The sequence below is a fragment of the Podarcis liolepis genome, assembly GCF_965112155.1.
Source record: "Podarcis liolepis genome assembly, chromosome: 10".
Classification (NCBI taxonomy): Eukaryota; Metazoa; Chordata; class Lepidosauria; order Squamata; family Lacertidae; genus Podarcis; species Podarcis liolepis.
The window spans coordinates 16412006-16483814 of NC_139562.1; the positions used below are offsets into that span (position 1 = coordinate 16412006).

Below are 71809 nucleotides of genomic sequence, written 5' to 3' on the forward strand. Positions count from 1 at the left end.
CATTTCTTACTTCCACTATTACCTTTAAATCTCATAACTAATTTCTCTTCTTTCTCTGTTTGCAATATTTCATATATTTCTCCTTACAAAACTTCTTGTAGTCCTACTAGCGCAATTTGTTGATTACAATTGCTCTTCAAATAGTTCACATATTTCTTTCAATCTTCTGCAAATCTCTCAACTGCAAATCCTTCCAGTCATTTTGTCTAATTCTATGTAGTCCATTAATTTTGTCTGCCATTCTTCTTTCATCGGAGTTTCCTACTCTTAGATTTTCATTTCTGTCAGCAGCAGATCTTTTTACAGACGTTTTCCTGCATCTTTTACTTCTTCGCAGCAGTAGCAGCAGCAGCATTCCAGCTATCTCTTAGTGAAATTCCCATTACTGGAATAAACACCATTTTCTTCGGTTTCTCGGAGTCTTTATTATTTACAGAATTTTACATTGGTCATTAATAAAGGGAGGGGAAAGCAAATAAAGAAACACCATCTTTTTCTCTTTTTAGCCATCCAGCCAGAGACTCATTCACATACAGTGGTACCTTGGGTTAAGTACTTAATTCATTCCGGAGCTCCGTACTTAACCTGAAACTGTTCTTAACCCGAAGCACCACTTTAGCTAATGGGGCCTCCCGCTGCTGCCGCGCCGCCGGAGCACAATTTCTGTTCTCATCCTGAAGCAAAGTTCTTAACCTGAAGCACTATTTCTGAGTTAGTGGAGTCTGTAACCTGAAGCGTCTATAGCCTGAAGCATATGTAACCCGAGGTACCACTGTACTCATTTACACTGACCCAGACTTGGTTGGTTGCATGCCCTGATAAGGACGCCTGTTGCTGGGGAAAATTTCTGTTGCCTAGCATCTTGTCCAAGGCCATTTACAAGTTTCTTCTAGAATAGTCCAACACTAGCTAGGTTTGATGGGAGTTGTAGTCCAACAATACCTGGAGACCCAAGTTTTGAGAAACACTGTTCTAGGCAGTACTGAAATCCTGCACCCCTCTTTTTAAAAAAGCAAGCCAAACATTTCTTTTTGAGTTGGCAGTTCCATTCAATGGTGGCAGCGGGAACTGGAAGTCTAAGAGAGAAAATGGAAAAAATCTGAAATCTGCCCAGCGCCTGAGCCTCACTTCCTTCCCCAGCAGAAGGCAGCAACAAAATAAGGCACAAAGCTCGTGGTGGCCTGATCTTTAGAAAGGTAGCGATTATTTTTAGTTAAATCGCGTGCGCACGGTAATTAATCTCAAGCGAAACGGGAGAACAATCCCTGCACAGAATATTTTTTTTTTATTTAAACATATGTTCTTAAAATGTCAAGCAATTTATTTCTGCAAAGTTAGAAGTTGAGACAAGATTTCATAAAGTATAATCCCATCCTTTAAAAAAAACAAAACCCACCAGAGGCTCAGATTTAAGGCATGTGTAACCATTTTTTACAGTATTTGTACACGATTCCTCCCTCCGTCAGCCTACAAAGAATTAAAAGGACTTTAAAAGCAAATGGGAAATTTGTGGACAGGTCTGTGTACTGCATTTCTGAGTTCTGTTGAGTTCCTGTATGTGCAACGCTCTCTGCGAAAGCAGGAGAGGTTTCCAGCGCAAGAGCAGGTTGTGTCGCTTGAATGCCTGTCAGGATCGCTCATTCAGAAAAATCCCCCAAATATCTCAATGAATGGGGAAGCTGCAGTCCTTTACCTGTGCTCCAGAATCACTGGGCTCAGCTCCAAGGCATGTGCTTGTAGACTCTTGCATAAAGGTGAGGCTGAGGTTTAGTTATGGTTTTAGCAGGCTGCAAATGCCATGCACCCTGCTGGATCTCAAAAAAGTAGTGTATCCTGTACAATGTGCAGCACAGTAGGTTGCAATCCAGACAGACAGACAGACACAGAGAGAGAGAGAGAGAGAGAGAGAGAGAGAGAGAGAGAGGAAGGAAGGAAGGAAGGAAGGAAGGAAGGAAGGAAGGAAGGAAGGAAGGAAGGAAGGAAGGAAGGTAGAACACATTGCAAGATGCATGTCTGTGTCTGTGTAGGGGGGCGAGGCAAATTGTTTGAAGCCCTAACAAGCTCAAGATGAGAATAATTCAACCATCCATGGCTCTTGTTTTTGAGCACATCATGGGATACAGCAGCCTTCCCCAACCCAGTACTCTCCAGGTGTTCTAAGACTCCAACTCCCATCATTCCCAGCATGCATGGCCAATGGTGAAGGATGATGGGAGTTGTAGTCCAAAGCACTTGGAGGACCTGAGGCTGATTTAGATCCGTATAAACCAATCTCTTTTGGTTCTTGTTTAGACTAACAACACCTCCCCGGCTCCCACTGAATACATCAAAAGTTGCTTCTGAGACTCTGGAGACTTTCAGATATCACTTGCAATTCAGTTGAGGTGGCAGGTGGGCGTAAATAAGAGCTTCTTCTTTTTAATGCCCGTTGTTTGCATTATTTTGTGAACAGACCTGAAGCCTGCAGCCCATCTTTAGAGAAGTGGCAGGCAGTCTGAGACATCTGACTCTCAAAAGAGCCTGCAACAGTGTCCATCCTGATACTGGAGGCCATGCTATAGTTTATTTCGGTGCCACCTTAAGGCAGCCTATGCCATGGAGAAGGGGGGTTGGGTGGGAAACACCAGTACAAAAAAACAAACCCATTAACACAAAATTCGCACTAAATCAATCATTTGATCATCTCTTTGCCCCACTCCCCTCCCGCTGGTATTAATGTTGCAGTGAATGAGGCACAGCAAAATTGACCTGGAAAAACCTTCAAAATCCAGAATTTCTCTTATAATCATGAGCACTTGTCCAGCTTGGTGGAAAAAGTGAGTCAGAAGCCCCTTGCCCTTTAATCCTTTCCCAAGCACATATTGGACTTGTTTGCAGGAAAGGATTCGAGGACGTCGCTTGCTTACGCCTCTTCTGTGTATCCCCTTTTCCTTCTTTTTCCTTCTCTCTCTTTCATATCATGAATTAGTCACTGGTCTAAGCCATAGGCAGGTCATAGGAAGCTGCATATCTGCCGGTCACATGGTGGTAAATCTGCAGAGTGGGAGGAGGGCAGTCGGGGAGGAAACGAGTTTACCGGAGCAGCAATGGAAAAGATTAAATTAAACAGGTGTAACAAAGCCGACAAATTAAGGGCAGGTTAACAAGAAGGCGGATACCATTTATAAACTTTTAATTACTCGCGCCGATAAAAATAGCACAAGTTTTCTGAAGACATCTCCTTTGAGCACCAAATACACAAGATGATTTTTGCTGTTTTTTGCGCCGTATTTTATTTAGTTGGCAAATTTTGTGTGCCGCTCCTCTCCAAGAAACAGAAGCACACATGGGGCTCATTTAACATTGACCTGCAAGGCAGGCCAAGCCAAGAGTGTGTGGCTTGCCTGAAACCACATAGGAGGGCTTTGTGGCCAAGTGGGTCCAGCCACTCCACCTCACTGGCTCTTTCCAGGGAGAAAGATGTGGAAAGTGCCCTTTGTGTTTGGGTCCTGCCAAATTGGGGGGGTGAATCACCTTTCATTGGGCCCAATGCATTTTGGAATAAGCACAATTTTTCCAAGCTTCCTCTGAAACCACTGCTCCACCTTGATTTATTCCAAAAACTGCATTGGGCCTAATACATCTGTGTCCCAAGAAATTCTCTCCTTTCCCCTTTATGTGACTGTTGCCTTCCTGTTTACATTTTTTGCACATCCGAATCCATCTCCCAGAGCACCAGAGCAACTCTCGTGAATGTGCCATCAATATGATAAGCCTCAGCGGTTGCAAAGTTACTTGGGGCTGATGCACTTACTCAAAACCGAAACCACGCAAAGCATGTGGGGTGTGAAGGATCAGCCCTTGCAGTCTGTCCTGGGGCTTACCCCCCCTCAAGGTCTTCCGCTTTGCACATTACATGCTTCCAGTGGTGGTTGCAAAAAAACAACACCTATTCCTCTCAGAGAGCTACAATCCCCAGAATGGTTTAGCAAATCAATCCTTCTCTTCCCAGGGAACACTGGGAATAGTAGCTTTGGGAGGGGAAATAGGGGTCTCCTAACAACACACTTAAGGGATGCGGGTGGCGCTGTGGGTTAAACCACAGAGCCTAGGACTTGCCGATCAGAAGGTTGGCGGTTCGAATCCCCGTGACAGGGTAACCTCCCGTTGCTCGGTCCCTGCTCCTGCCAACCTAGCAGTTTGAAAGCCCATCAAAGTGCAAGTAGATAAATAGGTACCACTCCGACGGGAAGGTAAACGGCGTTTCCGTGCGCTGCTCTGGTTCGCCAGAAGCAGCTTAGACATGCTGGCCACATGACCCGGGAGCTGTACGCCGGCTCCCTCGGCCAGTAAAGCGAGATGAGCGCCGCAACCCCAGAGTCGGCCACGACTGGACCTAATGGTCAGGGGTCCCTTTACCCTTTAACAACACACTTAACAAAATAATACTTCCTGGGATTGTTTGGGGGAAATTGTGGCTGTTAAAAGTGGGACGATACTGCTTAAAATGTGTAGTGCAGATGGCGGCCCTAGTTGGGTAGAGTTTGGTGCTGATAGAGCCCAAGGTTGTAGTTTTGATCCCCATATGGATCAGCTGCATATTTCTGCATTCCAGGAAGGTGTCCTTGGGGTCTCTTCCAACTCTACAATTCTATGATACACACACACATTTGGCAACAGATTTTTATTTTTTTGAAAAGGAAAATAGGAAAGGCTGCTTGTCCATCAAGCCTAGAGCTGTCAACTTTGACTGGCAGTGGCTCTCCAGGATGCTGAGCCTTTCCCATTGCTCAGCTGGATAGTGTGTGGGGCTTCGTATGCAGAAAAGTTCAGGTTCCATCCCCCCTATTGCCATTTAAAAAGATCAGGTGGTGGTTGGTGGGGAATAGACCTAATAATAATATTATAATAATTTATTATTTATACCCCAGCCACTCTGGGCAGCTTCCAACACAGTATTAAAATACAGCCAGAGTCGACAATATTGGGTTTTACGGCTTCCGCTATTTCATCGTCCGCTACCTGGTTTTTTTTTTAATGGAGATGTCAGGGATTAAACCTGGGACCTTCTGCATGCAATCCAAGTGCTCTCCCTTCGAGCTCTCGGCCTTCTCCATTAAAAGCCTTCCAGCACTTGAAATAAATTAATAAAGCTGTGGATAGAGGGAAGGGGGGTGGGGGTGGCAAGAAGAGCCAAGACTGATGCTGCTTGTCTGGGGTCTCTTGAAAAGCAGATGGTGGGAACTGAACCTGTGGCATCACAAATGCACAGCGTAAGAGCTACCCATGGGTTATTCCTATACGGTGGGTAACATGGTACAAAATGGACATATTACTACTGTGCAGAATGACCTTGCCTCCCCAAATGAGGTGGATCAGAACTAATTGGTAAACACCGCCAATTAAAAAGCGAGGCTCCGTTATAAGCAGCAGTGTAAGAAAATGAAACCTCTCAAAAGGCAATTTTTAAAGTCTGTACAGTCATACCTCTTGTTGCGTTTGCTTCAGGTTAAACCTTTTCAGACTGAATCCCGTGGCGACCCTGACGTACCGGAAAGGGTTACTTCCGGGTTTCGCCACTCGCACATGCACTCAAAATGACGCCACGCGCATGGCCAGAAGCGGCAAATTGCGACCTGAGCATGCGCAGACGCGGGTTGCATTCTGCTCATGTTGCGAACAGGGCTCTGGAATGGATACCGTTCGCAACTAGAGGTACCACTATACTACAAAAGTCAAAACCACATGGTTTTTTATTGGAGGGGGGGGGAAATACACCATTAGGAGGAATAACAACCTTAAAAATGTAGTATAAACACCAACAACTGGGAAACACTGGCCTGTGAGCTCTCCAATTGGAGAACAGCCTTTACCAAAGGTGTCATGGGCTTTGAAGACGCTCAAACTCAGGAAGCAAGGGAGAAACATGCTAAGAGGAAGACATGCTGGACAAGCCCTCTTCATGATCAACTCCCGCCCAGAAACCTATGTCCCCACTGTGGAAGGACATGTGAATCCAGAATTGGCCTCCACAGTCACTTACAGACTTACTGTTAAAACTGTGCTCATGGAAGACAATCTTACTCAGCTACAAGTGATCGCCAAAGAAGAAGAAGTAGGAATACTAACCTGTCTCTCAATATCTCCCAGCAAAGTGCTGGCCCCCAGGCGAAAGAGTTCTGGCTTTAGCCACTCATCTCCTAGTTCTTCCTTCATCAGCGAGAGCCAGATCAGGGCATCTTTGGCTGTGCGAATGCCTCCCGCAGGCTTAAAGCCAACCTTGATTTAAGAAAGAAGAACGGGGAACAGGGAATTTAAAAATACAGAAAGTTGGCCTAGATAGGAATCTGCAAAGCTGTATACTGTATACTATATCCGTATGATGCTATCCTGCCCCCATTGGAGACTCTGTCTACATGCGCCCCAGTAAGATTTAGAAGGCTGTCAAGCTCAAGAGAAGAGGCCTTATCTGTGGTGGCCTCTCATTTATGGAACTCGCTTCTATATTAATTCCCTACTTAGCCCTTTTGGTTCAGGCATTTATATCCTATGATTTTTATTCAGCTCTGTAAAAGCGTAACACATACAGTCGTACCTTGGAAGTCGAACGGAAACCGTTCTGGAAGTCCGTTCGACTTCCAAAACGTTCAAGAACCAAGGCGCGGCTTCCGATTGGCTGCAGGAAGCTCCTGCAGCCAATCAGAAGACACGGCAGATGTATGGGTTCCAAAGAATGTTTGCAAACCAGAACAATCACTTCCGGGTTTGCGGCATTCAGGAGCCAAAACTTTCATCCCGCAAGGCGTTTGGGATCCAAGGTACGACTGTATTTAAAAAGAAACAGAAAATTGATAGTACCGCATTCATAATTTGGTATTTCAGTATCTGGGGGAATCACAAACTCCCTGTCTCTGCTGTACACAGGGCCGCAACAGCTCTCTAGCTTGTCCACCTTACTTTTCCCCAAAGACAGTTCCTCTCCATGACTTTTCCTCAAGGGGAGGGCCATAGGCTCAGTGGGCAAACAACTGTTTTACAAGCACAAGGTTCCAGGTTCAATCCCCTACATGAAACCCCAGAGTTCCTGCAAATCAGTGTATGCACTGAGCTAGATGGACCAATGGTCTGACTCTGTGTCAGACAGTTTCATATAATGCACAGGAGACTCCTCCTCATGTTCCCACAACTTTCAGGAATGCACAGAGAAGTGGGCCTCAGAAGCACTGATATACAAACAGTAGATAGGTAGCCGTGTTGGTCTGCCATAGTCAAAATAAAAAAATTTCTTCCAGTAGCACCTTAAAGACCAACTAAGTTAGTTCTTGGTATGAGCTTTCGTGTGCATGCACACTTCTTCAGATACACAGTGTGTATCTGAAGAAGTGTGCATGCACACGAAAGCTCATACCAAGGGAAGAAATTTTTTTATTTTGATATACAAACAGTAGCTCTGTCTGCGACCCTCTGGATTCTGGCTGCCATCTTGGGTTTGGTTTCTTTTAGTTAAAACATTCATGTTCCCCCCCAATAATTACATTTATTTTCACCCAAAGCTACCTATTACTATCCTGTCTCTCATTCTGTTTGCCGACTTTCTACAGAATCCATCTGACTGCCAGAATGCACCACACACATATATCTATATATAATAAATGTTTCATTCAAGAGCTGAAAAAGTCGAGCTACTTTCCCCCTGCTGTTTCACAGCATTTCATTATTTTGTTTAATAAGTTCATCTCCTTGAGAATTTTTTCTCGTCACCTTATATTATTAAAAGTAATAAGTTTCTCTGGACTGGGGGATTTCCCAACAGAAAAACCAATTTGTGTGTGTCCTTCAATAATGACAGGAAAAGATTATTTCCCATTATGCTGCACACTTTTCATATCACCGCCGCAGCTTATCATTCAATAAATGTTACCCTGCAACCCGCTTCTGTCCTCGGAAGAAGTTTAATTTCTACATTAACCTGTTTTTATTGGCCAACGCCTTGTTGGAAAAGCATCTGTACGGCAGCCAAATTGGTTTGTTAAGGAAACCATTTAGAAATCTCTCGTCAGTGATAAAATTGTCTTCGTTTAATAAAAAGGATATAAACTCAGTTTACATCTAATTTTTTTATTATTATTTCCCGAGCAGGTGCACGCACCACACACTTTTGGTTAATAGAACTTTAAGCACACACACACACACACATCATAAAGTCTGCTTAAATGAACGATAAATTAAACAGTTATTTTAATGACATGCAAAACCTCCACGGAGGCAAGGCGAAGGACCAAATTACATGTGCTACCACCACCAAATTACCACAGAGCCTTGAGACAATACACAATAGCTGCCACAGCAGCACAGAAAAAGAGATGGCGCCTTCTATGAGGTGCCCAAGTATCTGTCAAAGGAGCCAGGTGCGTGTTTATATGCCAATGCTGGCAGCAGCAGGAGCTGGCATTATTGGCACGTGATGAGGTCCATCCCCAAGCGGAAGGGCTGGGTCATGACCCTGGGGTCACATTTCCCATCTTCAGGGGAGGAGACCAAGGATTTGACTGAGGCAGAGCTGCTCCTCTTATTTGAGGTTCGGTCGGACAGTGACTGCTGCTGAAACAACATTCCTGCTCTGCTCATTACTGAGCCCTGCATGGAGCTGTCCAGGGTACCAACGAAGCCTCGCTTCTGCACTGCTGAGCCCATTGCTCAAGGAGGAAGAACAGCCCCAAAGCAGACATCTGGAGCCCCCTGCCCCTTCTGCTCCACCTCTTGGCTGCCCCAGCCTGTTCACCTGCTATTTCTCCAAGTAAGAGCACAGCAACAGGAGCAAAGAGGAGCCTGCCACACCCTCTCCCTCAGCAGCACTGAGGAGGACGCACGCCTGTTCCAAGAGCAGGGCATACCGAGGACGTCTTGCACAGAGATTCCCTCAAACCCAGTGCCAACATTGCCAGATATCAAGGCGGCGGTGCTCTCATCATGCTGACTGAAGAATTGAGCAGACATTTCTCCACCACCACCCCAAAACATGTTTCAAGTGAAACTCAGAGCAGTGACCATTGAATAAAAGGCTGAAGGAATGATGTGTGATGTCCCTAGTGAAGAGGTGGTTCTCTTGCAGGAATCAGAGAGGAAGTACAAGATGACACAGCCAGGTTATACCCACTGCCAAACTCTATGCCTTCCACATAAACATGACCAGAAAACAAGCCGCACCAGCAACAAAATGTTGCTGCATAGAATGCTCTTCTACAAACTCTGCAATCATGCTATTTCCCATTCTATCCCTGTTCCTGCCCCACTTTTCCACCCCATCAGTCAGTCAGCGTTCAGTGGCCACCAAGCACGCGCAGTCCTCACTGGCGTGTTTTCAGGGTTCGCAACCTTCGTTGCTGTAGTATTTTTCCTCCAAATGTATTTGTACTTCTGCAAGCCTCTGGGTTCTCCCAAAGCTATTAATACCACCCCCTTGTGGCCAAATGGTGCTGCTTTGGCTACGTAAGTCAAGAGAATGAGTTTTCTATTAGAATACCAGATTGGAGATATTTGCTTCTCATTCTTCTGAGATAAAAAGTCTTCAAACAAACTAAGTTTCCTATTCCTTATGAACCCTCTGTCTGTCTCTGGGCTTCTGTTCAAAGAGAAAGTACTACAGCTCTGTGTCACAGCCGGTCAGTGTGGTGTGGTGTATAACTTAGAGGAGCGTAGCTCAAACTTGGGTCCTGAGCTGTTGTTGGACTACAACTCTCATCATCCCTAGCTAGCACAACCAGTGGTCTGGGATGATGGGAGTTGTAGTACAACAACAGCTGGGGACCCAAGTTTGAGAAACACTGGGTTAGAGTATCAGGCTAGGAAGAAGAAGAAGAAGAAGAAAAAGAAGAAGAAGAGGAGGAGTTTGGATTTGATATCCCGCTTTATCACTACCTGAAGGAGTCTCAAAGGGACTAACAATCTCCTTTCCCTTCCTCCCCCACAACAAACATCCTGTGAGGTGAGTGAGGCTGAGAGACTTCAGAGAAGTGTGACTAGCCCAAGGTCACCCAGCAGCTGCATGTGGAGGAGCGGGGAAGCGAACCTGGTTCACCAGATTACGAGACCACCGCTCTTAACCACACCACCACACTGGCTCTGAGGGGACACCACTTCAAATCCCCCACTCTTCCAGGAAGCTCACTTGGGTGACCTGGGTCTAGTCACCATCTTTCAGTCTAACCTTGCTTACAGGGTTGTCATAAGGAAAACAATGGGGGGAGAAACGGTTTATGCCGCCCATGGCAGCTTGGTGGAGCGGCAGGATAAAAATGTAGTTAATAAATAAGTCTGGCAGTTCAGCAACCCTAAAGCACGGATAGAGGAACCTGTAGCCTTCTAAATGTTGCTAGATCACAACTCTCATAATTCCCGACCGCTAGCCATGCTGGTTTGGGCTCATGGGACTTGGAGTCCAACAAAGTCTGGAGGGCCACAGGGAAGCTTTTAATGTTTGATGTTTTGCTGTGCTTATTGTTGGAAGCCACCCAGAGTGGCTGGGGCAACCCAGTCAGATGGGTGGCAACAATAATAATTATAATAATTAATTATAATAATTACAATAATTCCCCACCCATGGTCCAAAGCCTACGCATCACACCAACATTGCTTTCGAGAACACAGTCTACAATAAAAAGATGGAGATGGTATGAAGTTACCTTATAGCCAGTTTTCCAGAAGAAGTCTCTAATAGCTCTCACCATGACGAGCCCAACGGGAAAGGTAGCATTAACGGTTTCTTTTCCTGTGGAAGTCTTGATAAAATCAGAACCTGCAAGGGTGAGAATAAAAAAAAGAAAAAGTAATAAACAGATGTGTCAGCAAAATTATCATTCTGGTTCTTAGTATGTGGCAGATCCCGCTATTAGAATGTTTGTTAGCTGAAAATTCAGTTATCCAAACACAAAGAATTACGCCCAAACCTCGCTGTGCACACAGATGATTCGGGTATCTGAACAGCCGGAGTTTGCCCACTTCCTTGCTTGTTAGCTGGTTGAAAGCAGACATTTTCAGGCAGGAACCACGGAGAGAGGGAACAGGGAGATCAGACAAATCAGAGAGCAGGAGAGATTGGACAAATCCATTTTCTCTCTTTTGCTGGTTGGCTGCAGCCATTTTTCAGATGAAACCATGGAGGGAGACCACAGATTAGAAATGTCCCCATAGGAAATGGTGGAAATCGAGGGCTCTTTGTGCAAACGCTGACCTAACAAACAATTTTCTCGGGACGCACTGTGTTCAGAAAGCGAGAACTCTGTGTATAATAAGCTTTACATTTGTCATATGAATGTAACACCTGAACAAACTAGGAAAAGAAAGAAGTAGGAATTGGGAGGGGAGTATGTTCCTGTTTGTGGATTTCCCACAGGCCTCTAGTTGGCCAATGTGAGAACAGAATGCTGGACTAGATAGGCCATTGGTCTCATCCAGCAGAATTGTCTTATATCCTTAAATGTACACTGTGGAGTGCTCCTGTTCAGGCTCCCTGCCAGCCAGCCACACCTTTCCAGGATACTCCATGCCACCCAGGCACCTGGCAAGCCAGGCACCCAGGACTGTTTTTGGGTTCCCAATCCCAATTTCAGTATATTTCCCTAAACACTTTTTTATTTTTAATTCTGAAAACCTTTGGGTTCCTTCAAATTTTTCCAGTATTTCCTTCTTGGGTAGCATAATGACACAGTGTCAGAAATGAGTTTCAAAAGAACATAGGAGGCTGCCTTATTACTAGGTCAACCTATTCCAAAGGTCCGGATGAGACTCTGGCTCAGTGGCAAAGGACACCTTCTGCATGCAGAAGGCCTGAGATTCAGTATTTGGCGTCTCCACTTAAAACAAGCATTCCCCAAGCGGGGGCCCTCCAGATGTTTTGGGCTACCATCATCCCTGGCCACTGGCCATGCTGGCTGGAACTGAATGAAGGGAAGGTCAAACTAACAGCCTTCAGTTGGGTGCTAGATCTACCACCAAACTACTGCCTCTCACTAAGCTCTCTCTTTAGTTGATGACCTCTTCTTCAGACAAGCAAGCCAAACTTCCTCACACCAACTACTTTTCCCTGTATTTCATTTAATTGTGGCATTTAAGCCCTTTAGCACAATACTTCCACCACCACCACCACCACCACCACCACCACCACCCCTCCTCCTCTTTGCAGGGTAAGGTAAGTCAAAGCTTTTATAAGTCTGGTAATTAGAAACCTCTATGGTACAGTTTCATTAAAAACTTTCATTAAACAACATCTGCCCTTGTATAGGGTCCCCTAATCAATTTGGTCAAACAGAAGGCCTTCTAATCGGCTGTTGATAAAAATAGAAGATGAAATTTTAATTCTAATAGATTAACCACAAACTCAAAGATAGTCTTCAAAATCCATCTCGCTCCATTCTCCAGTGGATTTAACGACTATTCAGCAACTCATTACTAAATAGAACAAGATGAACATTTTCCAGTTCATTAAAGAAATGTACTATGTATTTTTGCATTGTCCTCATGATTCGTTACAGGGAGTCTTAATTACAAGATAATGGATAATGGTTATTAAACGGAGGCTCCAGTAATGAAGCTCTATTCATTTGCGAGCCTTGGAGACTGCAAAGAAGGGAAAATAAAATTACTAGCTTCAAAAGATTAACGGATCAAATTATTATTCAATTCTGAAAATCTCATTCAGACTTTGCAGAAACAAGAAGGGATTTTTTTTCAAAAAAATAATAATACTAGTATTAGGACTATAGTGGTGCACTTATTTTTTATTTTTTTTAAAAAAAAATAATATCTTAAGGCTATTAGCAGAATAATCAGCTTGAGATGTGATTATCAAACATACAGCCAATTTAGCAGCATCTTCTAACAAAGAAAACAATACATTTTTTTATTTCGTGGAACAAATTCTATTTATGATACGAGTGAGAGCTTGCTAGCAGGATTCCATAAAGAACATGGAAGATAAATGTTGCTCCTGAGCACTACAGTATAAAGGTATTATTAACATTTTATATTCCACTAATGAAAACAGAGACTTTGGAAAAAGGCGGGGGGGGGGGAAGGAGGGAGAGAAGCAAATGGCTTGCTTTAAAATGGAGGCCATTAAACATAATTCACACTAGCTTTATAAATAACGTATTTCTGGTCATATTGTTCAGCTGTCAGTGCCTTTTCTTTTTTTTAAGAGTGGTAATATAAAGGGCAAAGTTTAGGAAAAGAGAAAAGGTTGAGAATCTGATTCCATGGCAGTATGGAAGGACTGTTCTTCTGTGATACAGCACCTTCTCCCTTGCATGTAGAAGGTCCCAAGTTGAATGCCTGGCATCTGCAGGTAGGGCTAGTGGAGAACCTTGCGTGAAATCCCAGACAGCCTCTGCTGGCCACTGTCATCTTCTTCTTCTTTGGCAATCACTCATAGCCAAGTAAGACTATCTTCCATAAACATGGCTTTAAAAGTGAGTCCATAAGTGGCTGTGGAGGCCAATTCCGGATCCACACGTCCTTCCACAGTTGGGACATAAATTTCTGGGTAGGAGTTGATCCCGGTGAGGGTTTGCCAAATGTGCCTTCCTCTTAGCGCATTTCTTCCTCTTGTCCTGAGTTTGAATGTCTTCAAAGCCCATGGCACCTTAGGGAAAGGCTGTTCTCCAACTGGAGCGCTTGCAGGCCAGTGTTTCCCAGTTGTCCATGTTTCAGAAGCATACAGCAAGGTTGGTAGTACAACAGCTTTGTAAACAAGCGTTTTGGTTTCCCCATGAATGTCCCGGTCCTGAAACACACTGCACTTCAATCAGGAGAGCCACTGTAGAGGTGGATGAACCAATGGATTTGACTCAGCATCAGGCAATTTCCAGTGTTCTACTCGATTCCCATCAAATGGTATTCAGAGGCATGTTGCATCCAACAGCTGGTGGAGAACATAGTCATCAGGGTTAGCAGCCATTACTAATCCTCTTCTGAAGACATCCAAGTTGGTGACCATCACTACCTCCTAGAGAAGATCCTATAGTTGAGTCACTCTGTCCTTCTGAACATTTTGGTTGCACATTTCTGAACCTTTCCCAACTCCACGATATCATTTCCGAGGTGAGGCATCCGGAACTGCACACAGTATTCCAAACATAGCCGCCCCATAGATTTGTATAATGCCATTACGGTTATCAGCAGTTTTCCTTTCGTAGTGATCCCAAGCATAGACTTTTATCTTTTTTGCAGCTGCAACACACACTGGGTCAACATGTGAGTGCACAAATTGGAGCAAGAAATGAAGGAGAAGCAGGCCAGGCCAAAGAATGTCAGGACCGCAGTTTAAGGATGCAGTTTTGGAAGACTTTAAGTATTTAAGTTCCAGCTGGTGAATCCTACCACCTTGGGTGAGAAAATATAAATTCCCCCAGGGTGGGTTTGATATAAGAGAAATTGGGGAGCAAGCAGAAGGAAAATGCACACAACCTTTTGGAAAAGTCATTTTGGTCCACGTGTTTTTGTGGTTTCTTTTAAATCCTTCCTGGCCTATGTCTAGAACAGGGGTCTGCAACCTTTAAGACAAAAAGAGCCACTTGGCGCCTGTTTCCGAAGGAAAAAAAACCCTGGGAGACGCAAAACCACTGCGACATTTAAAACAAATATAACATGCCTTTATCTGTGGCTGGCTTACCGGGGGTCCAAAACAGGGACGTCATCTTCCTCCTCGCAGTTGTAGACCTGCATGCGCACCGCTGCCCTCCGATCTGACAGCGGGCGGGAAGGTGACGTCGGGACGGTGCGTGACTGATGCACGCACCGCCCCCATGCAACGTCACAGCCAGTACAGCGCCCACCACAGTGGGGAGTGTCGGGGCGCACAAATCACATCCTCCCCTCGCTAGTATCCGCCCCGGAGCCGCGGCAAAGGTGTAAAAGAGCCACATGCGGCTCCGGAGCCGCGGGTTGCAGACCCCTGGTCTAGAAAGAGAAGGAAGACTACAATGTGAACTCACCATTATGCCACTCAGTTCAAACAATGGCCCCTTTTGCATTTGTAAAAACGGTAACCATTTACATGATTAAAACTGGGAGAGTGGTTTTCAGCTAGCTATATCCCAAAACAATATTATGGTCCCATTATTAAGCAGTAAAGAATAATAAGCAGCATAGCAATCACAGAGTAATCACAATCTTTACGTTTCAAAGTGCCATAAAGACCCTGGGGACGTGATTATCTCCTGATAACCTCAGACTGCTTAAAGTTACTTTACTCTTAATAAAGAATAAGGACACAGTCTGCAATTTAAAATAATGCAGAGCAATCTGGCTGATGCATAATCTTTTGTATCACAGTTTTCACTGCAATCCTTTCAACCGCACTAATGAAAGTCCAAATTGGATGGCCCCGCGACGGAGTGTTAACCAAAAGCAACACGCTCCTCCCTCCACCCGTGAGTGTAAGGGGTGGGGATCCTGCTGGGGATCTTATATCCCCCAACTTATGTGAATCAAGTCTCGCAAGAAAGCCTGCAGAGGGCACAAGGGCTGCTGAACTTACATCCTGCTTGCAGACTTTCCGCAGGCCTCTGGTTGGCCACTGTGGGGATGGTGGACTAAATGAATCCATCAGGGTCCTTCTTATGGCTGCTTGTGGTTTCAAAGCCCCTTGCACAGCACTTCGCAGGCTCCGCTGACCAGCAGGGCCTGCAAACCTCCACCCTTTCAGCCCAACTGTATTTTTAACTGCCCCACACCTGAGATCATATACGATGCCAAGTGTAGGGGCAGGCTGCCCTGGCTTGGCTGAAATAGCCTCTTGGGTCCAGTGGGGTAGTCTGGCATGGCCCTGAGGTACGCAAGTTGGAGATTCCTCAATGCTGTTTCAACCCAACCAAGGCCGGCCCGATACATTTTGTTGGCTGACCTGGAACAGCAAACCCCAATGCATAGACACACCCTCATGAGTCAATGTACATGGTACTCCTGAGCTTGCACAGAACTGGCATTGACTATTTTAATTCGGATCATTTTTTTTATAAAAAAAAAAATTAGTCACATTGCTATCTGCCTTGTATTCCCAAAAGGCCAAAGATATGGGGCCTTTAAACCCAAGGAACCAGTGGTAAGCATTTGCTATAAGGTGTTGATCCTACTGAGTTAATGCATTTTCCTCTCTCCCTTTCATTAAATTGATCCGGCGGGGAGGATGCATAAACATGTATATCACACACAGAAACACACACACACACACACACACACACACACACACATTCTCCTAAAGGGAGCTCAGGGCAGCTAACTAAAATATAGTATATGCAACAACAGAGCAAGAAATTTGACTTAAAATATTAATAAAACGACACAAAACACCCATAACGAAACAGAATAACACAACAGCAGTATCAGCAGGGAGTGGCGGGCGGGAATCTTACACTGGGGGAAGAGACATTTTCATTTGTTGGCATCCGTCTGTCTCAAGAGACAATGGAAGAGTGTGGCATCAGGGGTGAAGTCATACAGTTGGAGAGTTTCAACGCCTGCTGTGGCTGTAGAGACAGATACGGGAGAGACATGTGTTGTTGCAGCTGGGGCAGATGAAGGCGTCTGGTTGCGCTGCTGCGGTTGCACCAGGGTATTTCTTCTCTCCGTGCTCCTCCCAGCCGTCATTCCTCCTCTGGTCACTGCTGTGGATACACAACCTTGACCGTCTGTCTCCAGGCAGTCTGAGGTCATCTGCAAGGGATTCCCACATGGCAGAGTTACTGTCGCCAGTCTTCATGTCAATTCTGAAGAAATCTTTATTACGCAATTGGTCTGCCAATGGGCCTGGTACCTGCTCCCCATAGAGCACATTCTTGCCCTCATCCATTCTGTGGACATGACAAAGCCAGCGTAGACGTCACTGAGACAGCATTGTGATCATGCTGGGAACATTCACTTTGGGAGAGCACATCTTTGTTTGAGATTCTGTCCTGCCATGTGGTGCTCAAAATCTTCCTGACATATAGCCAGGGTCAGATTACTTGTACAGTCTTACCCTAAGATGGACACTTTGTTTAACCTCATGAGAGGGCCAACACTGACTACCCACCATGGCAGGGGCAGTCGTGGAAAGGGCTGTAGCTCATTGACAGTGCATCTGCTTTGAACCCAAAAGGTTCTAGGTTCAATCCCTGGCATTTCCAGGTGGGACCAGGAATGTCCTGGCTGAAAATCCTAATTAGGAGCCACTCCTAATCCACATAGGTGCCGACAATGCTAAACTAGATGGATCAGTGATCTGACAAGGTAGCTTGTTATGTTTCTGAGATTTGATGTACCGTATTTTTTGCACCATAACACTCACTTTTTTCCTCTTAGAAAGTAAGGGGAAATGTCTGTGCGTGTTATGGAGGAAATGCCTATGGGTGGCATGCCTACGGATTTTCCTCCTCTAAAAACTATGTGCGTGTTATGGTCGGGTGCGTGTTATAGAGCGAAAAATACGGTATATGATACACTGCATTGCACAACTTTTTATTTTTAAGCCCATCTTCCAAATGTCTTCATTTGCTTGTAACCTAGCCTTCCTTGAATAGCTCTGAGATATGGGGCTCTCTTGAAGTCTCTCCCAATCGAGTCCATACCAGCTAAGCCTCAACAAAGCAACAATGCCGGATGTTCCCAGACGATTCCCTTCAACTTATTTTGCACGGAGCCACGGAACATTTCCAGCAACTCGATTTAACTTTGATGCTTTCCAGTGTCAGCAGTAAGTTGTTAACTAATTTTATTAATAAAAGCCTATTGTCTACCAAACTTGGAGGAAAGTTGCTGAAATGGAAAAATGAGCTTCTTGAAATGGATTTAGAAAAAATATATTACACTGAACAAAGCAAGCCGGGAAATTAGGCTCCTTTATCAGGCTCTGAAAGTGCTATGAATTTTAAACATAACTTTTTTTTTAAAGGCAGATATATTTAAAAAAAAACACACACACACGCAACCAAGATCACCACACTTCAATGTCAACTTGAGTGTATTTTTCAATGGTTTCTGATAAAAGCACTCGACTTGCAATAAAAGTTCATGCCTAGAAGGAAGGCAGAAGTTATCTCTGCTTTGAAACCTTTAGGCTTTAAGTATAAATGCCTCGACTGTGTCAACCCTTCCTCCCACACACACACAAAGTCTGCGCCAAAGACATTAAAAAAATTATCTGCAAGGGAGATAAGTGATGAAACTTACAAAAGCAAATGTTTGTCCTTGTTAGCTATCCATTTCCACAGCGCCACGAGCATACATGGCATTCTACAGAATCGGATATCGTGGGACAAGTGCCTGCCCCAAGGAGCTTACAGGCTGTCTTTCCATAATGAGGGAGGGGGAGCATGGAAAGGTGGGTGGGAGAGGCTGTGTCCATGCCACAGTTGTCAACTTTTCCCTTTTCTTGTGAGGAATCCTATTCGGAATAAGGGAATTTCCCTGAAAAAAGGGAAACGTTGACAGCTATGGTCCATGCACATTTCAGTATCTACCCCCAATATTTATAAGGAATAGATTTCAGTGGTTCTTAAGGAGATCTAATGCAATTAGCACTTTATCAACAGAAAATAACAACACTCTGGTTCGCCATACTCCAGCTAAGATGCCGCTGAAAAGGTAAAAGGTAATGGGCCCCTGGATGGTTAAGTTCAGTCAAAGGTGGCTATGGGGTTGTGGCGCTCATCTCGCAGGAGGGAGCCGGCGTTTGTCCACAGACAGCTTTCCAGGTCCTGTGGCCAGCAGGACTAAACCACTTCTGGTGCAACGGAACACTGTGACGGAAACCAGAGTGCATTGAAACACTGTTTACCTTCCTGCCACAGTGGTACCTATTTATTTACTTGCACTGGTGTGCTTTCAAACTGCTAGGTTGGCAGGAGCTGGGACAGAGCAATGGGAGCTCACCCTGTTGTGGGGATCCGGACCTCCAACCTTCCGATCGGCAAGTCTCAGTGGTTTAGACCACAGCACCACTCGCATCCCTTTACCTTTTTTATGCTGCTGAAACTGACTACTAGCTCGACCCTCCTCCTCTAGCTTATTACTCTGGATTCCTCCCAAGCAGACGAAGGCTGAATCGAGCGGGCGAGCTCCTCCTCTGAGCCTGTCTGGCCTATTGCTCTGCAATGTGCAGGACTCTCCTCGATTGAGGTGTCAGAGGGAGAGGTGAGCCAGCAGGACTGGGACTGTTTTGCTGCTGCTGCTGTGTAGCTGGGCCAATCTGACTTCTCTCTATATAAGTCTGCGCTCGCACTGTGACTCTCAGCCTTTGACCCTGTCCTGTACGGTCCTCCTTCTCCTGACCCCCCTTGATCACTCAAACCCCCTGCTTCCAGCACCTCCCAGCTCCTTCCTTCTACAGACTGCCCTTTGGTGTCCCACCACCAGGACCCAGGACCTAAGTCTTCTTCTTCTGTGCCCTCCTTGGGGGGCTTTTGGGCAGGCGGCTCCCACCACTCTTCCTCATCCAGTCCGTCCCGGACACTCTGCACTAGAACTTCTACCGATTCCTCCTTCTGTGTCTGTGTTGCATATACAGGAAACTACCATATGCAGTTCTGCTGAAGCACAATCGCCACACACAAAATCAGAGCACTGCTGAGTGATCGCTGTAAACACAGGAGGGAAGCTGCATTTAGCATTCCTGGCTGCAAGTTTATTTAAAATAATTTTATGCCAGCCCTTCGCTAAAACAACAGACAACTCCCAGGGTGGTTTACTACAAGGCAATAAAAACAATGAAACATAAAAACCCAACAAATATGGACAAACAAACAATAAATCAAAATCGGGAAAACGGCAGCGGAGAAGACACAACCCAACAATTCAGTGTGAAAAACAGAACTTCACAGCCAGCATGTATGAGATCAGGGATGGGGAGCCAGGAGCACTCCAGACATGGTTGGACTACAATTCCCATCATCCCAGACTCTTGGCCATGCTGGCTGGGGCTGGAGCCCCAGCAGTGACAGGAAGGTCACAAGACTCTCACTCCTGGATGACACGGTATTGAGACTAAGAGGTGAATGGTAAGTATAATTCTATGCTAGAAGACAGAGGGCCTGGAAAGGGGGGAAGCCAAAATGACTTCAGAGGGCAGTTTGCAGGCAGGGGGCCATGACCAAGAAGGCTCTGTCTTTGGGGAAAAGGGATGCAGCTCAGTAGAAGAGCATCTGGTATGGTCCCAAATTCAACCCCACAGCATCTCCAGGGAGGGCTGAGGAGAGACTCCTTCCTGAAACCCTGGACAGCTGTTTTCGGCCAACTGTATACACTATTCAACTACATGGACCAATGGCCTAACAAGGCAAGTTCCTATGTTCTCTTCATCACCATTTGCTTGCCTAACTTATCAATCTTATCATCAAAGTTTTAAATGTTCATAGATGTTTCTAATGTGGCTTCTTTATGTCTTTTTTTAATTTTTTAAACAGCACCGCTTGGCTGCTTTGCTGTTTGCGAGCCTGGGCTCCTTTGGGAGGGAAGGCGTGGGGAAAACTCCCCTTGGGTTTTCGAGCATGGAGACTCACGCCAAGTTCCCAGAAGGCCAGGCTTTATTCAGCAATGCATTGCAGGACAGAGTCCAAGGAGCCTGAGAGAACCTTCCATCGCGACACAGGAAAAATAAACGTCACGTCGGCTGTTCGTCCTCACTATTGTCTTCATCCAACCGCAGTCCTTGAAAACGTACACTCAGCCCATTTTCTTTCACTGAACATGCAGACACCTCCTCGTGCCTTATCTGGAGTTGTTCTTCACTCTAACAGTCAGCGTTCGATTCCTCCTAAACTGGTTCTTACTGGTTTTATATGGTCAGGCTGCCCTCTTGCATACGTGATGCCGATAATGGGTTTTCCATTCAACGTCAGTGGCCAGCAAAGAGATCCAGCAAGCAAGATGGCAGCGAGGGCGTCCAGGTCACCGAAGTGTTCCGCCGGGTAGCTGACATTTCTTGAGGAAACTTGGGTCCCAAGTTCTCAAAGTATTTAAAAAGCAACTCTCTTCAAACCTGCCCACCCCCGCCAGCAGCTTTGTAGCATGAGGGAACTGAAGAAACAGCATTCGCTTGAGAACTTCAGAGAATCCACACCCTGCCTTTCTCAAGGCATTTGAAGTGCCCTGGGAGATCCTTGGCTCTTGCGCCTCACCTGCTTCTTCTTCTTCTTGCCCTTGTTCTTTGAAAGGCAGGAGCCGTTTGATCAACGAGTGGCCCAGATCAAGTCTTTTGCGACTTCAAAACACGGCTCTCATTTGTACCTTTTCCCGCCTCCTAACATCCAGCTGACTTCGTCCGGGAGAGTTTGGGCTCCGGAGGACAAATGAAACTTATTTAAATAGCTTTATATTAAAATAGTCCATCATAAGCATTAACATGCAACCCCTGTCCCTCAAAAGAAAGGAAAATAAAACAGCCCACTCAAAAAAGAAAAAAGAAATTAGCACAAGGGAATTAAATATTTATATCAAATACAACTCTTATATATCTCTCTGGAGATAGGGGGCAGGTGGGAATCTTGTTGGAAAATAAAATGTAAAAGAATGGGTGGGAGTGATAATTTTTTTTCAAAAGGGGGGGAGGCTTGTTCTTCTCTCCTGCAACTGACTGCGGACTAAAATATCCATTTGGAAACGCCAAGCATCTGTTCGGTGGCAGCTGTAAGTAACATTACCCACACTCAAGACAATTTATATCTTTCCCTTTTATTAAAAAAAATAAACAGGCCCCTTTAAATTATTCACCAGCAAATTAAAACAGACACAAGCGCATCCGCAGCAGCAGCAGCAGCGAGGGGGGTGGCTCAGGAACCCAAGAAAGGAAGAGAACCCAAAACTACCTCTGGAGGGGAGACAAGCCAAGACCTCTTCCATTGGACTGAGCAGCCCGCAATTCATGCACTGACCCAACCAATTTTCAATACAAGAGAAGCTCTGAAAGCTCAGACACTAAATCAAAAGCTGCATCTATAAATAATTAAAAAAACCACACACAGAGAGGTGCCAACTCTGCAAGTCTTTTCCTCCCTTCACAAAGCAGGCTGCGTGATCTCTGACTTTGGTTTTCATTGCACCTTTTCAACGGTTTTGGGACTTCCTCTCCCTCTGCCCGTCTTGCTAGTTTCCCTATTCACCACAAGCAATGTCTGCTTGCTTTCTGAATGGGTTTCAAGTGTTTTGTATAACTGTGCTTTAAATTCAGCTCCAGTGTCTAAATACAGAGATGTGTGAGTTTTCCTTCTAAAGAGAGTTGGACCTCAGTAGCTGCCAAAGCACCGTCCTTTTAATCCCCTTTAAAATGTGGGGATTTTGGGGTGGGGAGGAGTTATTGGGTTGTTTTTATTTTGGTTATGTATTTTGTATATTTATATTCTGTCGTTTCATCTTGTGAACTGCCCTGAAACCTGCAGGTATAGGGTGGCATACAAATACTAACAACAACAACAACAACAACAACAACAACAACAACAACAACAACAACAACAGACCTCCTTCCTGGAAACTGCACAGCAATCCAGGGCGAAACAGCCTTCCCAGCCCAACCTCAGTTACTTGGGAAGCCTGGCATGGGACTGTAGGCCTTATTCAAGGCTGAATAAAAATGAGGCATGGAATTGATTAAAGTGGATTGGGAGAGGTTTTCATCCTCTCTTGTGCTACTAGAACCTGGGGACTTCCAATGAAGCTGAATAGAGTGGTTCAGGACAGAGGCAAAATCTGTACCACACATCTAAAGCACTATTATACCACTTTAAACAGTTAAGGCTTCCCCCCAAAGCATCCTGGGAACTGAAGTTTGTCAATGGAGCGGAGAGTTGTTACCTATTCCACACACAGAGCTACAACTCTCAGAGTTCCTGGGGCAACTCAGTCAGCAGAGCATGAGACTATTAACCTAAGGATCTTGGGTCCGAGCCCCATGTAAAAGATTCCTGCACTGCCGAGGGTTGGGCTAGATGACTCTTGTGGTCCCTTCAAACTCTACGATTCCCGGGAAGAGGGCTTGCTAGTCAAACCACTCTGGGAATGCTACCCCTGTGAGAGAAATAAAGGTCTCCTGGCAACTCTCTCAGGACCCTTAAAAAAACCCAACACAGTTCCCAGGATGCTTTGAGAGAAGCCATGAGGTGGTTTAACAGGGCTTTAAATTTATGGTGCAGATGTAGCCAGAAAAGAAAGAAGTAGTTATTCTTCTCACAGCACATGATCTATTGCATGGGTAGGCAAACTAAAGCCCGGGGACCGGATCCGGCCCAATCGCCTTCTAAATCCAGCCCGCGGACGGTCCAGGAATCAGCGTGTTTTTACATGAGTAGAATGCGTCTTTTTATTTAAAATTGAATCTCTGGGTTATTTGTGGGGCCTGCTTGGTGTTTTTACATGAGTAGAATGTGTGCTTTTATTTAAAATGCATCTCTGGGTTATTTGTGAGGCCTAGGAATTTGTTCATTCCCCCCCCCCCCAAAAAAAAATATAGTCCGGACCCCCCACAAGGTCTGAGGGACAGTGGACTGGCCCCCTGCTGAAAAGGTTTGCTGACCCCTGATAGACTTCACCTCCACAAGAGGCTTTCCTTGTCCAGGGTGCTGGTTTAGCAGCCAGCCTCTTTTTAATGTCCTTCCAATTAGCGCTGGCTTATTATTATTATTTATTGCATTTATACACTACTTTTATCTTCCAAGGACCTTGTGGTTGTGGTTCTCTTCCTCCCCATTCCATTCCAATCCTCGCAACAAGCCCATGAAGTAGGTTAAGGCTAAGACACGACGACAGGCCCAAGTCACCCAGCGAGCTTCATGGCTGAGTGGGGATTCGAACCCTGGTCTCCCGGGTCCTATTCCAACACTCTAACCATTACGCCATACCGGCTTCCAACGGAGGGCTCGTTTCTCAGAATTTCTGAGGAGAAGGAAACGCTCCGCTTTCACAGTGCGGTCTGATGCGTTTGGCCGCTGCACTCGATTCATACGGAAACAAAAACACGCTTAGCCGCTAACAAAGCCGCAGATCGATGAAAGCTATTGTGTATATTTAAAAATGGGAAGCTGCCACGATGCTGTTATAACAATAAGGGCCGAGGAGGGAGGGGGGGGATAGTGTTAACAGCAGAGCCATCTGCTGTACTGCAGTGAAACTGCATTTCAAAAAACACAGGGTGGAAAGGAGAGGTGAACTTCGGAACTTATTTTTATTTAAGGAAAAATCAAAACAAAGATTTTGAGAACCCCGCAGTGTTAAATTAACCAGCAGCCCCACTCTAGTAGTTCTGTAGGAAAGGGTGCTAATTCTGCAGGGCTAACTGCCCACTTAACGGTTATTTTCAGAATTTGTTCCCTACCCTTCACCGTAAGGTCCGAGTGTGGGTTACAACAATATAAAAATACATTAAAACTAGTTTCAAAAATTAGGAACCGGAATAATAGGGTTGGTCCTGAATATCTATGGATAGTGTTTAAGTTATTCAAAGTAAACCCACTGAAATTAATGAACATGATGAAGTTAGGCTCATAAATTTTAATACGTCTACTCTGAGTAAAGCTAAGCTGAATACCACCCTTTATTTTAGGAGTCAAAGGGAAGGGTCGGAGAGGTACATCATTGGGTCTGCCTGGGAACTGGGCCATGGTACCGGGTATCATGGATGTTCAAGCTTTTTGGTTCAAGTATTCCTGCAGTGTCCCCTAGTCCTGCTATAGTAGATCTGACTGCTCTTCATATGGCTTCTCTTTCACCTTGCCTTGGCGCACTCTGCTCCACACAAGGCCTCCCACAATCTGGACTGCAGTGGGCCTTGTTGCCAAAAAACAGCCGGTCATAACAGCCATTTATTATATCATTCCCTCCAACATGGGACACGGGTGGCGCTGTGGGTTAAACCACAGAGCCTAGGACTTGCTGATCAGAAGGTTGGCGGTTCGAATCCCCGCAACGGGGTGAGCTCCTGTTGCTCGGTCCCAGCTCCTGCCAACCTAGCAGTTCGAAAGCATGTCAAAGTGCAAGTAGATAAATAGGTACTGCTCTGGTGGGAAGGTAAACGGTGTTTCCACGTGCTGCGCTGGTTCACCAAAAGCAGCTTAGTCATGCTGGCTAGATGACCCGGAAGCTGCACGCCAGCTCCCTCGGTCAATAAAGCAAGATGAGCACCGCAACCCCAGAGTCGGCCACGACTGGACCTAATGGTCAGAGGTCTATTTACCTTTACCCTCCAACATGTCCAGGCCAAAAACTGTGTGAGTCAAGTGACCTGCACGAGATCACAGTCCTGAGGAAAGTGCAGGTGCTGCAGGGTGGGGGATAACAAGCAACTAGCAATTGTATTTATTAAATAATATAAATAAATAAAGGAAGGAAGTTACCTGCCATCATGGCTACAAGACTTGCTTTGTAGACATTAGTAAGCGATCCCAGCTCTCCTGTCCCCAAAATAGTTTTCATATGAGCTTCTCCACAGGCCTGACGACACTGACGTATTTCTTCGTAGAGACCTAGCAGAAAGGAATTTTTTTTGGTTAATAATAATGATAATAATAATTTTAAACTTATATCCTGACCATCTTGCTGGGTTTCCCCAGTCATGCTGCGTGGCTTACGACATATATAAAAACACAACAAAGCATTGAATATTAAAAACCAAAATATCCTATACGAGCAACAAACCAACCAATAAATCAATAGAGACCAATAACAACAATAACAACAGGATCTTCTTGTGTTCTTAACACAGAAGGACAGCAAGTAGCTGGATTCCCTCTTCTGCCAACCCCTAGCGAGACTAGCCTGTTTATTTATTTATTTATTGGCTGGCTAGCAATTGGGGGGGGGCTGGGTATTTACAATGCTGTGAGTGTGTTAATTGCCTCTTGCTCCTGCTATTAGACAGCACACTTGCTTTGAAATTGCTATGACGCACTCTGTATTCGTAAAATTCGTAATGTGGGTGAAAAACGTCCTTGATTCTCCCCAGCAGCAGCACCCACAGTCTCTCCTTTCTTTCCTTTCCCCCTTTTTAGAGCTTTTTAAAAAGCCCATGGCAAAGTTGAGGATCATGCTTGATGGATGGCTGGTGGCCGTTCGGAACAAGTCTCCACGTTCTTAATACATTTCAAAAATTGCTGAAAATGTTAAGTACTTTAGTGTACGTCCAATTACGCCAAACCTTAAGTTAAATCTGCTGTTACCTATTGTTGAGTATCTTCACGCCACTTGAACTATAATTTGTCTAAGCCTGGTCTTTTAACAATTATTTTAAGTGCTCTCTAATGGATTGGAATATAAAAGCAACTGCTTTGTGTCGGCTCCCTCTTTGAGTTTAGGAGCCGAGTCCTTGCACTGGAGTTACTGAACTCCTTTCTGATAGATGACTTTCCCTAACAATTTTCCATTAGTGCCAAGAAAATGTTAAAAACACACACGATTTCTCTCTCTTGCATTTACTTCCCCGCATCCCCACTAAGATACCACGACCAAGGGACAAAGAACGTGATGTAGCTCTGGACATGGGCTTCAGTCCTAAAATGTTAGCTTAAGGAGCAGCCACCATCACTTCTGCTTGAACGATGTGGGATGTGTTATCAGGGGAGCAGGGGACGGGAAGTTTTCCTCTTCTGAATTTCCTGTTTGTTTATTTATTGTGTCTGCACCCTACGTCAGACATAGACAAACTCGGCCCTCCAGATGCTTTGGGACTACAACTCCCATCATCCCTAGCTAACAGGACCAGTGGTCAGGGGTGATGGGAATTGTAGTCTCAAAACATCTGGAGGGCCGAGTTTGCCTGCTCTGTGTTTTCCTCAAGGAGCTCAAGGTGGTGTTTGTGATTCTTCCCCTCCTCATTTAATCTCCACAGCAGGTTAGGTGAGAGGCAGGAAGTGGCTCAAGGTCATCCAAGCTTTGAACATCTAGCCTCTAGATATGGAAGAGTGCAGCCTCCCCCAAAATAACCTAACAGATTGGAGAACTGGGCCACAACCAACAAAAATAATTTCAATAGAGAGACATGTAAGGTTCTGCACTTAGGCAGGAAGAACTGGGTGCACAAATACAAGTTGGGGAGCACCTGGCTTGCCAGTAGTTCATATGAAAAAGATCTAGGGGTCTACGTAGACCACAAGCTCTTCACATGAGTCAACAGTGAGTTGAATTCTGGGCAGCACATTTAAGAAGGATATTGACATCTTAAAAAGCAGAGACATCACCTTGCCAACAAAGGTCCGTATAGTGAAAGCTATGGTTTTCCCAGTAGTGATGTATGGAAGTGAGAGCTGGACCATAAAGAAGGCTGATCGCCGAAGAATGGATGCTTTTGAATTATGGTGCTGGAGGAGACTCTTGAGAGTCCCATGGACTGCAAGAAGATTAAGCCTCTCCATTCTGAAGGAAATCAGCCCTGAGTGCTCACTGGAAGGACAGATCCTGGAGCTGAGGCTCCTGTACTTTGGCCACCTCATGAGAAGAGAAGACTCCCTGGAAAAGACCCTGATGTTGGGAAAGATGGAGGGCACAAGGAGAAGGGGACGACAGAGGACGAGATGGTTGGACAGTGTTCTCGAAGCTACCAACATGAGTCTGACCAAACTGTGGGAGGCAGTGGAAGACAGGAGTGCCTGGCGTGCTCTGGTCCATGGGGTCACGATGAGTTGGACACAACTAAACGACTAAACAACAACAACAAGACGCTCTGGGAGCCCTGAAGAACAGGATACAATTGCTCGAAATGAAATAAGTTTTAAAAAACTGTTCCTGCTTCACTCCTCAGCTGGGCGTAAGTGGGGCAAACAATCTATAAAACCACAAGTTAAGCTTGGTGTTCCATTAGGTCAGCGGCCCAGGATCCTGGTAACAAGCCAGGATCATTTGCCAGCTTTAAAGCACAGCTTGGCGTCAGCCTCTGAAGATGAGCTTGTCAGGGAGAAACAGGCCACGATCCCGGGTTTGGGCACTATATGAAGCCAAGCTTAACAGCATCAGGGCTTTCTCACTTGTGCCAGAGGAGGAGCACACAGTGAGAGCAATGGGGGCGCTTGCACCAGCACACCACTTGTGCAACGACGCCAGAAGCGAAACCCTAGCTTATCATGATGTGCAACACACGGCCAATGTCAAATCTGCATGGTATAGTAGTTAGAGAATTGGACTAGGAGTTGCCAGGCCTTGAAGCTGACCGGGTGACCTCAGGTGAGCTGCTACCTCTCAGTCTAACCTACCTCACAGGGTTCTTGCAACAATAAAATAGTGTGGGTCGGGGAGATAACTGTGTGCGCTCGTCCCTTGAGCTCCCCAGAGGAAGGGAAGGTGGAAATAAATAGCCTGTGTGAGTTCAACAGACCATCGTCTATGACGAAGCTAGTTGGTAAAAGAGGCCTTTAGCACCACATCCTCCAGCTAAAGAAATGTTGCATTGTAATGGAAGGATGCTAATTGCACAAGCACAGAGATTAGTTACTGGAGCACTGTCAGCATTTAAAGGCAAGCCATTCAAGGTACATTAAGAGAAAACCAATTACAGAGAAAAGCCTTCTCCTACTGTATTAAAAAGCTTGCTAATTAATAGCATTCCAGGGAGACAACTCGCAACAGCAATCTAAACGCTACTGAGGATGCACTGAGATTCTGCGAACACCAATTAGAAAACACAGAGATTTTGTTGTCAGGAACCAAACACACTTTCCTTCTTTCTTTTCTTTTCTTTTTTAAAGTAACGCTAGGCCAACAACCCCTCGAGTTCTTTTTAACAATTCTGTTTGGAAATAATTAGAGCGCTGGCACCCATGTTAGTTTCCTTTCCCCTCCCCATTTCACATGAAGTTAAGACAAAAGCGGGAGAAAATTTATTTTTTTCACAATATTCCTTTGCGGAAGGAAAGCTTTGTGAAAAAGAAAAGGAAATCTTGCCGATACACGGGCCTGATCGTTGTCAGCGACAAATGCTTTGGGGTAACGGGCTTTCCCCGCCATCACCAGGCAGGCGGCAGCAAATTGTGCAAAAAGAGAACAAAGACTTCCAGGTTCAAACCCCACAGAGCCAGGGAAAAGAATCAGGAAAAAGACCTGTGCTGATTAGCTTCTGGGCTCAAATTGAAGTGCTGGCATGGTACAAATAATAAAATTATTGTGATTGTTTTTATTTAATTATTTAATTTTATTATTGTTGTTGTTATTATTATCAGTTGTGCTCAACTATAAAAGAGCTGAAATACAAATAGTTAAACAACATTGGGTAATTTTTGGCTCATAATATCCAGAGCCCGAGGTAACCCAAGGAAGCTGGAAGACGGGAGATTCAGGACTGTCAAAAGGAAGCAGTTTTTCATTTGGTGCATTGTTAAATTGTGGCATTTGCTACCTTAAGATGTAGTGATGGCTGCCATTTTGGATGGCTTTCAAAGGAGATCAGACAGATTCATGGAGGATATCCACGGGTCATGATGGCTATATTATCTCCAGTATCAGAGGCCTGCATATGCCTCTAAATAAATACCAGTTGCTGGGGGTCACCATGGGCACGTGCTATTGTGTACATTTCCTGGGCAACCAGTTGGCCAACATGAGATCAGGATCTTGGACCAGACACGCCTTTTGGTCTCACCCAGCAGGGCTCTCCCGATGTTCCTGCGACCATTTTTCTGTCAGGACTCCCTTAATGCTCACCTTCCCACTGGCCTGTCAGGACTAAGGTTCTGTTAATGACGATGTCTATCTCTCTGGCGCCATCTTCCACGGCGAGGCGGATCTCCTCCAAGCGGGTTTTCAGAGGTGTCTGTCCTGCTGGAAATCCGGTTGCCACTAAGAGAAAAAACATACACAGTGCAAGTTATTACTCTTGGTGCGAGCAGAGAGATAGCAGGGGGGGCAACAGACATGAGCTTGCCAAATCTATAGAACTGGTTCACCACAGTCAGGTACTTCCCACAATCCAACCATCCACAATCCCTCCCAAATTTCCAGTCTCTCTTTTTCCTCAACAAAAGGGGGAAGTGTGAAAGTAAGCGGTTAAACTAGCACCACACACAAGACTCTAAAACAGAAGAGGCCAGCATCATGCCCTTCAGGTCTGTTGGACTACAACTCCCATAATTCCTTGCTGTTGGGTTGCGCAGGCTGGGTTTGATGGGAGCTGGCAATCCCTGATTCACATATCGATGATTTTCAAGCACTCTGCCCTCATGTAATTGCAATATAAACAGGAAAGGGAGAAAGCAGAGCTGCAACAAGCAAATTAACTTTCATCAGCAGTGTCATAGCTGTCAATGTTTCCCTTTTTAAAAGGAAAATTCCCTTATTCTGAATGGGATTCCTCATTCAAGAAAAGGGAAAAGTTGACAGCTATGATCAGCACTGCATCACATGCATACATAATCTTATTTGTATGCCACTTTTCCACAGCTCAAACCATGCTCAAGGTGGCGTACTAGATAAAAAAACCCCACATAACTGCAACATAACAAAAGTAGTCATAAACAATAAACAAACTATTAAAAAATACAAAACCAAACTGAGCAATTTCCACGTAAACAAAAAAAAACCCAAACAGTGGTACACATTGTTGCCGCAGCCCCTATACCAGGGGTGACTAATCTTCTTTGGCTTGGGGGCCACATTCATCCCTCGTAATCCTCCAAGGGCCGCATAATGGGAATGCATGCGGTCAAGTCAGGCTCCACATGAAGAGACAGGGCCTATACAAGGGCATTTAGACTCCCCTCTCGAAACGCAGCAGGAAAGCTTACCTGAAGCTACTGGGATGTCACAGCCAGCAGCCTTCAGTGCTTTCACTGCATCAGCGACTCTTGCTGGGTAGACGCAAACGGCAGCAGTAGTAATGCCTGCAAACAGATCGAGAATATGGTCCACTTTCGTTTCCGACTCACTTTCAGGGCCAGCCTTGCCACAAGGCAGGGGAAGGCCCCTCTCCACCATCAAAGGGCAGCAAATTGCCAAATGTGTAGATTATATATATATAATTTCCATGGTGGGGCATCATTTCGCTTTCCTGTTTCGCAAACAGTGACCCCAAGGGCCCATCTCTCCCATTCCCCAAAGCAAGAATTCAATGCTGAGAACTTAAATATTGGCTCTATTAAGAACGTTAAGAACTGTGTTCTTCTGGATCAGGCCAAACGCCCATCTAGTCCAGCATTCTATTCCCACAGTGGTCATGAACCCTCTATTCACTTGTGAGTCCCAGAAACGGGCATCTGGGGGCACGGCGCCTCTGATAATGGATGCAGAACAAAGCCACATCTTATTATGTACTTCCCACTTCTCTTGAGCATTGAGAAGTTCCAGAGTTTCGTATCCCCGCAGCACACCTGACAGCTACTGCGTTTTTGTGATACTAGCTTTATTTGCCAGTATGAAGTCAGGTCACAACTGGAGATGAAGATCCCCCTTTAGAACTCACAGAAGTTCTCTTTCGTGGGTTTTTGCTTTTTACTCTGACGCCGTATTTTCAAAAAAAGAGTGTCCTGAGCTATATTTCGTGTGCCTTTGCTGCGAATCTGTTGACCTCCCAGAAAGCCTTTTGCTTATGGGAAGGTATAAAAATGTTGTAAATAAAATAGAATTCTTCATTTTGTAGAAGAACCTTTATTTAACAAAAACAATAACTATACAGTGTGTGAATAGCCTTATTTGTAGCATGGCAGATACACACTGAAAAAGCGAGGCAACAGAGCTGAAGAACCTGTGTTATACTGCCACCTAGCTATTTTATTGTCTCTGACGGAGATTGTTTAGCAGGAGACTGAACGTGGGACCTTTTGCAGAAAAAGCAGGTGCCTCGAAAAGGCAGGCAGACACACGCCCCACTACTCACCGAAACCTTATAAATGGGTGATGATGGGAGGCAGGGAGGGTGTTTGAAGATTATTGGGCTTACTCATTCCATGATCTGGGCAACAGGAGATCTATGGGTCATACTTATGCCAACTTTCCCGTGAAAATAGTCACTCACAAAGCGGTTTACAACAAATAAAAAGCAGAATGCGTCTCAAAACCAACCACCATGAGGAAAATTTCATAATTAGCAAATATAACAATGCACCAAAAAGGGGGCAACGTTTCGGATGTTGATTGAATGTTGATTGCACAAAACTGGAAGACTGGAGAAATACCAGCTAAAGAACAATGGCAAGAGAAGTTGATGAACTATGCAGAACGGGCAAAAATGACAGACAGACTAAGAGAAAAAGACAACAGAGACTCTGAAAAAGATTGGGAACCATTCATATTCTATTTGCAGAAACAAAGAAAGTCAATAGACTTGATGGCAGGATTTAAATAAACATTCACATTATCAGCATCAGAAAATGTTTAGAAGATAGTGAACTATGATGGTGCATTTACTTTTACTTTTATTTTTTTAGGTTTGATGTTATGTTATGTTATTAATAACTTTTTTTGTTAAGAGATAGCAAAATGGGTGAAACTAGAAACAAACCAGAAGCAGAAGTTGGGGGAAGTCTTGGAGGGGAGGGAGGGAGGAATATATAGTAAATGTTAAGAATTTGAGGTGTATGTAATGAATGAAAAAGAAAAATGAATAAAAAAAGGACAGTCCAGGCCCTTACCTCCCAGCTTGATCAGAGAGATCATACCCGCCCCCCAGAATGGCTGGTGCAACCCAGTCAGATAGATAGGGAATAAGTAATAAATCATTATTATTACCAAACAAGAAAACCCTGCTAGTCCCCCCCCCCCCCGTGTCTCAGAAACATAACGGTCTTCAACCTGAAGTTGGGCCTTTAGTATAGCTCTTCCAGCAGAGATTTGCCAGGCGTCCTCACTGATAACTTTCAGGCGCCTCTCAAATATTTTTTTTAATGCCAAAAAGCCTATTCCGTTCTTTAATTAACCCCCACGGCTAATCATTTTTATGATAGTTTGTTTCCGTGCTTCATTGGATTTGTATGTACAGTGGTGCCCCGCAAGACAGAAAACTCGCAAACCAAAGAGTTTTCCGTTTTGGAGGTGCTTCGCAAAACGAATCTCCTATGGGCTTGCTTCGCAAGACGAAAATGTCTTGCGAGTTCCTGCGGGTTTTTTTCCTCCCCCCCTTTTTCTAAGCCGCTTATCAGCTGATCCAATAAGCCGATAAGCCGCTAAAAGCCGCTAATAGCGCTAATCCGCTAATCCGTCAATGGGCTTGCTTCGCAAGACGAAAAAAAAGCTAGACGAAGAGAATCACAGAACGGATTCTTTTTGTCTTGCGAGGCACCACTGTACCGCCTTCATGATTTATACAAGTGGGCCATATATAAATATTTGTACAAATATAAATAAGAATGGCTAAGGCTATTGGGGCGGTGGGAGGGAAATGGAAAACCAGAAAGGGAGAGGATATGCAATGGAGTATTCTAAAAGAGGTTAGCACCCTCAACAGGAGTGCTCCACACTGCAACATTTCATTGCAGTTCTCACTTCTTCAGCTGAGGCCCTGGAATCCAGATTGTCCTTCTGAGCGGGACTAACCGTTCAGCAGAAACCATCATGCACCAGAGGATCGATCCAAGGAAGTTGGCACACAAACAGCCCACGTGTCTTTTCCAGATACACACGCCCTTAACAGAACCAAGGTTCCATTCCTGATTTGCACAGAAAGACCTACCTTTGCCGTCCACACTCATAGCTTGCAACAGATCCCCTCGGATGGGATGCTTGGCTTTGTAGCATAACCTGCAGACGTTGGAAGGGGTGTCATCGCCCGAAAGGGTGGTGAGGTCAATGCAGGTGACGGCCCTCAGGTGCCAAGCTGCCTTTTATCATATAGAAATATACATATATATTAGGAAAAGGCCTTATCCTATAGCTGCATGCCTAGAGAACATCTAGGACTTCGGAGGCCAGGACAGATAAGAGCGCTGGTACATAAACAAACTACAATGAACCACAGACTCTCACTTTCCTTCCTCTCATCTGTTTTCTGTGCCAGGAGAAGATCAGAAGCTTCTGGCGATTTTTAAACAAAACCAGTTTGCTGAAAATGCTCCCAACCACAGCTGATCAAACCCTGCTTTCAACAGGGATCCTTCTCACCGGTCCAGATCCTATTCCCCCTGCTTCCTGTAGATTGTGGTTTAAGGGTGATTAAGTGGACAATATTTTGCACACTGTATCTTTCAACTGAGTGGCGCTGTGGGTTAAACCACAGAGCCTAGGACTTGCCGATCAGAAGGTCGGCGGTTCAAATCCCCGTGACAGGGTGAGCTCCCGTTGCTCGGTCCCTGCTCCTGCTCACCTAGCAGTTGGAAATTCACCGGCCATCAAAATCAAATCTTGCTTATGAGGCTCATAAAGAAGAAGAAGAAGAAGAAGAAGAAGAAGAAGAAGAAGAAGAAGAAGAAGAAGGGGAAGAAGAGTTTGGATTTGATATCCCGCTTTATCACTACCCGAAGGAGTCTCAAAGCAGCTAACATTCTCCTTTCCCTTCCTCCCCCACAACAAACACTCTGTGAGGTGAGTGAGGCTGAGAGATTTCAGAGAAGTATGACTAGCCCAAGGTCACCCAGCAGCTGCATGTGGAGGAGCAGGGACGCGAACCCGGTTCCCCAGATTACGAGTCTAACGCTCTTAACCACTACACCACACTGGCTCCAGTGTAGAGGAGAAAGTTCCACTGCACAGCCATAAGTCCTCACGCTAATGGAACTGCATGGCTGACTATTGCTCTGGGTCTGAACCCAACTGTTTTGAAATGTGGCACTTAGCTGTTTTAGCATCCTTTGCTTCTCTTTCTAGACCCTCCTAAAACATCCCCAGACCTTTTCACACCCCAGTGTAAAGTACTGAAAAACAGACTGTGCTGTATTGAGAATGGATGTTATGAATCAAGCTCTCTTTGAGAATCATTTAGATTCCCTATCTCATGGAGAAAGCAGGGGTAGATACAAAGGATCTCTTCCCTTTTTGCTCTGAAGCACTTTGCTTTGCTTTTCGTAAGTGTAGAAATGAGACCAAGCGCACTTTTATTGTTGTTAGAATTCCTATTCCAGCTAAAATAAATGGAATTAAAATTGAATGTATAATCAGCTCCTAGGAAAGACATTCTGGCCTCCACAGTTGAAAAAAAGAGTTGTGAAGACAGATGTAGCAAAAACGGTTCCAAGAATTGGTGTGAACTTGTAGGGGGGCTTTTTTTTGGTTGTTGTTTAACCGAGAAGCTATTTTTACAGAAGAGGCTGAGCTACGAGAGACTGACTACATATTCCATAGCCAAACCTTCGCCAACACTCACGATATTTCAAAGAAATATGTCTGTCTAATCCAAGCTGATATTAAAACCCACTATTAGCAGTTTTTAAGCAGAGACATTCAAATATCCATATTAGGGCAATGCCTTTAGTTGAGCAACCAAACAGGATTTTGTGATATTTCAGTCAGTAATATAAAGTCATTACTCTAATGTGGATGTTTTATTTAAATAATTTTTTTAAAAAAGGTAAAAACTAATTTGCAAAACCCATGAAAACTACACAGAATATCAATCAATGATGAAAAGGGAATGTCCAACATTCTAAGGCTGCAACAGAAATCTAATGGCCAGACCAAAGGAAGTAATAGTACCTCTCTATTCTGCCTTGGTCAGACCACACCTGGAATAATGTGTGCAGGTATGGGCAACACAATTTACTAGTGCACACTGACAGCCTATAAAAGACATTGGACTACAACTCCCATTAGCACCAGCCAGCATGGCCCAGTAGACAGGGATCATGGGAGTTGTAGTTCAACACCACCTGGAGGTCAGAGGTCCCCATCCCTGGCCTAGCACCTCTACTTAGAACGATCAGGTAGCAGATAATAGGAAATGGACTCACCACTAACCCCGAGACACTGGCTCCTGCCAGTCAGAGTAGACAATAATAGGCAGGAGGGTCAACTCCTCTGATCTGGTGTTCCCTACAATACTCAGGATTTATTCACAGGGCCTCCTCAGTTGTGGCCCCAACACAGTTTGTCTTTTGTGCAGGTATGGGCAACACAATTTACGAAGGATGTTGATAAGCTGGAATGTGTGCAGAGGAGGGCAACCAAAATAATTCAGGGTCTGGAAAAATAAGCTCAGTAAGTTTTGAACTTGAAGTCTCACCAGCCCCAGTTAAGGTTGCCAGGCCTCCAGGGCTGACCAGGAGTTTCCAAGTATCATCATCATCATCAGTGCTTTTTTTCTGGGGGGATGCATACCCCTAAACATTTTGTGAATCTTGGTACTTTTGTCCATTTCCTGTATTTATTTTTCCCGGTTTGAAGTATAAAATGGTGGTTTTCTTGAGTCAAAATGAGAGTACCCCGAAACATTTCTTAAATAAAAAAAGACACTGATGATAATAATAAAAGAATTGTCCAAGAGGTGGCTTAGAAAATGCACACGCCTGCCCACTCATGAATCAACATATTTAAAGCTTATTTGTGGTTTTGCCCCTCTCTGAGGTGCCTCAACACCCACCGCACATGTACGCAAAAACGCACTGTTGGTAAAAAGAATATTTTTACCAGCCTCATTACCAAGGTCCTCAAAAATGAATTATTACAAAAGGCAAGCACCATCTTTTATGTCTATAGGCAACTTGAACAAAATTCAGTACCTTAGATCGCGAACACTTTGGTACTCGGACGTTTTGGCTCCCGAACAATGCAAACCCGGATGTGAGTGTTCCGGTTTGTGAACGTACTTTGGAACCCGAACGTCCAACAGGGCTTCCGATTGGCTGCAGGAGCTTCCAATCAGAAGCCGCGCTTTGGTTTCCGAACGTTTTGAAAGTCGAACGGACTTCCGGAACGGATTCCGTTCAACTTCCAAGGTATTAAAGCCCATGGAGGTATAACAGGTGTCTGTGGAACACGAGAGCAGAATACTCAAGGAGCAAAAGGACGTTGCCTGATACAGAGTCAGATCACTGGCCCACTGCCTACACTGACCGGCAGCCAGAGTTTCAAGCAGGGGATTCTCCCAGCTCCTACCTGGAGATTCCAGGGATCACCCTCGAGACCTTTGACACGCAAAGCATGTTCCCTACCCCCTCAGACACGACCCTCTCCTGGGAGCCACTTACCTGCCAATTCTTTTTCACAGCCCGCTGTGTCTGAATTTGAGCTGCCCGCCTCAGGACCGCCGGCTGGTTCACCCGGACTCTCGCAAGCCAGCTGAGGTCTGTGAGGAAAAGTGCCTAGTTCTGTTTAGTACATTTATTATTATTATTATTATTTTGAATGTATTCTTATTGCATCGCATCTATGTAACCCAGATAATAAAGCAGAACAAAGTCGTAAAAACTAAACCAAACCAAATCAATAAGCAACATGGCACCCCCAGATATGCTGCTTGGTGCCTATTAAGGCCCTCTGCCCTACTCTTCCCCCCACACGAAAGCTCATACCAAGAACTAACTTAGTTGGTCTTTAAGGTGCTACTGGAAGGAATTTTTTTATTTCCCCTTTTTTCAATTACATTTAGGATTGTTTGGGGTCCTGTCCCCCCCTTTTTTACCCTCTGCTGCAGCTGGCAGGGTGGACAGATCCACGCAAGGGAACGTTCGCCAAACTGCCAAGGATGAAAGGCTACACTTTGCGATGAAGATGATGATGATGATCATCATCATCATTTGTATGCTGCCCATCTAACTGAGCTGCCCCAGCCACTCTGGCCACTTTTGCACGCATCACCCAAATTCAGTAGCCTTTCTTATCCACACTCAAGTTTAATCAGAATTAAATTCCGCAAGGAAGAAAACCACAATTTCAATCCCTGAGCCATATTGCAGTGTGATGTCCATGCCAGTTTCTCATATTTCAAAATGTGTCACCTGGGGACTGGAAAAGTTGGGGACCCAAGCCCTCTTTTGAGAACTGCTTCACAAATAAAGTCGTCCCCCCCATAGTAAAAAAGGTAAAGAGACCCCTGACCACTAGGTCCAGTCGTGACCAATTCTGGGGTTGCGGCGCTCATCTCGCTTTACTGGCCGAGGGAGCCGGCGTACAGCTTCTGGGTCATGTGGCCAGCATGACTAAGCTGCTTCTGGCGAACCAGAGCAGCACACGGAAACACCATTTACCTTCCTGCCGGAGCGGTACCTGTTTATCTACTTGCACTTTGATGGGCTTTCGAACTGCCAGGTTGGCAGGAGCAGGGACTGAGCGACGGGAGCTCACCCCGTCGCGGGGATTCGAACCGCCGACCTTCTGATCGGCAAGTCCCAGGCTCTGTGGTTTAACCGACAGCGCCACCCGCATCCCCCACGTATACTATACAGAGATTATTCCTACGTAAGCTGGAGAAGCACATATTATTATTAATTGGATTTTTTACTTGCCATTCACCGTAAGGTCCCAGGGCAGCTAACATCAATTTAAAAATAGAATATTAAAACCTTTTTTAAAAAATCAAACAAAAAAACAGTCAAGAGAAAAGGGTGGCTCCTAAAAAAAATATGTATTTCAGATATAGGGCCTGGGAAAGATGTGCAGCCCGCTGTTGGGAACTGCTGTTTCAGAGTTCAGCTTTCCAGGCAAATGCAGGTCAGAAATTTGGATATATTGGGGAGGGGGGAATTATGTGTGAATCATCTCAAGTACCTGCCAAAGGAGGAGCAGGGAAGCAGCTTAGATATTCATTAAACATGGAGCGTGAATAGTCTCATTTTTTATATGTCATCTGCTCCATCTAAATATTCATGGGGCTTCAGGGATAAAAGTAATTAAAGCAGTTAAACTACAGCTAATTAGCCAACTTTCTTTTAATCCTCCTCTGGAAAAAAAAGAGAGAATGTTTTACTCCCTCTGAAGACGTGTCCAAAAAAGAAGAAGAGAGAGCGGGGAAAAAACAATCTTCAAAACTGTATTTAGAAGTTTCATGGGAAAGTCAATCTTCCTTTTTTCTTTTCTTTTTTTAACTTGAGGGCCTGTGACTGTAGGCAGCTTGGCCCATTATGCCTCAGGGTACCGCAGCATAGCTGGTGTTGCGCCAAAGAGAAAAGGACGTTAATAAGATAGCTTTGAACTGGATGGCTACAGAGTACAGGCGAATTCTCTTTAATTGGTATAAAACGGTGCCAACCCACGAAGCGGCGGGTAGTGGAATATCTGCCCAAATGGCAGGCAGTGAAGTGCTATACTTCATGAGAGGAGAGATGATAGCCGTCTTCACAGATCTCAAGGGCTGGCACATGGAAGATGGAGCCAGCTTGTTTTCTCCTGCTCCGGAGGGTAGGACTTGAACAGATGATTTCAAGTTACACTACTGAGCAAGGGGGACCCAAGGCCTGTCTTGGTAGAAGCAAGATTTCTACAAGCATCCAGAGATAGCCATTTTAGACATCTACGGCACACTGACAGCCTAAAAATGACGTTGGACTACAACTCCCATTAGTGCCAGCCATCGTGGCCCAGTAGACAGGGATCGTGGGAGTTGTAGTTCAACACCACCTGGAGGTCAGAGGTCCCCATCCCTGGCCTAGCACCTCTACTTAGAAAGATCAGGTAGCAGATAATGGGAAATGGGCTCACCACTAATCCCGAGACACTGGCTCCTGCCAGTCAGAGTAGACAATAATAGGCAGGAGGGTCAACTCCTCTGATCTGGGGTTCCCTACAATACTCAGGATTTATTCACAGGGCCTCCTCAGTTGTGGCCCCAACACACTTTGTCTTTTGAGAACCCCCAAAATCTAGGGCTGGATTTCTACCCTCAGACAGTTCTTCAGTGATATTTTGCAATTGTAGATGAATGGTGACTTTCTGTTCTATTCACAGTCGTGAGCATTCTTAGAATTTGATCTTTGATTTTTTTAATATGCATTGACTTTTTGTTTGCTTTTTTGGTTACCTTTTTAAAAAGCTCTTAGGACTCGTTAGCTTGCCTGAGTGAGCCTAGACTGCTAACCTATAGGTGTGATGGTTTTGCCTTGCAATCTCTACATTTTTGGGATGTTGTTTTTCAAATACATATACAGTATCCTGATTAGAGTTATAATTCCTTTGTAGTGCATAGCAAGGCACTAAACCAGGCATAGGCAAACTCCGGCCCTCCAGATGTTTGGGACTACAACTCCCATCATCCCTAGCTAGCAGGGCCAGTGGTCAGGGATGATGGGAATTGTAGTCCCAAACATCTGGAGGGCCGGAGCTTGCCTATGCCTGCACTAAACCTATTACTGCCTTTTCCATTACTCGATCTTTGAACTTGCAAGCTTCTTTTACTATCCCTATATACTCAAGGTGTACCAAATAGACGTACCAAATCTGGTGCACTCAAGATGCTTCTGGACTAAAACTCCTGTGACCACTGCTCATGCTGGCTAGGGCTGATAAGAGATCATTATTATAATTATTTACTTAATTTGTATAAACCCTTGGGGTGTCTGGGGTGCTAGGGGAGTGGTAGTAGCTCTGGCAGGGCGCTCCTTCTGGTGTAATATGTTCACCTTTTGTAGACTGAGCTCTCACCTGTGGCTCCTAGAAAATGTCAGCATATGACAGTGGCCATACCCTGGGAATGGCTTTGACTGGCTGGTTAAACCAGGTGAGGGTAGCCAATGGCTCTAAAAGCCTCAGTGAGTTAGCGACTTCCCCTCCAGCAGATTGAGAGGATGAGACCAATAGCGGGTCAAACGGTCAAGAAGGCATTTTCTGCACAGGCTGTAGACGCAGCGGCTCTCAACCTGTGGGTCCCCAGATGTTGCTGGACTACAACTCCCATCATCCCTGAGCTCTGGCCTTGCTAGCCAGGGGTGATGGGAGTTGTAGTTCAACAACATCTGGGGACCCACAGGTTGAGAAAGGCTGCGTAGAGGGAAGTGAGAGGCAGATGATGCTCATCAACCCAGGAAGGTAGCCCATCTAGGAGAAGGAAAACTCTGATCCTAAACCTCTGCTGCCCTGTGGGGTATCTTCAGGAGATGAAAAGGCTCAGGAGTAAAACCCCATAGAAATCTGGAATGGAGTCCCTAAGACAGTTTGGACGGCATCTTGTACGCCTCCTTCTGGCATCTCCTGCAGCCAAGCTGATGTGGTCCAAAGGAAAGTAGAGCAATACGTTTGGCACCAGCCTCCCTAATTAATGATTGGATGGTGCCTTGCATGCTGGTCTACTTTCTTGTGGACCACATCAGCAAGGCCAGGGTGGGGTGCATGTTCTTGATGTCCTGGCAGCTGAGGACCTCCAGACACACTGCTCAGACTCACACCCCAAGGAGGTCACTTTGGAGCTGGTAACGCAGCAATTTGATTTCACCCTCAGAGGCACTGTCTCTCAAAACAGGCAGGGTGTATATGCATATGTTGTAATAAATAATAAATAATAATAATAATAATAATAATAATAATAATAATAATAATGGTGGTAACTTGCAGTTTTTGCAAGAGGATCCATGCACCAAATTTCCACCAATGTACTAAACCCACGTGCAATTCAGATAGATCTGCTCCCCTGGTGTGGACTTTAAACCCTTTCATAACAAGAGGAATTTTGCCAAGGTTGACCAAAGGTAAGGGGAGAGGGGGGGCAGGGAGGAAAGGGAAGGCAGCTACCTCCACAATACCTGCGTGGCAGAAGGAGTTTAGATAAGTGGATTCCCACAACCGCCCTTCACAAGCTGCAGCTACAAAAGTTTCTCTTCTCTCCCAACTATTACAAAATGCAGAATTCTTTTCTTCCTGGGGTCACCAGCAAGCTTTGGCAGTAAATAAGCACACTGACTAAGGTGCAAGTGCCACTGACCTCAGCAGTGTTGCCTCTCCATGAATACGTCACATCTGCAGTTAGCATGCTGCCCTTAAGACTTGGGAGGTAAAGGTAAAGGGACCCCTGACCATTAGCTCCAGTCGCGGACGACTCTGGGGTTGCGGCGCTCATCCTGCTTTATTAGCTGCGGGAGCCGGCGTACACCTTCCAGGTCATGTGACCAACACGACTAAGCCGCTTCTGGCGAACCAGAGCAGCGCACGGAAACACAGTTTACCTTCCTGCTGGAGCGGTACCTATTTATCTACTTGCACTTTGACGTGCTTTTGAACTGCTAGGTTGGCAGGTGCAGGGACTGAGCAATGGGAGCTCACCCCATCGTGGGGATTCGAACCACCGACCTTCCGATCTGCAAACCCTAGGCTCAGTGGTTTCAAATCCCCACCCAAACAAAGCTCTCTGGGCCATTTGCCAGCTCTCAACCTGACCTACCTTGTCTGGCTGTTGTGAGGATAAGACAAAGCGTGCTGCTTTGAGCTGCCCCTCTGAGGAAGGACAGAATACTACTACTGTACTACTACTACTACTACTACTACTACTACTACTACTACTACTTAATAGACTAGTGCTTAGGATTGCACTGCATGTTCTCACTGGATAGCAAATCTTATTAGCAGAATTTAAGGACATATACAGAAAATTGCACTGTTGGATACTGTATGTAGGCAGTGGAATACTTAAATATTTTTGGATTCTGGAATGTGGGGTCTTGCCAAGCCAGTTGAAGAGTGGGACACCCCCCCCAAAAAAAAATTTAAGCCAGTCCTGTTGCGTCTGGGGGGTCACCCCTAATGAATGCGCCCCCTGACAGCACCGCTGCGTATCCTTAATCAGGCACAGAATGTCCCAAGCCCTGGGGAATTTAGTGGGGCTTCTCCTGCAATCCCAGCCCCCCACTGACCTGGAGATAAGCCACGCTGAATTGAGCAGGGCTTGCGTCTAAACCGGCACAGCTGGGATTGCTTGTGAGTAAGCACGCGCGGGGCTTGCAACGACCCTGGCGCCTGCCCCGCTCCCGCTCTGCAGCACCCGAGCCAGCCTTACCTAGCGCCGTGCCCTGGTTCCTAGCAGCCATGATCGGGGCAAACCCTCCTCTCCGTCCAAGCTTCCCGCACTTCCTGCTCTGCGTTTCCTCCTCCTCTTCCTGCTGCCTCAACCCGCCTCCCAGCCCCCGTGCAAAAGAGTCTTTGCAAAGTCCGCGCCGAGTGGTGGAGGGGGCGATGCAAAACAGGAATGCTGCGCTTGCAAGCCGGCCTCAATCTTTCGCTGTTTTGCTTTCAAGTGCAATGTTTCCCAGCATCTTAAAAAGCAGAGACATCACCTTGCCAACAAAGGTCCATATAGTTAAAGCCATGGTTTTCCCAGTAGTGATGTATGGAAGTGAGAGCTGGACCATCAAGAAGGCTGATCGCCGAAGAATGGATGCTTTTGAATTGTGGTGCTGGAGGAGACTCTTGAGAGTCCCATGGACTGTAAGAAGATCAAACCGGTCCATTCTTAAGGAAATCAGCCCTGAGTGCTCACTGGAAGGACAGATCCTGAAGCTGAGGCGCCAAGACTTTGGCCACCTCATGAGAAGAGAAGACTCCCTGGAAAAGACCCTGATGTTGAGAAAGATGAAGGGCACAAGGAGAAGGGGACGACAGAGGACGAGATGGTTGGACAGTGTTCTTGAAGCTACCAGCATGAGTTTGACCAAACTGTGGGAGGCAGTGGAAGACAGGAGTGCCTGGCGTGCTCTGGTCCATGGGGTCATGAAGAGTCGGACACGACTAAACGACAAGCAATGTTTCCCACTGCTTGTTTGAATCTAACGTTTGCAGCAGGATCAGTTCGCCCTGCAGCCAGATCCCAGGCAGATTTGACTCGGGGACACATGCCCCTCATTTGCCATGGGAACCTAGGAAGTTGCCTTTGTGTAATAGTCAAAATCATCGGTTCTCCGCTTTGCTCAGTCTTGTCTGCACTGACTGGCAGCAGCCACAAACACAACCGGTTTCCAGGCAAAGATCTTCCCCATAGTCCTATCTGGAGATGCCAGCCTGGGCTTGGGCTTGGGACCTTCTGTATGCAAGGCAATCTGCAAATGTGGCAGCCCCTAAATTGTGGGGATTCTCTCTGCACTTGCAGAAGTGCGTTTAGCACCACATACAGCTTTCCTCTTATGCTGAAGTCGCACCTCTTTAACTTGGCATTTGGCACTTGGTGTGTGTGTGTGTGTGTGTTTAGGATCCACTTTAGTACAATTTGTTTCAAACTGACGTCTGTAAGTCCTGTCTTTCGTGAGAAGATTCCTGCATTGCATTTCTCCAAGGAGCTCAAGGCGGTGTATATAGCAGATGGAACAAGGTTCTGGGTTTCCATCCAACCCCCACCTTGAGCCAATTTCAGGGGGAACACGGGGAGGTGGGGGGGGGAACCACCCAGCCTCTTGGGCTTGCCAATCAGAAGGTCGATGGTTCAAAACCCTGCAATGGGGTGTACTCCCATTGCTCTGTCTCAGCTTCTGCCAACCTAGCAGTTCAAAAGCATACCAGCACAAGTAAATAGGTACTGCTGTGACGGGAAGGTAAAAGGTATTTCCGTGCGCTCTGGCACTTGTCAAGAGTCCTGTGTGCCAGAAGTGGTTTGGTCATGCTGGCCACATGACCTGGAAAAGCTGTCTGCAGACAAACACCCATTCCCTCAGCCTGAAAGGGGAGATGAGTGCCGTACCCCATACCCAATTTTGACAGGGCTTAACCGTTCAGGGGTCCTTTACCTTTACAAGAAGAAACCCTTGCACAGGGCTTCCAGACAGAGTTCACTAGCTGAATCCAGTTGGGAGACCTCAGACACACAGATGATAGGCAAGGTAACATCACACAGCACTAAGCTTGCAGTTTTGTCCCCATTGCGTAAGCGAGTTTCAGCCAAAAGTATAGGCACCATCCTATTGCTGACACACATTTGGTGTAGCAGACCAATGATGGATCGGGTGAGCCAGAAAATCTATTTTAAAAATGTAAGATAAATGAGAACACTGCTGTATATATTTCCTTCGAACCATACTCTACAATAAAGCTGATGAACAGCTTTTCCATGGATGTTTCAACTATTAGAAAGCAAGTATAGCTCAACAATATTTTATTGAGAACCCTTTCCTTAGTGGAGTATTGGGGAACTGGTGACCTTTCAGCTGTTTTTGTTTGCTTGTTTGGTTTGTTTTTTCCTACATGACCAAGTTAGCTGGGAATAATGGGAGTTGGGAATCCCAACATCATCCAAAATGCAATTCCACCTCTGCCCCGGTGGGACACAGATAGCACCACTCATGCAGAACTCATACTGAGATATAAAAACTGGAAGGGAGAATGAGGCAGGAGCAAAGTGCAGCGGCTGCGCTACACAACAGCTGAGGAAGGTTAGTACTGAAAAACAGCTGGTCTAGACCTAAGTGGCATAATCACAAAGTCACAGCTTGGTTATTTTGATTTGGGACTGCAGAATTTCAGTACTACCCTTGATTGTTGTTTTCTACTGTTCGTCATCCATTGGCACAGTGGTACAAGTTAAAGAACAGCTACGCCCTCTGAATTACCCGATGAGATAATTCTACATCTAGATGCTCTTGAACAGGCCCCCAAACCCAGAGTTCCATTAATTCTATGTTCTCAAACTGTGTTTTCGTCCTTTTCCATCTTTTTCACACCTTCCCCCTAAAGTGATAAGTATTTAAATACTCCTACCCAATACTATCCTTTGACTTTTTGGCTTCCCACCACCCATTTATTCCTTTAAAAACGCTTTTCAGAAACCTTATCAGAATAGAACTGTCGTTATCTACAAGATCAGGGTCTTCTTGGAATGTACAGCCACAAATACATGAAGCATTCCAAACAAATTAGGATATTTGCAAGTTGCCTGTATAATGCCACTTACGCACATTTAACTTGTGCACTCTCAGTTTTATGCACTTGGCAATAAAAAACAAAAATAAAAAGAAGCAGAAAAGGGGTGGGCATAGAGGAAAATAAGACTTGAGCAATCCACACACACACACACCCATTGAACACAGTGTGACTATACACAATTTTGGCTTCACACACAAACCCCAGAACATAACCCCATATAAGTTGAGTCTCACCTGTATATATATATGAAAGGCTCATTTATATTTATTCTCCAGTTAATACAGATGGCCCCCTCAAAACCACAACTTTATTCCTATACACCATATGTATAATCTGATGACACACAAAAGACCAAATTTAAATCGGGGGGAAACAAAACTTACTTCTGGTGCAGAAAGCGGATGCTACTGGGAGAAATTAAGATGGAAGATTGGCCCAATATTGTTATTTTAGAGAGAAGGTTGATTAAATAAATTCGCCAAGGTGGAGTGGGGAAAATAAAAGCCTGAAGCAGAAGCGAATTCAGCCACCTACATGCAAAAACTACCACCAGTCTTAGCAGACTTATCTCATTAAAACCTCAAAAATGCTCAGTGCTGTTAGTGAACAGATGAGTTAGCTTGTACAATTTATAAGCTCTCTAAAGAGGGTTGTTGTAGAGGCATTTTATTTATTTAGATGGTTGAAAACAGATTATTTAGATGTGGTGTACAACAAAAGGGGAAAAAACCAAATCCGCTGTTTTTCCACATAACCCTATCTTTTTGCCAATTCTTTCCACTTTCAGAGAACACTCTACTAGAAGCCATTACATTTCTCCTCAATTATTAACACTATACTGAGTTAACCACAGTTGGAGAAACTGGGTCTCGGCTGCCATGTTACATTCAGACATACAACAGGCAGTGGCGCTAGAAGATAGCGAAAAACCGTTACATCTCATTCAATACTCTCAGCTCTCTTGAAAGACAGCCAGTTCCAATACATTCTCATCAATTACTGCCCATCTTTGCCTTGGGGTACAGTGTGCACCCTGGGACGCTGCTGCATTCCACTGCTTCCTTGATTTAGTCTCAAAATGTCCATATGTTGCCATTGACAGCTGTGAACTTAAGCCTTAACTTCAGGAGTTGTGCTGTAGATGGAATCTGAGTTTTCAGAGCCAAGGTCTTCTGCAGAGTCAAGAAAGGAAACACCGACATAATTATTTTTCAGCAGGCACATAAATTCATCTACTTTATTCAAGCATTCTGTCACGCAATTATTTCAGGTACTCTTATCTATACTTAACAAACAGCATTGCACTCATTAAGTGTGCGGCCCAATCATGGCTCTAGCAATGCTGTTTTGGCCACAATAGCAGCATCTGGTACATACTTGTCCCTGTTCACTGTTAAAATGGAGGGAGACTTCCTTGCTATGACTTCTAGGCGGCCCTTGGAGCCATCTCAGATCACAAGGAGCTAGCTGCTTCTTGGCAGCCACTCGATTGTCCAAAAGGGTCTTCCTTGCACTCTTTCACTTGGTTTTTGAAGTTCCTGAACCTACATGGCTAAGCATGGGGTAGGGGGTATGGATCACTACTTTCTAGTGTTTGAACATTTCACACTGGTTCCTATTCCACACCCACAACCCGCTTCCCCCCAACTGACTTAACACACTACACGGTAAAAACGTACGTTGAAGCCATTATCTAAATTACTGTCAGCTCATTACCTAGGTCTTCCTCCGCAGTTCCTGGAAGGTTGGCCTTTGATTTCGCCAGCTCTACACCTTCTTCTTCTACAGGGAAAGAAAACAGAGTCCTCATGTCGTATGCTCAAACATGCCAAACTTTGTTGCAAAAAGTGTAAATGTCTGCTGCAGAACTGCAGGAAATCTGCAATTCACCAAGCAAATGGCATCACTGCTCTTCTGTATTTGTTGAATTCACCAGTGTGCTTTTCCACTATACGAATACTATGCTTTATGAGCCAATTTCAAGTAACTCATTGACGTGATCAAAAGGTGGCCTGGTGTCCTCTTCCAATTTTCGAAGGCCAACAGCAGCAAAAATAATTTTTTAAAAAATCAGGAACTAAAGTGAAGTATGTATACTTCTAAGGTAGCAAAGCTTTGTCCAGGCTGCACCATCTTCCTCAAGATGGCTTCTGTGGGCTCACGCAGCAATCAATGCTGATCCATAACACACACAAAAACCAACCACAGAGAAAACTAAATGTTAAGCAGGAAGATTAAGCTCCATCTAGACTTCTCACCCACAAGTCTGTTGTGTGGGCAGATTTGTTTCATTCTTTGGTGTAGAGAAGCGCCCACCATGTGAGCTCACACCTGCTCTATAAACAGGGACAGTCCAGAGGTTTACCACCTAGGCCTTAACTGATAAGGTAAAAGATGTTCTGCTGGTATGCAATTCAGTAAGATGCCACCAAGCTATTCAAGTAACGGAGTAAGATGCACTATAAAAATGCACTGAAAATATTAGCTTCTTGGATTTTACGGTGCACTTTTGTTCCATCAGTTCTTACCAGGGATCACACATTTCCAGAGACCATATGTTTTCCCGACTGTTGTCTGCCACAGTCTTAGCGTTCCATCCTCAGAGCCACTAGAATACAACTCTCCGTCTGGGCTAAATCTGACACAGTGAATAGGTCCAAAGTGCCCCTTGTAAGATTCTGCAGGGAAATGACAAATCAATGAATTTCTAGGCAACAAGGAATGCATGTGCTTTAACATGTAGGCTTAGGAATTCAGGAAGAAAAATAACGTCTTGGTTCCTTAGCGGTTGGGTTTTGTAAATGAATTTACAAAAAGTCATAGGAGGACAGTAATGAGGGCCCAACTGTTTATAACATGAAGAAGCCCCCACCTCCTTTGTGTGATATGGAGAGGTCATCCACCACTAAGGGTATGGCTTGCCACCCAAATGTGAATGTGATACTGCAGCAACCACAAAGTTTCCTTGAACATTTTACTCTCAGCATGGAAACATCAAAAAGAACTGCCTGCAGCTATTGGAGGGTCACTAGAATCAGAAACTCAAGCTTCAATCTGGGCACTTGCTTAGCTTGAGATATTCCTTACCCAACAGCTATGCACAGAAGACAACCTGCAAGGCCAAACATTAGAAGGCTAAAAAGTTCCCAGAACATGAATAATTCTTAGTCAACACTTGAGCCACTTTGCAAGCTCTTAGATTTCATTTCCCCTTGGCCTGGTTACATGCCTCCTACTGGTCAGAAGTTGTTGCCACGGAATGTACCGTATTTTTCGCTCTATAGGACGCACTTTTCCCCTCCAAAAATCGAGGGGAAATGTGTGCGTCCTATGGAGCGAATGCAGGCTCCTTGGCTTCAGCGATAGCAACACTAAGCCTCCGAAGCGCAGAGGGAGCGCTCCCTCTGTGCTCCGGAGGCTTCGTGTTGCTTTCGCTGAAGGCTGGAGAGCGAGAGGCGTCGGTGCGCACTGACCCCTCTCGCTCTCCAGGCTTCAGGGATAGCCGCGCACAGCCCCTCTGGCAGGGAGAGGCTGCACGGGGCTATGGCTTCTTTAGGTGCGCCCTATGGTCCGGTGCGCCCTATGGAGCGAAAAATACAGTACTTCTTTTGGGTTTCCCTTACCTCCCCACTAAATAGTATGCATAGGGTTCCCCCCATTCTTCTTGCACCTCATTTCTTCCAGCAGCCAGCACTGAATAAAAGATGTGAGTGTAGGGAAAGACCACCTCAGTAGGGAACGATTGGGAAGTAACAAGAGATGGTTGTGCATCACATTTGTCTCTTTGGGATCTTAGCCATACAAGACTGATCAACTTTGGTTATCTGGACAGCAATTACAGTCAAGGTCAAATTTAACTAATCCTATTAAAGCCTGCTGTTCTGACTGAAGTGCAACGACAATCTGAGGAAGTTTGTGAAAGTGAGCCTACACACATACACACAGACCAAGAGAAGTAAAATGAAATGTGGCTTTATAACAACGGCTTAGGAAGTTACTGTCTCTTCATTATACTGATCGCGAGAAAACCTGAAGGCTCCAACCTTTGGAATGACCAGTTAAGCAGGTTTTATATTTTAACAAGAATGCAAATGATAAAAACATGCTCTGGAGGTATTTCGAAACCTGTTGGAACATACCTAGTTCTTCACCAGTATTATAATCATACTTATAAAGTTTAAAGTCCTCGCCACCCGCAACTAGACATTCTTTCTCAGGGTGAAGGGATGCAGAATTAATTGTTGCAGGAGCCTCAAAGGATTTAATCTGTTCAAGACTAAAGAAGGGAAGGAAAAGGCATTAAAAGCTAGAACTGGACTCTCCACAGAACCATATACCAATGCATTAAAAAAGCCAAACCCACAAAAGGTGGAATTCCATAGAGGACTTTCACCCACTTACTAAGCCAGGGTCTTCTCAGATTTTTCTGCCTGTTCTAGCAATAGTAATATTTTGTGCTAGTTGTTGTATGATTAACTGGATTTTTATGGCTGCATTTCATTGTATATTACCAGGCCTTTAATTGGCTGATTTTAGTGCCACTCTCATTTTGGGTGTTTTTAGTGCTTTGTGTTTATACTGATGTGTTTTTGCTATGTTTATGTTTTGGCAGCAGGTTCAGAAATTATGATTTAAAAGCAAGGTAAGCTTTACAATTAAGTAAGATGAAACCATTTCACTCACAGGAGAAAAACCAAGGTTGTGAAAGTTTTCCAATCTGAGTGATGAACTGTGCGTCCTTAATCAAGACTACAGAGACTTTCTTCAGAATTCAAAGAACTAAGGATTATATCCAATGCTAGTTCTCAGAACAGACCCATTGAAATTAATGGTCATGACTAACCTGGGTTGATCAATTTCAATGGGTCTCCTCCGAAAAGAAATTAGTTGGATAAAACAAAGTATTTCTGAAGGGATATATATTAGATCTAGTATGGCAATATACACACACTTCTCATCTGTTTACGCTACTCCAAAAAGTTGCCAATTAAGTTTGTTTCTTTCAGAACTAACCACATCAAAAACTCAACTTACGTTTCTGCACTGTGGAAGGCGATTGTTTTTCCATAGGTGATTACTATTATCTCTCCTTCTGGAATATATTCCATACTGCTGACAGACATAGCAACATTTATTGCCTTTATTTCTGTAAATGTATTTCTGTCCCAGAGTCTGCATCAGAGATACAAAGGTAAAAATCTGTTTAGCTTATCACAAGACCAGCGCCATAGGTTAGATCTCCAAAGCCCTTTGGGTCGCATGCTTCCCTACACTGTCATCACCTCCCCCAAGACATTTACAGTATGGCTTAAGAGCATTTCACGGTTTCCCTCCCAAGAAGCTCTGTGATTCTTCTTGCTTCTCAGCCTGGCAAACAAACTGCAGCTTTTTATGAACTTAAGCATTGTATACCTTATGTAAATCCAGCAATATTTAAGTCTGTCCTTTCCTGGTGCAGGGTACTGTATTGTGAGACATATACTCTGCTGAATAGATCAGTCAATAGAGCATGAGACTCTTAATCTCAGGGTTGTGAGTTTGAGCCCCACACTGGCGGGGGGGGGGGGGAGAGAGAATCCTGCACTGCAGGGGGTTGGACTAGATGACTCTTACGACTCTTTCAACTCTACAATTCTATGGTTCTAGGACAGAGCACACTAGCTGAAAAGCTAATTATATATATATATTTGAATTCAAAAGAGGGCCCTATAATGAACACCAAATCCAGAAACACAAAAGGCAGCTCTGGTGAAAGGGAGATATTTGTTCCTTCCTACCTGACAGTTTTGTCATCTGCTGAAAGGATCTGTCTGTCATCACTGCTCCACAGAGCCTTTTTAATCCCAGACGTGTGGCCGCTGACAATTTGAGGGTCTAAACAGCAGGGGAAATACTGTGTTATTTCAAAAGATCTCTTCTAGCCATGCACATCTTCAAGGTAGTTTTCTCTACATGACTTACAATCAATACCAAGCAGATTTACTGAGAGAATAGTGGCAATACAGGTAAGCACTACACATGAGATATTTTATTTCCCTGCATATAACTACATCGTGTAATTGCAAAGGGCTGCGAGAAATGATCTTCAGTGCAAATTCCCAAACTTATTGTGACAGGAATGAACTGCAGTAGCTGCAGCATAACCACAAGTAGATCAGAAGCATACAGGGCAACCAAAGCAGTTTGTACCAAAACCAGGCATATACCCTAATTGAAATGGATCTAGAAAATCAAGTTTCCTCCTAGGGCGGCTAGATCTGGTCCACAACCATTCGCTCAAGAACATGGCCCAAGAAGGGGAGATTAACGACTGGCTGGTAGTTACTTAAGATTTTCCGAATTCAGGGTTTCTTGAGTGATTTTCTGAGCACCTTGTCCACATCCTCGACTTACTAGCTGAAACTCACCCAACACAACAGGGCCAGACACCCCTTGAGATTCATCTGCTACAACAGCATAGTCAAGATTCCGGCTGATGCAACAGGCTTGTTCTCAAAATGCTTTACAAACAAATCACAGTGAGCTACAGTCGGTTCCACCACCTCCTTCGGACCATACTGTGAGAGGATCCACGCTACCCAGAAAGCTCTGTTGGACATCATCATGAGGCAGAAATGGAAGAAGCACAGTATACTTTCTTTGCTGCCTTCACTGCCACACACAGCAGGGTGTGAGGACTAATAAGTAAGGAGGTGCCCTTACCCTACCCCAATCTCTAATGCAGCCTAGACCAAAACACACTTTTTGGGGGGTGAGAAGAAGGGAGTGTTTTGCAAGGAAAGGCAACAGCTTGCAAAAGGCAGGAAAGGTAAAGTGTTTCCTCCATTACCTTTACTGGCAAAAACGACTTGTCTCTTCCTCCCATCCCCATCGCTTCTGCACACCCCACACAAGTATTTTGACAAATGGGTGGGACACCCACCTGTCAATCATGTGACATCAGAACAATGGGATTGACAGCTGGGTTGTTCTGCCCACCTGTCAAAGCTGGTCTGCGAAGAGGCTCCCCAACCCTTAAATAGTGTAACCGGATGCAAAAGAATTTCAAAAAGAAATTATAATAATTAGTTTCACCTACTAACAGTAAAAACCCACCTGCCTCTGGCTTGCTTAAGTCATAGATACGCAACAGTTTATCTTGCCCACCTGTCAGCAGGTAATTGCTGTCCTAGAACAGAAAACGAAAGCCATTGTTTTCATTGGTGCAACAGTAATTAAACATCACTACTTTTAGAAACTGGTTTTTAAAAGCAGTACTATTTCATTTATCATTATTTTATTTAATACTAATAAAATCAGTACTAGTTAGGAATATGAAGCTGTTCGTATGATGCCCTTGAGAAAAACACAGGCAAACAAAGGCAGGCATTCAGCCCTAAAACAAAGATATTTAGTGTCTGTTTTACCTGAGTAAAGTCCACAGATTTGACAATGTGCTTGTGGGCTAAGGTGATTATTTCATCTCCCGAAACACCATCCCACACTTTGCTGAAAGGAAAAAAACATAGCTATTGATATGATATATTCCAGACTTAAAATAATGCTTTTACACAGCTCTTAAAAAATTGAGACACCGGGGCGGGCGGGGAGATTCAAGTGAGCTGCAAATGTAGTAGTAAAGAACAGTGTAGGTTTTGGTGTTAGATACAAGACTTTCACTTACGCAGTGAAATCTGCAGCTGCTGTAGCTGCTTTAGTGGCATCTTTATTCAAAGTGGCACCCCAGACAGCTCCTTTGTGACCCAGAAATGTTCCAATCCAATCTCCTGTGTCACCCTGGCGAAGCATAGGTTTCCCATCTAGACAAAAAGAAGTAAAACATAGAAGTTTAGTTTATCAACCAACAATCTATATCAAATAATCATACAAAGAGTATCTGTGAAATTAGGATTCAGGAGAGATTATCCAGCAAGAGGTTTGGGCAAAACCCATTGTAGGCTTCCGTGGTCATCTATATATATGTCACTATTCTTCTATATGAACTTCACTCATCAAAGAACACTTGCTTTTACACAACCACTTATTTACAGAAGGAAAAATCAAGGCAAGATCATGTGGAGGACTGACAATTCATATTCAACCTCTGATTTAAATAAATGTTCAGGTGGTAAATCAGAGGTTGAAGGTAGGTTATTCCAGGATGATGGATCATACCTACTACCCCTCAGTTGCCAGGGGGTGGGGAATCACCTATGATCTTTTAAGGCAGCACTGCAAATAAGTTTATGGAAATGTTTGGAAACTTGTCTCTTTTCTCAGGTTGACAGATTCAACATAGTTTTATATGTGCAGAGTGGAGATGGGAGGCACCAGGAATTTCTGCTCCATTGGCCCCAACAAATCCCAATGGCTTTGCCTGTCTGCTTGCAAGAGCACCAAGCAAAAAAGTTAATTGAAAGGCCACAATCCATTATAGGATTTAGGGGTGTTTCAAGCTCAATTAAGCATGTTTAATCCAGCACTGAATGGTGGCTCAAGTGCCCAGTGTATAATGGATATGCATGTACTTTTTATATAAAAAAATTGTACCATAATGGAACTAATACATCAACAATATTTGGAAGGCTCTGGTGGCCCTTGCATCATTTAACAGTGTAACAATAAACTTTAAAGACTCAAAGCATTAGACACAGCTTTCCCAGACAATACCCTATCCAGGCACTGGCCAGCTTGACTTCAGCAATGTTTCTGAATGATTTAGTCGAGATTCCTGCATCACAGGGGGTCGGACTAGATGACACTAGAATTCCTTCAACTCTACAATTCTATGATTCTATAACCAGAACCATGGTATGCATATAGTTAAATGTTAGGCACAGACACATTATGTGCCAAGAGATAAATAAAGTGACTAACAAAATGGTTTATTGTTGTCTCCATAATACCATCTACATCCATTACAAACATCAGCTTCAACAGATCTCTACCCCCAAGGGCCTTACAATCTGGAAACAGAAACAACAGAGTAAAGGGAATAAAGGGAAAGCAGGTACAAAGAGGGTGTAGAAGCATTATTATTTACACACACTCCAGCTTAACAGCTTTCCCTGTGAAGGATGTACCTTAAGCACAAACATGACTTGGAGGACCCACTTCTTAAATATTAACACAACATGGCATTTGGGCAAGGAGGCTGTTCCAAAAGCTTTCCCAGAAAAGCAAGGATCTGAAAGTAGCAAGTAGTATGGCCACAGACAAGGCAGGGAAAGGAGAACAGGGGAGAGGAATTGCTTTCATTAAAAGTAAAAGTTTTCTTGCAGCCATTTCGGTTCAATGTACCTTATACCCAAGATAAAGTATAAACCGCTGCGGTATTGTTCCAGTAATGTTTGATTCAACACTTATAGACTCGCAGAACTGTAGTCAGAAGGGACTCTCGAGGGTCACATAATCCAACCCACTGCAACGCAGGAATGTTTTTGCCCAGTGTGAGGCTCGAACCCACAATCCTGTGATTAACAGCCTCATGTAAGTGTATACAGATGTTTTGGGGGAGGTTGGCAAGCCAAGCAGCATAAAAGAAAGATAGGACTGTGGACACACCCAGGCATGAAGGAGGTTTGTTAAGAAAGATTCTGTTCCCAGATCTGAAGGCTCCCTTAAAGCAGAAGATTGAAATGAAATACTTTATTGTCACTTGTACAACTTGTATACAGTGAGATTACACAAGCACCCGCCCCCAGTCAGCTCTCTTAGTCTTAATTCCCCTCGTTTACTGACGCACACCCACCAAACCCAAAAGTCAGTTGATTATTATTATTATTCTTAACAATATTTTTACACCACTCTTCATCCATAGATCTCAGGGCGGTTCGCAGCCTAATTTTCCGAATACCTGTACATAAAAACTTGAGATTATTATTATTATTATTATTATTATTATTATTGAAACAGGAGAATTCGCAGTATTATATCCATGCCTGCCACCCACCGACCCCTCGCAAAGAAGCCCCCGCCGGCCCCTCGCCTCACCCTTGCAGGCGCTGATGAGGAAGTACCCGTAGGGGGTGATGCCGCTGAAGGCCAAATCCACCACAGGCCGCGTGTGGCCGGAGCACGTCAGCGGGGTCTGTCTCATCGCCATGGCGGCGGCGGCGGCGGGAGGGAAGGAGCAGCGGGGGGAGAGGACGAGGAGGGCGACGCGAGGAAGGGCGAGGGGAGAAAAGAGGCCGCGGGAGGGGCGGAGAAGGCGGCCACGCCGGAGAAACGCCGCTCGCCCACAGCCACGCGCAACACTCTGGCCGCCAAGGGAAGGAGGGAGGGATAAGGCGACGCCGGCGCCGGAAGCGACGTCGTCAGAAATGGCCGCTGACGGAAGTCCGCGCCCAGGTCGAAGGGAACCATAGCGACGCTTCCGGTTTCGCCCTAGAGCGCCATAGAGTTTCGGGGATGGAGCGGCGCTCCTGCTCTCTAGATCTATATCTATATATTTTAGATGACCAAGTGATATATATGAATCATAGAAATATGAATTATAGAAATATGAATTATAGACATGTAGCGTTGGAATGGACCCCGAGGGTCCTATGTTCCAACCAGGGATAGGTATGGGATTCGAACCCGTACAATTGGCTTTGTCAGCCCCATATCATATACATAGCTCGCAATCATTTTAAACCTGGAGCTAAGAAAGTGAAAGAAATAGGAAAGCGACTGTTGGGATTAAACTCCGCCCCCCAACTCAATCCCTTTTGTGAGGCTGTTTCTTTAAGAGGGGGAGGAACCCTCCTCAGGCCCCTGCGGACCCATTGGGCGTACACCGCCGTACGTACTCTGACGCAACAGGTTGAAGCAAAGCGAAGGACGCGATAGGGTCCTCATGTGGTTGGGAGGACTGTACCACTTCAGCCTACAGCTGCGGGGGAAATACTGTATGTGAACAATTCCTTGTTTTAACCCATTTATTCATTCATCTTTCAAAATGCAATCTTTCCTGGCTGGAACCTTGATGTTGTTATTAAAAAAACTAAATACATGAATAATCCTCAAGGGCAGCTTAACATGAAAAGAAAGTGCAAAAGCAATTAAAGTACCAGTTAAAGGTGGTTAGGGGGCGGCAGAATCCGAGACCAGGGAGAAGAGTCAGTGGAAGAAGATTGGAAGAAATTTAAAGATTATTTACAGAAAGAATGATGTTGGATGGTTTTTAGCAGCAATATTATAAAGGAATATGTAGAAATGGATTGTTAACAGGTGATAACCTAAAGTTATAATATATTAAGATAAAAGATAAAGATTAAATCAAAGAGGGAAAGGATTTGCTGAATTAACTAATTGAACTGGAATACAAAAAAGGGAGGTGTGAGGAGGTCAGGGAAACAAGCAAATGAAAGATAAGATATGGAAAGACTGATTTGTTTTTAACTGTTTTTTACTTTGTATTTTGTATTTTTTAATTTTATTTTTTTACTCTTTTTTCTTATTTTTGTAATATGCTGAAATTTTAATAAATATATTTTAAAAAAAATATAAAGGTGGTTAGGGGGTCAAGGTAAGACTGGAGAGAACCCAGGGTCAAATCCCTGCTCAGCTCTGAACCTCACAGAGCAGCCTTGAGCCGCGTGCTTTATCTCAGCCTAACCTACATCATAGGGTTGTTGTGAGGATAACAAGTACATAGACTAAAATACTAAAGCAGCTGGGCCTGAGGTTTTTTTGTTTTTGTTTTACTTTCCCCAAGTCACAAAGTACTGTATTCACATTCTCACAACACCTTTGTCTGTTGATTAGGTCAGGTTGATCATTGCGGTTTTGGGGGGGATTGTTGTTGTTTTAAATGAGAAATGTAACTAAATGATTGTGGCTGCACTGTTATGCCCAGCTTCCTGGGAGTAAGTACTTCTGAGCATAGCAGGTGTCTTCACCCTTTAAAGACCTAGGACCCACCGCCCTGAGAGCCTTGGATAAATAAATAACTCAAACCTGCATTTTGGGAGCCCATTTCTTAAACTTTCACCATTTATTTGCATAGGTTGTGGCCTACCTTGGATCAGGCCACAACCCACTGGTTGGGTCCCCAGACCCGCCAGTTGAAGTCTAGTGATGTATAGCATTGCATGGTGAATAAGTAAACAGATTCATTTAAACCTTTCACTACCCATTTATCTATTATTTCACCCAAGGGGAGGACATTTCAATTCCCTTCAAGTGCCCCCCCCACACCCGCTTTAGCCTCTTGAGAAATGCAATCTATTTTTGTTGATTTCAAGTGCCATCTGAGAATTGTGTCTGACTTAATTAGTGGAGCTGTCTTCTTAAATTTTTTAAAGGCCCTTGGGTTGACTATTATGGAGAACTGCGTGGTGCAGCCTCCGAGAGAGAAAAGAATAAAATCCAAGGTCGGCAAAGCTGACTTTGTAGGAAAACTTGAAGTAAGCAATGCAAACTATGCAGCCTGAACAGCAGTGGTAACGCAGAGCAAGCTGTGTGCTCCTCAAGAAAGTTTGATTTGATTATTCCCACCAGTTGGCTTGTAATTTAATTTTCTGTGCAATTGGCCTAGAATTTGCCCTGTAGGCAAAGCCACCATATGATATCCGGTTGGGGAGATATAAACCTCCTAATAGTCAAAGGAAAGTCATAAATAATATCAGAAGCACAAATGGAAAGACAGAGCCCTGGAGATAACAGGCTCATTAACATTGGGCTATAGTAAAAACCATGCCTATCTGGCTGCTTTAAACCTATTAAAAATCATTTATTCATTCACTGCATTTATACCCCATCTTTCCTCCCAAGCAGCTCAAGGCAGTGTACATAGATCTCCCTATTTTTTCCCTCACAACAACCCTGTGAGGTAGGTTAAGCTGAGAGACTGTGACTCACCCAAGGTCACTCAATGAGCATCATGACCTGGTGGGGCTTCGAACTCCCCTCTCCCAGGTTTTAGTCCAACAATCTACCTACTACACCACACTGGCTCTAGTGATACTACAGTGATACCTCGGGTTACATACGCTTCAGGTTACAGACTCCGCTAACCCAGAAATAGTACCTTGGGTTAAGAACTTTGCTTCAGGATGAGAACAGAAATCATGCTCCAGCGGTGCGGCAGCAGCGGGAGGCCCCATTAGCTAAAGTGGTGCTTCAGGTTAAGAACAGTTTCAGGTTAAGAACGGACCTCCAGGATGAATTAAGTTCTTAAACCGAGGTACCACTGTACTGTAGTGTTTATCCTTGAACACAATGTACCCATCGCCGCTAGATGGAGCTCTACCTATGTTGGACACCAATTCGTTTTCTGCTTGGAATCACACAGTTGTATGTTTCTTTTACTCATATGTGATTTATATATTGCATGGTGTAATCTGCTTTGGTTGACCTACTGACCTCTAGACAGGTGCAAGCAGCATAGGAACAAAATGAGGAAATGCTGGGTCTTCCATCTCTCTGCTTCACCTGTTTGCTTTCTTCTCCTTATTAAAGCAGGTGATCTTTGTCAACAAGAGTGGTGCTGACAACAACTCATAAGAAGTAACCATTGCAGTGTAGGAACTGCCAGCCTTACGCCTGACCTCGAGTCAGCTACAGTGGTGCCTCGCAAGACAAAATTAATTCGTTCCGTGAGTTTTGTCGTCTTGCAATTTTTTTCGTCTTGCGAAGCACGGTGTCGGGAAAGTTTTGGAAAAGCTTCAAAAATCACCAAAGTCTTTAAAAACCTCAAAAAAAGGCTACCACACCTGTAAATCCGGGACTGCCCCTGGAAATTAGGGACAATTTGAGGAGCTGACATTAAGCTGTGGCCCATTGCAGTGATTTTCTTCATGAGACAGAATGGCAGCTATGTATCTAGGAGGGAGAAACTAAAGGAGTGCATGGGGGGAACACAGCTCAGGTAGGAGCCAAAGTGGTTTTCTCTGCTACTAATCCCAGCCATTGAGAAGCAAGGTGGCTCTTCGGCCATAAGTCTGGACAGATGTGTGTGCGCATGTGTGTCAGAGTCCACACCATTCCCCCCCCTTCTCTTTCTGATTTGCGGCCTTCAACTGCTGACCCCGTTCCACTTTGTGAGTTCATTTCGAGGGAGGAACATACGTGCATTCAAGGCAGTTGACGAAAAGCAGGGACGGTCCAAGGATTCAGCAGTGTTGCGCGAGCCTGGCGTGGCGAGAGAAAAGGTCAAGGGAGCCTCATTTGTATTCTCTTCTTGGAGCACAGCTAGAAGAGAGGCACATCAAAGAGAAAGCCAGGTCAGCTTGTGGTTTTCTGCTGAAGTCACAGCAAAGGTTAAAGGCATTGCACGATTTCAGCCTCAGTTGGAAAGAGACGAACCCCAAATTTATGCCTTGCATCAGATTGAGCTGCAGCTTTGTGGTATTGCATCTGCATGAATGTGGAACGGCAAAAGGTGTATAGCCCCTTATGGAACACAGGTTCCATTTTATGGCCCATTGGTCCATGTAGCTTGTCTACACTGACTGGCAGAATCTCTCCAGGGTTTCAGACAGGGAATCTCTCCCAGGCCTGCCTGCAAATGCCAGAGAATGAACCTGGTGTTAAGTTGTGGGTGAACATATCAGACGACACAGCGATTCTTCAAACAGCTCTTGTTTATTCACAGGCCAGAACAGAACTGAACTGAAGGGTTCTGCCAGCCTGCTTACATAGAGCTCCACTAGAACGCAACAGTAACCATTTTCTGTAACTATCCAATCACTGAACGTCACTTTCGATCCCTTATTTGCATATGTGGACCTGAACTGTCTACAGTATCCCCCTGCTGGCCCAGGGTGAGAACTTCAGTACATAACACCTGGGACCTTCTGCATGCAAGATCAATGCTCTGCCTTGGCCCCTAATGTCCCTTGAAAATGCATACAAAAAGCAGCATACTGTACTACTCATGGTGCTACCATCGGCCAAGATCAACGCACACACATAACAACCGCTTTGTTGACCGTGTAGACGTCCCAGAGAACTCAAAAGCTTGTGATATTTTGACTGCCTTAATAAATGCATTGCCGTGATATGGTTTTTAAATCAATATGATTCCTCTTTTTAAAGAGCCACGGAGAAAGACAGCAAGTTCTCATGCTGATAAATTGCTTCGATCTGTTCTGCTGATTACAATCCCCCGGCTCCATCTTCTGTAACTTTGCTCCCACACAGCTCCTTCTAACTTGCAGTAATTACTATTCCATGCAGAAGTTGCACTCCAGATTGTTGTGTTCCTTCTCCAGCTTTCCTCAAATAACTAAAACTGACCGCTTCACATTTTAATGCTGGGAAGTGGATGGAAACTTAGCATGCCTGTTTCTGTTCCCCTCACGTACCAAGACGTTATCACAAGAAACCAAAATATAGCAAGAGAGATGCTTTCTTTAAGAAATGTTTTGTCTCCCCCAAAGCAATTTTTCTTGCATTCCTTGAAATTTCTCAGACATGTTCCACCTAAACATTAGGAAGAACTTCCTGACAGTAAGAGCTGTTCGACAGTGGAATTTGCTGCCAAGGAGTGTGGTGGAGTCTCCTTCTTTGGAGGTCTTTAAGCAGAGGCTTGACAACCATATGTCAGGAGTGCTCTGATGGTGTTTCCTGCTTGGCAGGGGGTTGGACTCGATGACCCTTGTGGTCTCTTCCAACTCTATGATTCTATGATTCTATGTGAGATTTTGTTCCAAGGAATGTTGCTTTGTGCAATCTTTGGTGGACATTATGGGTTGGATCCATACTTCATTTTGTTGCTGTCAGGTCCCATTGAAATCAGTGGGGAAAATCAGTCCTGAATTAAGTCCAATTGTTTTCAGTGGGAATTATGTGTGCAAACAGCAGGCTACACGCCTCACCCTACTTCCGTGGGAGTAAGCCTCCTTGAATTAAATGGTGCTTACTTTGGAGTAGACATGGTTAGAACTGCACTGGCTGCAACCCACTATGAGCCAAACTAGATGTCGGATGGTAGAACTGGGTCGTAATTCATTTCTGCCTTGCACTCGGCTTCTTTTACAGATAATTTTCTTCCAGCTTCAGCAAACGTGGCTGAGAAACTTACCAGAAGAAAATACATAGCCGGGGAGGCAAAATTCAGGGAAGAAGAAGGCCACACACCCTCCTCAATCACACCCTTTTGTCACAGACCAAACCTCTCACAGGCCCTGCTGTGTACTGTCTTTGAGTGCTCTTGCCAAGCTAGATGATCATACCCCACAAGTGTCCCAGAAGAACTGAGACATTCCTTCTGTCATGAGAGCACAGTGGCCATTTTGGTTGACATGATCTTGTGCAATTTTGAGACATGATTTCCTCCAGAAAAAAATCCCTTTTGGGGGGGCCCGTGATCTTTTGTGCTGCCCCAAAATGCATTTTTTGGCGCCATGCCCAGAAAAGCACTTTTTTGTGGGGGGACTATGTAATCAAATCACGTAAGCACGCGGTAGCCAAAATGGCCACTGTGCTGTCACGATAAAACAACAGGAGGATGGAGTCCGGGAAGATGGCATCCAGGATTTTGGCTTCGAAGTGTTGGTGGGTAACATTTGTGTCTTTAGACAACAATGATGTTTCTTGCTCGCCTGGAGGGAAATAATAATTTATTACTTATGCCCCACCCATCTGACTGGTTGCCTCAGCCATTCTGGGCAGTTCTCTGTCCGAAATGCAGCGCTCAGCCTAAAAAGAGGTTCTGCCACCCCGGCATATGAGATATTACCACACGCTGTGAAATATACTCAGAGTCCAGTGTGAATTTCATGCTCTTTATTCAGTTCACAGTAGCAATGAATGAATCTTTCCCCAAAACGTCTAGCTATATATACATTATTTACACAATGGGCCCCGCGTGATTGGCTAATTCCGGGCTGCTCCTGTAGGCCAGTCAGATTGCAGATTCACCTCCTCCAGAAGCCTGATTGGCTGCTCCTGCAGGCCAATCAGGTCGCTGATTCACTTCATCCAGGGGGTTGATTGGCTGCTCCTGCAGGCCAATCAGACAGCTGCATTCTGGATCTTCTTGGTCTAGGATTCAGCTCAGTACATAACACGCTGCCTGACTGTTATCCCTCCCAAATTCCCCCTCTAGTTTTAGATCTTCCTAGAAATCCAGGTTTCTACCACCATCCCTTTACAGATGTTCACTTGAACATGTGAGGACGAAAGATTTTTAGGGTGCCAGGTGCCATATGCTAGTTTTTAGTGCTATTTTTTCTAGAAAAGGAGGTGCCAGAACTCTCTATGAACGCCTCCCTTGTTCTCTCATAATGGCAACAGCGCCCACCTGAGAGGTGCCGGAATTGAGTTCTGTTGAGTTCCAGCTAGTTCTGCCCTGCTAGTTCTGCCTTTAATGTCCCCACATGGTATTTTATCATAGAACTGTAGAGTTGGAAGGGACCCTGAGGATCATTTAGTTCAGGCTTCCTCAACCTCGGCCCTCCATATGTTTTTTGAGACTACAATACCCATCATTCCTGACAACTGGTCCTGCTAACTAGGGATCATGGGAGTTGCAGGCCAAAAACATCTGGAGGGCTGAGGTTGAGGAAGCCTGATCTAGTCCAACCCCAGGAATATTCAGCTGTCCCATATGGGGATCAAACCTGCAACCTTGGCATTATCAGCACCATGCTGTAACCAACTGAGTTATCTTGGCTTGCCCCCTGCTCCCCTGGGGTTCCTGCATTGAGCAGAAAGGTCTGCCAGGAGCTAAGCATGTAATAATAATAATAATAATAATAATTTATTATTTATACCCTGCCCATCTGGCTGGGTTTCCCCAGCCACTCTGGGCGGCTTCCAACAAAATATTAAAATACCGTAATGAATCATACATTAAAAGCTTCCCTAAACAGGGCTGCCTTCGGATGTCTTCTAAAAGTCTGGTAGTTGTTTTTCTCTTTGACATCTGGTGGAGGGTGTTCCACAGGGCAGGTGCCACTACCGAGAAGCCCCTCTGCCTGGTTCCCTGTAACTTGGCTTCTTGCAGTGAGGGAACCGCCAGAAGGCCCTCAGCGCTGGACCTCAGTGTCTGGGCAGAACGATGGGGGTGGAGACACTCCTTCAGGTATACTGGACCGAGGCCTGTAGGTGTTTCTAGCTCAATACTGAGGCTCTAGATGAGCTTCTTCATGACCAGAAACTCTGAGAATGCAGGGGAAGCCAAAAACAGGCTTCCAAACTCCCCTCAGACTTCCACGCTAAACTTGTCAAGAAGGGTTGTGCGGTCAACATCTGCAAGGACATTGGAGCCTCCATATGCAACCTTGGCTCCTAAATGACCTCTGGCAATTGGAAGGTGATTCACCTACCTTGCATTGAATGTTTTGGCCATATTTTACCTGACCTGTATGTGCAGGAGGTGATAGTTTTCCAAGGATGCAGCTGTTAGCCACACGAAATACCACTGGGAATGATGCAATACATCTTTACGAGGTCATCCCGTTCAAAACTTATTTTAACAAAAGAGGTTTTCTGTTCCTTTCTTTGTGGGGGGGGGGAGAGAGAATCCCTCCCTGTTTATTGGCATCTGCCCAAATGTCTTTGCAGCTGTTCTCGAATTGGGGATATGTTTGTTGACCTCACGGGCCACATATTTATGATTATCTAATATACTAGAGAACGGATGACACACTGGATTTTTAAAGAACTACCTAACGTGTGAAGAAAAGAAAGATTCCCATGAGCATGGATTTCTTGCATGCAAAAATGGGCATGTTTTGGAACTTAAGCCCCTTGTCGAATAAACTTGCTTGCTTACAGTGGGAGGCCATGTCTGCCTCTAATCAAAATCAGCTGGCATGTGGCCATTGATTTCAGTCATGTCTGCAGGTCTCGTAAATACAGATGCAACGGCACTCTTAAAGCTGCTTGCCTTCTCCAGCTGAGTGGAGTTCAGGGCCAAACTACACTGATGCCAGACCTGTTTTAAAACGTGTCCTTAGCCTAGACCTAGAGCAAGGGGCAAAGCAATGGGGGGGGAGCAATGAGGGGTGACCCATTGTTATGTACTGAGTTGCATAGGATCCAAATTGCAGTAGTCTGATTGGTCCTAGAACAATAGGATTCAGAATTGGCCCGCAGGAGCCGGGAAGTGAATCCGCAGCCTGGTTGGCCTACAGGAGAATCCCGGAACCAGCCAATCACGTGGGGCTCATTGTGTAAGCAGACATTTCAGGGGAACTTCCTTTCCTCACTACTATGAGCTGAATAAAGAGCATGAAATCCACACTCGACTCCGAGTATATTTCACCCATAATGCTCCAAGTAGTGGAGAATTTTGGGACATCGGCATCTAAACTTGTACAGCCAGGTTTGCTCATGCAACTCCAATTTTAAAAGATCTGTGCGGCTTACCTATTTGTTTCAGGGCTCAGGTCAAGGTGCTTTAACAAATTTGTGGTCTGTAGGGCAGCAGTGGAAACGCTCCTTCAGGTACGCAGGGCCGAGGCTGTTTAGGGCTTTAAAGGTAGAAGAAGAAGAAGAGTTTGGATTTGATATCCCGCCTTTCACTCCCTTTAAGGAGTCTCAAAGCGGCTAGCATTCTCCTTTCCCTTCCTCCCCCACAACAAACACTCTGTGAGGTGAGTGGGGCTGAGAGACTTCAGAGAAGTGTGACTGGCCCAAGGTCACCCAGCAGCTGCACGTGGAGGAGCGGGGAAGCGAACCCGGTTCACCAGATTACGAGACTACTGCTCTTAACCACTACACCACACTGGCTCTCAAAGGTAACACTTTGAGCTGTGCTCGGAGCCAATGTAGACTGGTGTAATATGGTCCCGGTGGCCGCTCCCAGTCACCAGTCTGGCAGCCGCATTCTGGATTAGTTGTAGTTTCAGAGTCGCCTTCAAAGTTAGCCCCACGCAGAGCACATTGGAGTACATATATTGGTGTTGGTTTATTTTTTCTTGAAAATTACTTAATTTGATGCAATTGTTTAAACTGTTCTTATGTGCGTAACTGTTTTATAGATGTTTTTTATTATATAGTAAATCACTTCGGGATGCCTCATGGGAAGTGATTCATAACGAAAATAAATCACCATCTCCTTTCTTTTCTTGGCAAAACTACCAATGATCATCTCCCCTCCCCCTCCCCAACGTTTATTTTTCCAGCTGTCTTAACACAGCTTTGGATTGTTGTCCCTTTACTAGTTTTTTTTAAAGGCTGTATCTCATGCATTTTTCAAAAAGGTGCACCTGATGTCTATTTTCACAGTCTTTAGATGCCAGGTGAAAACATACACAGCAAGCCGCAGTATGTTTTGTGGTGTTAACTGCTGCCAGTTATTATGTTTGCTGCTATTATTTTATTGTACTATAATTTCTGATTTATCATGTTGCACGCCACCCTGAAATCTGATCCAATGAAGGGCAGTTGTAGAAATGTTTCAAATAAATAAATACTGGCTAGGGGGCTACATCCGCTGGTTTGCTTTTTTAATCACCCCCTGCCAGGTTACAATATATTCCTGGAAGGTGCTTCACGCAGGAAAACAACTTTCAGCTGAGTTCACTATTACAGGGAGTGATTATATCTGCGGGATATATATAACACCTTTAAAAATGTTCCTTCCATTGGCCCTTTTCTCTGAGTTGGTAAATCGCTTCTCCTCCCCCCTCCCCCAGTCACAATCATTGGGAGCTATTTTGGGTAATGGAAAGAATGTACGGTTGTTATCCCAAAGTTTGGCAAAGCTGATTTGCTTCATAGCCCAAATGGTCATAAACCAGATAAGCTGAGGCTAAAGAGTTCGAATGGATCTCCAGGGAGATTCCATTTTCAGTACTTGACAATGCTATTTGCTGGGGCCAATGTTTTGGGATGACTCTTCAGGAAAATAAACAGTTTCACCCGTTCCCATGATCTTGGTGTCATGAGAATTTGAAAACCATAGACATATAATTGATGCAGAAACAAATCATTTCTGGCCTAGTCCAAAGTAACTGAGTTGTTGTCATTGGGGTGGTGGGAGACCTCTGTGGTGAGTGGTGAGATCAAGTGTCCCTCAGTACCAGGAAATGCTCCCCCCCCCCCAATTGTACAATTTCTGGGTAGCACTCCACCCTTAAGAGTTCCTTTTGAGAAGATGCTATCGTGTCTAGGGCTGTGCCAAACATTTCTCCTGGATTTTTTCCATATCACTCATCATTCTGCCATTCCATTTGAAAACTATGAAGGGGGGGGGAGAGAGAGAGAGAGAAAGAAATTCACTGAAATTTTCATGAGTGGGGTTTTGTCACACTTATTTTTGAGGTGGCTGACTGGGTGTTGGTGAGGGTCTTTTAATTCTACAAATCATCTCCCTGGTGGTCTACACCAGGGGTCAGCAAACTTTTTAACAGGGGGCCAGTCCACTGTCCCTCAGACCTTGTGGGGGGCCAGACTATTTTTTTTGGGGGGGGGATGAACAAATTTCTATGCCCCACAAATAACCCAGAGATGCATTTTAAATAAAAGGACACATTCTACTCATGTAAAAACACACTGATTCCCGGACCGTCTGTGGGTCAGATTTAGAAGGTGATTGGGCTGGATCCGGCCCCTGGGCCTTAGTTTGCCTACCCATGGTTTACACTCTGCAGACTCCTGGGGTGCTTTTTTCAATCAGCACCTGGGGAGGCTGCAGCGTGCTGGAGAAATGTTTAATGGGGACCAAATGCAGCCCTCCAGTTCTTTCTTTCTGGTCCCTGGGATCCTCCTCGTGCCATATCCCCTATCCAGTCACAGCCCTTCTCCCCAGGCCATACCCTGCACTGATAGTGCTTCTCACTTGCTTGGATGGAGGATAAAGAGGCTGATGTGAGTGTGTGAGAAACTAGTCTACTGCACCGAGGTGAAATTTGCATGCATTGCTCCACCCACTTTTGCCTCTGGCCCCACCCACCACTGTCGTGTGGCTCCTGGCAGCTTGCCTAGAATGGAAGGTGGACCTCAGGTTTAAAAGGTTCCCTCAGTCACCTCATAATAATATACGTGAAGGAGCGTCTCCACTCCCATTGTTCAGCCTGGACATGGAGGTCCAGCTCCAAGGGCCTTCTGGCAGTTCACTGTGAGAAGTGAAGTTACAGGGAACCAGGCAGAGGGCCTTATTGGTAGTGGCTCCCACTCCCATCACACATCAAGGAAATAAACAACTATCTGACTTTTAGAAGACATCTGAAGGCAGCCCTGTTTAGGGAAGTTTTTAATGTTTGATGTTTTATCATGTTTTTCATATTCTGTTGAGAGCCGCTCAGAGTGGCTGGGGAGGCCCAGTCAGATGGGCAGGGTATGTATGTATGTATGTATGTATGTATGTATGAATGAATGAATAAATAAATAAATAAATAAAATAAGGTAAGCACAAAACCCTGCAACCACCAACGTTTGAAATAAATTCTCAAGTACCCTGTGTATGAGGCACAAAAGGGGATGCCTCTTTCACTGAGGAATAACACTTTTTGATAAAGTTGAAGATAGATTTCAGCATGGCACTAATTACGATCCTCAATTGCAAGCAGTGTCTTGGATTCTGGCACAGAGCGGAGGGTGGGGATGGACGGATCAACTGGATCAGGAAGATCAGGGCAGCTGCTTAACACAGACTGAGGCCCTGACACCAAGCCTGAGCCGGGAACCTGAGGCGCTTGAACTTGAAATTGCACTTTTGGACCCAAGTTTCCCTGAGGAGCTTGATCACTTTACATCGGAGAAATACATGACAGTGGGAGGGGGTATTCAGGCAGTGCACAAGGTGGGACCCGACTACTAGGCTCCACTCCCAGGGGCCTGCCCCTTTAAGGCTTTCTGATGGTCTGGAAGGGGGGCGGGACCTGGGAAGGGTAGCCCTCCTCTCCCCTTACCCCATGCAAAGTCTCCAAACTGAGTTCCAAACTTCCTTGCAGCAAGCTCTTTGCTTGGAGCTATCCAAGGTCCTGCAACGCCAGCCTCATTCCCTGTTTCCTGACTAAGGCAGGTGTCCAGCGTCCTCTATAGGCTCCCCTTTCACGGTCAGGATGGGTGCACTTATAAAAGGGGTGAGCTTCTTCAGCTTTCGGTCTCCTCCTTTGGGTCCCTAGGGCAATCCTTAGAACCATACTAGCACCAGCCAGCAGGCCGGATCCTAACCTGCTCCACCCACCCCAAGCTAATGTTGACAGGTGGGCAGGCTATGCGCCTGCTGAAATCTCAATGATATCGTGTGACCTGGTTCCCACTGTCTGTGCAGTTCGAAAATTTTAATGAACTACATAGGGAAGTGGAGTGTTACTGAGCTTTAAGGGGAGTGGGGAGCAAATGATGTTGGCAAGCAACTCAAGCAGGAGTAGCAATCACTCCCATAATTACAATAATTATAATTATTATTTATTAAATTTGTATACCGCCCTTTACCGCCGGTCTCAGTGAGGTTCACAAGATAAAATCATGATATAAAAACATAAAATGCATTATCAAAACTAAAACAAAAGCTACCCAATAACCCCCCATGACACATTTTAAAAGGGCCTTGGATGTCAATCAGCCAAAAGCCTGGTTAAAGAGGAAGCTTTTTGCCTGGTGCCTAAAGGTGATTAATTTATAATTAAATAAATTTGTTAGTTGTTTTATCTTGCCCAAGGCAATGCAAAGCACCCTGAGTTTATAGACGCAAAGAGACAGAGGCTGTATTTTAATATAAAAATCAGTTAATTTAATTGATGACTGTTTGCAGTACTATTTTTCTAGAATTTTTCATCATGAATGCCTTCTTTGTTGTGATATAATGGCAATGGTGCCCACCTGAGAGGTGCCAGAACTGAGTTCTGGTGAGTTCTCCCTGAAAAAAAAAAAAGCCCTGGCTGTTCCTATGCTTTCCAAATATTTTTTCCGTTATTTAATTTGATTTTACATACAGACAGCCCTTCCATATATGGAAACAGTCAGTATTTTTATTATTATTTAACACTTCTTAATACCTTAAACCATTTGCCCTTGAAACTTTATGCTATTTTGTAGGCTATTACATTCCACCTTGCCGTATTTTCTCCCGAGCGATTTTCTTCTATATAGGATTTTTACACAAGGGAAAGTTGTTTATTTTGTCCCGCTGTATTCCCATATCTTGAACGAGATGAGCTTTTTGAGAACTTTGCCTTGCTTTATCATAAATGATTTATCAACTTGGAGAATGCTGTATATAATCTGACATTTATTTATTTTTATTTTTGTTTTTAAAAATATTAATTATGCATAATTACGTCCTTGATGCTTTGTTTTGTTTCTTTTCTGTTTCCAGGCAGTGTGCTTTGGGAGCATTGAAGTTCGTTGGCAAGCAGCAAATAGCTTCCTCCTGGTAATTAGGACGCGGGTGGCACTGTGGTCTAAACCACAGAACCAGGGACTTGCTGATCAGAAGGTCGGCGGTTTGAATCCCCGCAACGGGGTGAGCTCCCGTTGCTTGGTCCCTGCTCCTGCCAACCTAGCAGTTCAAAAGCACATCAAAGTGCAAGTAGATAAATAGGTACCACTCTGGCGAGTAGGTAAACTGTGTTTCCATGAGCTGTTTCGGTTCTCCAGAAGCAACTTAATCATGCTGGCCACATGACCCGGAAGCTGTACGCCGGCTCCCTCGGCCAGTAAAGCGAGATGAACACCGCAACCCCAGAGTCTTCCACAACTGGACCTAATGGTCAGGGGTCCCTTTACCTTTACCGTATAAAGAATAATGGCAGCGGTGAGCTCAGTGAACTCCATAGGCCTATATCACCCCAATCTTGTGCCCGTTCAGACTTGAACTCTATTCAGACAACGACCTCAGTTGAAGGAATAGGTGGAGGTATGTATATATGCCAGCATCACAACTGCTGGCCTCCAAGCATGTTGGTGGTGCACTCTCAGATCTATCCCTATGAGCCTCCCCTGAGGAAGAACCCCATAGGCTCTTCACTAGTAGAGGCTGATGCCAGCAGCACATCCACTGACTAGAAAGCAGCACTCAGGTTATCCAGTGACATTGAGGAGGGCCGTTCCACTTCCCTACATCTCCCAGTACATTTCCAAGCACAATTCAAACTGTTGGTGCTGACCTTTAAAGCCCTAAACGGCCTCGGCCCAGTATACCTGAAGGAGCATTTCCACCCGCATCGTTCTGCCCAGACACTGAGGTCCAGTGCCGAGGGCCTTCTAGTGCAGTGTTTCCCAACCGGTGTTCCGCGGCACACAAGTGTGCCGTGAGATGTTGCCTGGTGTGCCACGAGATGTTGCCTGGAGGGAGGCGGGCGAGGGCGTTTGCTTCCTGGAGGACTTGTGGGAAGCCGCCCCTTCCCTGGGCGACGCGCCGCCTCGCGACTCCGGAGTCAGTCCCGAGGGCTCTCAGAGGGACTCGCGAGCGACGGCGCGGCGGCTCCGGGGCGCGCTCAGCCGGGCCGCCGTGCACCCCCGCTGCAGCTGCCCGGCGTGGAGCGCGACGCGGAGCCGGCCGGGCTTGGAGGCGCCCAGGTAGGGCCGAGCCGGGCGGGGGCGGGGAGGTCTCGGTCTGCTGCGGGCGCAGGAGGGCGAGCGGGAGAGGGGGAGCCGTCGGGTCTCCTGGAAGGAAGCGAGGCAGCGGCTGAGGGGGATGCAGCCCCGTCCCCAGCAACAGGCGCTCCTCGAAGTGAGGCCACAAGTCGGGGCTCGGACAGGGCCTGGAAGCAGCGGCTCCGGCTCTTGGGAGCGGAGAAGGGGACTTCGAAAGCGGCCTGGAGGAGAAAAGCCCCGATGCAGCGAGAGCGGGGAGCGTGCTGCCTTGTCCAGGCCTCCTCGCTTTGTGCCGTCCGCTGCCAGGAGCAGGACACGGGGGCTCCTCGTTCGCATGCTTTCCCGGGTGATCGGTGAGGGTTAGGGTTAGGGTTAGGGTCCCTCAGTCCCTCGCTTTGCTGCCTCCTCCCCCCCCCACCCCCAAAGCTTGGAGGTTCCCCGGCAAGGGGGAGGGAAAAAAATTGAAAACTTTCACTTTCGTGCGTCCCTCCCGGCGTGACGCTGCGCGCTGACGTCACGGGGCTGTAATGGTGGTGTGCCGCGAGATTTTTTTCATCAAACAAGTGTGCCTTTGCCCAAAAAAGGTTGGGAAACACTGTTCTAGTGGTTCCCTCACTGTGAAAAGCGAAGTTACAGGGAACCAGGCAGAGGGCCTTCTTGGTAGTGGCTCCCGCCCTGTGGAACGCCCTCCCATCAGATGTCAAAGGAATAAACAACTATCTGACATTTAGAAGACATCTGAAAGCAGCCCTGTTTAGGGAAGTTTTTTAATGACTGATGTTTTAATGTATTTTTAATCTCC

General features: G+C 45.2%; 2 protein-coding genes across 2 annotated transcripts; both read right to left on the minus strand.

Moving 5' to 3' along the window:
- Positions 1–400: 400 nt before the first annotated feature.
- DERA (deoxyribose-phosphate aldolase) lies at positions 401–42873 on the minus strand. The gene is made up of 9 exons (XM_083461550.1): positions 42755–42873; positions 37026–37123; positions 33581–33728; positions 30702–30797; positions 29623–29757; positions 25332–25460; positions 10662–10774; positions 6109–6258; positions 401–3033 (listed from the first exon to the last, which is right to left on the minus strand). Exons 1-9 carry the CDS (start codon positions 42783–42785, stop codon positions 2977–2979), a joined length of 957 nt encoding a protein of 318 aa, XP_083317676.1. The 5' UTR covers positions 42786–42873; the 3' UTR covers positions 401–2976.
- A 3380-nt stretch (positions 42874–46253) lies between these two features.
- On the minus strand, positions 46254–56368 carry STRAP (serine/threonine kinase receptor associated protein). The gene is made up of 10 exons (XM_083461523.1): positions 55576–56368; positions 53267–53402; positions 53010–53091; positions 52699–52771; positions 51381–51477; positions 50638–50775; positions 49743–49879; positions 48132–48281; positions 47320–47385; positions 46254–46775 (listed from the first exon to the last, which is right to left on the minus strand). The coding sequence occupies exons 1-10, from the start codon at positions 55685–55687 to the stop codon at positions 46714–46716; spliced, it is 1053 nt and encodes a 350-aa protein (XP_083317649.1). The 5' UTR covers positions 55688–56368; the 3' UTR covers positions 46254–46713.
- Between the last annotated feature and the right edge of the window lie 15441 nt (positions 56369–71809).

What these genes read in the sequence shown, in the direction of transcription:
- DERA (XM_083461550.1), bottom strand. Translation starts at nt 42,785, where the DNA reads ATGGCTGCTAGGAACCAGGGCACGGCGCTAG. An exon ending in CTGTGAAAAAGAATTGGCAG is followed by an intron (nt 33,729 to 37,025) that starts GTAAGTGGCTCC and finishes ATATGATAAAAG; the next exon opens with GCAGCTTGGCACCTGAGGGC. An exon ending in TATGAGTGTGGACGGCAAAG is followed by an intron (nt 30,798 to 33,580) that starts GTAGGTCTTTCT and finishes ATCTGTTTGCAG; the next exon opens with GCATTACTACTGCTGCCGTT.
- STRAP (XM_083461523.1), bottom strand. Translation starts at nt 55,687, where the DNA reads ATGGCGATGAGACAGACCCCGCTGACGTGCTCCGGCCACACGCGGCCT. An exon ending in CCTCATCAGCGCCTGCAAGG is followed by an intron (nt 53,403 to 55,575) that starts GTGAGGCGAGGG and finishes CTTTTTGTCTAG; the next exon opens with ATGGGAAACCTATGCTTCGC. An exon ending in TAATACTGGTGAAGAACTAG is followed by an intron (nt 48,282 to 49,742) that starts GTATGTTCCAAC and finishes ATTTCCCTGCAG; the next exon opens with AATCTTACAAGGGGCACTTT.